The 72089-nt window shown below is 40.6% G+C and overlaps 2 protein-coding genes across 4 annotated transcripts in view; both read right to left on the bottom strand.

The window, feature by feature from the left end:
• The window catches only part of LOC127619876 (low-density lipoprotein receptor class A domain-containing protein 4-like), a 136252-nt gene extending 113471 nt beyond the window's left edge, over window positions 1-22781 (bottom strand). The window contains exon 1 of one of the 2 annotated variants that reach the window (XM_052092894.1): window positions 22617-22781. The gene's annotated coding sequence lies outside the window, so the exon portion shown is untranslated. Of the gene's footprint in view, window positions 1-8956; window positions 9010-22616 lie in introns of those variants that run through there. The other variant, XM_052092895.1, reaches the window with a different exon arrangement.
• A 4312-nt stretch (window positions 22782-27093) lies between these two features.
• LOC127619870 (nucleoporin SEH1-like) lies at window positions 27094-58185 on the bottom strand. Of its 2 annotated transcripts, none has more exons than XM_052092888.1 (9): window positions 57940-58185; window positions 57303-57353; window positions 54037-54183; window positions 52017-52228; window positions 51741-51839; window positions 51520-51660; window positions 51137-51294; window positions 44758-44905; window positions 27094-27262 (listed from the first exon to the last, which is right to left on the bottom strand). In XM_052092888.1, exons 1-9 carry the CDS (start codon window positions 58048-58050, stop codon window positions 27094-27096), a joined length of 1236 nt encoding a protein of 411 aa, XP_051948848.1. In that variant the 5' UTR covers window positions 58051-58185. The 2 variants fall into 2 exon arrangements, with proteins under 2 accessions (XP_051948848.1, XP_051948849.1); XM_052092889.1 differs by lacking the exon at window positions 27094-27262 and adding an exon at window positions 36696-39208.
• Between the last annotated feature and the right edge of the window lie 13904 nt (window positions 58186-72089).

Raw genomic sequence — 72089 nt, 5'->3', positions numbered from 1 at the left:
TGGGTCCTCATCCTCAAAGTTCAAAGAGTTCAACAGTCTATGAGATGAGCTACCATGCAAGCTATTCACTTTGGAATAAGTATACATATGTATGAAGTTGTGGTGGCGTAGTGGGCTAAAGCACATAACTGGTAATCAGAAGGTTGCTGGTTCGATGCCAACAGCCACCACCATTGTGTCCTGGTTGCTCCGGGGGAATTGTCCCTGTAAGTCGCTTTGGATAAAAGCATCTGCCAAATGCATAAATGTAAATGGAAATATGTAGATGTAGATTTTGGAGAAACATATCGAAGTATATTTCATATGTCTGCTTACTAGATTCTGTGTCTATGACATAACCTGTAATTTATCTATCCATCACTGATATTATTGGGTTGATGTGAGAGATTAATGCATGTTATCAATAGGGCTGGGCGATAAAACAATCTTGATGTTTATCAGAAAATAAAAAGAGAGATGTCCACGATATCGATGATAAACTTTTGAGTAATTTCCTATACTTAGCCTATGTTCTACATCTAGAAACAGGGGTGGACATTACATCAGTCGCGATAGCACCACTGGTTGGTTGATCTAGATAAAATATAAAAGATTTACTTTTTATTTCCTGTCTGTAGCTGCGTGCTGTTTGATTGACAGGTAGTTAATGTTTGAGTGCTAATGTGGGTACATACCTAAATGATCAAATACACTTTATAATTCCGCCAGTGCCGTCTTGATGAAGCATTAATGTAAATGCAGTCGGTTTGGTCTAAAGTGAACGTATGTTGTTGGACATATCAAATGTTGGACTTGAAGTGTACATGTAACCGAACTGAGCTCTGTCTAGTAGTCTATATATCATATAAAGGCTATTAATCCAACAACAATAACAAGGTAATGAGAAAACCACTCACTACTTTTGGATGAATAACTTGAGTAGCTTTAATAGTATTAATGTAATAAAATACATTTAATAATAATATTTGTAATAACATAGTTCGTTTTTTATAATTCCGACCCCTGATGATGCAGAATATTTCAGCTCTTTAGGTTCATACAATACAAGTGAATGGATGCCAACATTTTGACACTCCAAAAAGCACATAAAAGCAGCATAAAAGTAAGACATACAACTCCAGTGGTTTAATCCATGACTTCAGAATTGATATGACAGGTGTGGGTGAGAAACAGATAGATATTATTTTTAGATATTATTATTATTTACTCCCTGACCAGTAGATGGCAATATGCATGAAGAATGTGAATCACCAAAAACAAAAAGAAGAAAGTGAAAGTTAATGTGGAGTGTAACGTCGTTCAAGGGAAAGGAGGCGGAGAGAACCGGCTTGACAATGTAAATAATATTTTAATTAACAACTTAAACAAAAGACAAACACACACATATGTCCGTAAATGATCTCTCTCTCCCGCACGATCCTCTGCAGTTGACCTTTATCCCTCTCGGAGGCTTGATTAGCCTAATACGGGACCGGGTGTGTAGGATCATGACCCGGCCCTGCCCTCCGCCCTGCCACATGGAGATTGACTGAGCAGGGAGGAGAATTAATAGTAAAAAAGGAATTAAATATTGATCTGTTTCTCACCACATCTATCATATGGCTTCTGAAGTCATGGATTTAACCACTGGAGTCACATGGATTAGACTACTTTTAAGCTGATTTACATGATTTTTGGAGCTTCAAAACGTTGGCACCCATTCACTTGCATTGTATGGACCAAAAGAGCTGAAATATTCTTCTAAAAATCTTAACTTGTGTTCTGCAGAAGAAAGAAAGTAATACACATCAGGGATGGTATGAGAGTGACTAAATAATGAGAGAATTAAAATTGTGTGAACTATCCCTTTAAAGCCTGATGTGGCCCCTGTACCAACTGCTCTACCGCCTCTATTGTGCCAAGTGACCCTGTTTTTTTTTACATTCATTGCATTGTTTTGAAAGCGTTTTATGCGCAACAATAACTCTCTCATTTGGCATTATGGGAAATTTAGACCCTATACATAAACTGATTTTAATGTAATTTTCAATACATTATATTGAAAATAAAAATTTCATTTCTGTAATCATGTCGCCTTTTTATTTTTAAATCAGATTCATGTAGTGTTTACAGTATCATAGATAAGTGATGCATTTTAAAAGTTGGCAGTCACAAAAACCTATAAAACAACTATTTTTTTTATTCTTTCTGGCAAACAGCCATGAAAGGGAATTTAAATTTTGGTATGTGTGCTACATTTTTAAATTGCAGCATAAAGTTTTTATTATAAAGTGGCATAATCAGTACTCAATACTCACAAGTACTTGTAAATGAGCTACTCTTTTACTCTTACTTGAGTAGTTTTTAGGACAGGTACTTTTACTCTACTCAGACTAAATCTTTTAAGAAGTAACAGTACTTTTACTTGAGTATTATTTTTCAGTACTCTTTCCACCCCTGGTCCCATGTCCAAAAACCAGTGGTAATTCCATTGCACTTTATGGTACTTTTTGGTGTTATCAAAGGTTGAGAGGCCTGTACAGGGACAAAATCTCTCTCATCCTGCAAGAAAAAAAATCCAGTCCACTGAAATATAATTTATTATGACTGTAGAGGACTAAAGCTCAATATGAGAGTGAGATTACTATATCACAAGCAGAATCAGATACTTTCTCTGATAAATGCTAATGCAGCCGTTTAGTCTTGATACCTTGTCGTAGACTGTATCAGTGTACTCGCATCAAGGGGACAGCTTTTTAAAAAAGAACACCGTCAATACAAAGTGTCTGAACGGAGTCTAATATATCTGCAGCAGAAATTTCCACAGCTCATTGGTTGGTGTTATTGGCTGGAGGAGTGCAGACTTGAGCTTCATTTCGTCCTTTCTAATTGACCTTATACGTTTTGCTGACAGGGTTATTCGAGAGTTTCTGTCTTAAAGGCATAGTTCAAACAAAAATTAAAATAATTTTCTGACCCTCATGGTGTTGCAAACCCATTTGACCTTCTTTCCTCTGTGGAACACAAAAAGAGATGTTTTAAAGAATATACATGTCCTACTTTTAAATAAAATGGCAGTGGATAATGATTTACATTTTTAGGAGAACTATACCTGTAATTATACATCAGAACAGCTAGTTGAGGTAAAACCAGCCTGTATGAAAAAACAACAACAACAACAATAGTGGGAGAGATTTGTGCTAAAAAAATTGTCTAGACAGAAAATGAGGGGGGGCGGGCTGCCAGGTCCCCATGTCAATAGGTCTGCCACCCTAAATCAGAGTGGTAGAATAGTAAGAGTGGTATTCTTATTTTCCATCCCACTGAAAGTTCAGTAACCACACATCATAATAAAGACCAAACATATTAGATTTAAACAAAATATCAATACATTATGACTGCATAAAGATAATTATCAAATATTTCCTTGTGGTTCATAAGAGATGGTCTAAAAAGTCCACACTGTGCTAAAACATCACTGGTGTCTAAGTGTTCAATACAACTGCCTTGCATGCTCAGTCTTAAACATTTATAAAAAATTAAAAAAAAACACCTTTACACATTCTAAAGTTTGTTCATTGTATGTATAACTTACACTTTAATTGAATTAATACTTTGGTCACCTCCAACGTTTTAGTGCTGTGGGTAGAGTTTTCTGACGGTCCCTTACAAGCGCTAGTCAATGAAAGCATATCGGAGCATTATTAGGAATATTTATCCAGCTACAAGCGCTGACAGAGTTCAATGTTATATGCCTGTATGATGTAGTCATATATTCTTTAGCCTAATTGTGCTAATGATATTGTTGTAAAATTGTCGGCTCCAGAGAGTGCTAGTAGGAAAAACCGAATGTCAAAAAATAACGAGCCAACAACTTCTGGAGATAAGGTAGAAATTCATCTTTGGACCTGCTAGCTCCAGTTTCAGTTCTGCTTAATGTGGAGTACACATGCTGGTGTAAATGTGTAAAAGTTAAGTTACTTTTCTAGCACAATTTCCCACATTATTACCATGAAACCAAATCTGGATCTGATTTTCTGCTTTATTGAATGCACCTGAATGCATTACAGATTGCTCTGATTTGGCAAGCATTCATTATCAAATATTTTTTTGTATGTGTATCTGTCGGGTTTTAATTTCTGGAACAATATACAGTACACACTTGTATCATTTATAATGAAGTATTTTCTTTAATTTAGTATTTTGCACTGTACAATGCAGAAAAGAGACAAATGTAGTGTCAAATGTTTGACACAACAAACAATGAAGTGACTGATGAAACATCATACAGAAACAGATGTAAAGAAACCGTTAAGAAACCGCAGCTAGCATTATACAGGTCCACACTGCACCTGCAATGGCAAATTAATTATGAATACACTTAAAAACATAAAATTCCACACTAAAGCTCAAATAAATGCCTTACCTTCAGTGAGAAAGGCTTTTATATACTAAGATCACCACTTCAACCTAATAATATATGCAGATTCATATTGGTACTGTTGGGTTCAGCAGCAAGAATAAAAAGCAAACACGCGACTAACCGAGAGAGACAACAAAGCTTCAGAGTTGATCCTGTTGCTTCTCTTGCAAATTAAATGCAAGATAAGCACTAAATAGTTTACAGGGAAGATAACAAACACGACATCCTCTTTATGCACACCATTTATCAATCAAACACTTAAGGCGCACCAATCACAAGGGAGAGGAACACTTGTGCTCAATAACGCAGAATTGAACGTATTATTAGCAACAGCAATCTCTAATAAGAGGCATGCGTGTCAAGCGTGCTCAATACGGAATGCACATAGACACTGACAGACATAATAATGATTTAAAAAACACATTAAAGCCATCTTATTGTTCACATATAACGATGCACACAACCATTTTAATCTCACAGTAATTGAGATAGATAGATTTAAAAAATCACTTGTTACACTGGACCATTTAAAATGAACTAGTGAATTTTAAAATGTGCTTAACAAATCTTAAAAAGACACTTAAAGGAAATGGTGACCATTTTACAAGACCTGTACCTGCTGATTATAGCCTACTGATTAAATTCTAACCTAAAATCTTGATGTAGCCTATCATTAATTTTGCCCAAGAATGTTGCTGCATTAGTCATTCTGAAGAACAGCATGGCAGCATAGCTTAAAATTTGTGGGTAAAACCAGAATGTTAGGGTGTATTGACTAATTGAAACATTTGTCATGAGCCTATTTGTTTATATATTAAAACAGCAACTTATGTTTTATACGTGTACAGGGGACATTTAAGGTATAATACATTTGCCCCCTTTACAAGCACACACGGGCCCACCCTGCCCCCCCCAGTCAAAATCGTCTAGAACCGCCCCTGCTTCCCGTGGCCCTCAGGTGTTGACTGAATGTCTATCTTTAGGAGCCGCGAGAAGACGAGAGAGAAAAATGGAGAGAATGCATGGAAAGGCACAAGCATGTTAACGTCTCATTAGGTACCGGGGTGACAGACTATAACAAAACAAAAGAGGCGATATAAGAAAAGAGAGAAAGAGAGGTGTGAGGATGACAAGCGCAGAGAGAGAGAGAAGAGAGATGCAGTGGTGGTAAACCTCAATAAAGTCAAGGGAAATGTTCAGAATGGAATACTACTAGTATTGCTTACATACTGCAAAGTATATACTGTATACTGCCTAATATTTTTAATATAGTATGCAGCATAACAAATGGGACTTGTGACAAAAATCAAGTATTTTTCAATGTAAATCACACTATAATTACTATAGAAGCACATCAAGTCTTAACTATCACCAAAATGCAGAATGAGACTGCAAGCACTTGTGTGGAGTTCAAAGTGCCGCTTGACGCTGGCATTGCCGCCCTGACATGAATCACGAAGGATTGCTGTTTAAAAAGCAGATAGCCACAGTCTACCGGCAGATTAATATTGTGGTAGATGAGAGTTTAAGAGATGTAATGCCCATTGCAATGAAAATGCAACATATGTGGAGACTAGTTCTTTCAATTAATCAAACTCGCATTTAAACTTTGGTAAACATTTAATGTTACTTGAATTGGTGATATTTTAGTGCATTTCTATCTTTATACTGTGGAAAGCTTGGTTACCAAGTTATCACCATGTTAAAGACGAGATGAAAAAGACGCATCATGATAATTAAACGCAGTTTTCATTAAAACATTCTGTTGATGAAAATATGACTAGACAAAAATAATACTGTAAGCTATTACCAATGCACTAAATATTTTTTTATTTATATTTGATTTAATATTTAACATTTTGTTGACAGAGGGTTTTCATGAGTTTTTCATGTTGTTTAATCTTAAACAACATATGAAACATATTAATATATTTGATACGTGTTTACATAATTGTAAGCAGTTGAGCAATATATTCCTCAAAATATTAGAATATTTGGTTAAACATACATCAAACTGTAACAGACCAAACTTTGTAATTTTGCACATTATCGTTAACTAAATATTATTTTTGTTGACTAAACTTAGTGTCAATTTGACTAAAATTAATGAATGCGACAAGACGAAATATTGCCAAATTTTAAAGGAAATTTTTGTCAAAAGACAAAAATGATGACTAAAATAAATAAAAAAAAAAAACAGTGAAAATGATCACTGATGTCCTTCCAAACATTCCCAAGATGAACAGGATGTTTGGGCATGGCCATATGAATGCCAGCGAATCAGAACTAAGCTAATACTAAACATACAAAAAAATGTTGTAATTATCATATGCAATCTAGATGTAAAGAAATCGGCATTGCAGTGTTTTACAATGGACCGGTCTGACTAGACCACAGCACTCCATAGTGGAATGAGTCCCTATAGGTCCCTATAGACATGGAAATGGATGCACGTGTGTGTATCATAAGTGTAGGTGCGGTAAGCAAAAAAGCCATGACATTAATGCCTGGGGGGAGTTTCCATATGCCTCTGCTCCGTCAGTAACTCTCTCTCAATAATGTTTGAAGTGTCAGCTTCAAACCAATCAATGGCTCTTACGGTAGCACTAACAGCGTCTAGACTCTGGGGTCATTGACTGCTCTTCAGAAGTGTGTGTGTGTGTGTGTGTGTGTGTGTGTGTGTGTGTGTGTGTGTGTCTCGGTATAGAGGTCACGCACAGGACACAAGGTCTCCTGTGGGACACACGAGGAAATACATTGACCGTACGTGCATGGAGGTTGGGGGGTGGGGGGTGGGGGGGTGATCGCTATCTCATCCTCACATACCTTGACACACACACATACTGCTGGTAGACTAAACATTTAACTTCAAAGGCCATGTGTTGAATTTAGGCATGTCTATGTCGTCTGCTCGCCTGATATATGAGGACACTAGAGAAATTAAGCTACATTCTAAAGGTGTGTCTTAAAAGTCCCAAGTTTACAAATGAGATGGGTGGCTTGAACTTACAAAGTTACATCTGACATTGCAGGGGTGAATTAAAAAATGCTCTATTCCAAACCCTAGTGTGCTGTCCTGCTGTCTACTGCCTACATAGGGGCATCCTGAATGACTGGTTTCAAAATATATTAATGAGCAGTCCAAGCACCACACAAAAATCACTTGATTCACAAGAAAAACTAGAAAGTCTAGAAATAACTATTCCTTTAAAGTAAATAGGTTAAATTTTAATTTCATGTTGACTTAAAAATACTGTCTTATAAAATACTGATTTTTTTTATCCATCCATCACTGGACAGTTCTCTAGAAAGATAGCGCATACTGTCCTATGTGCTGTCAGACTAGGACAACTTTATAGACAGAATACAAAATGGGTCGATTATTTTATTTATTTATTTTGCCGTACAAGCTCAAACATAGCAGGTTTTAACATTTACAACTTGAGCGTTCTTGTATCTGAAGTGTTTATCAGATTGGGCTGTTCCGTCTCTGTGTTCTTGAATGTATCTGATTGCATTCACAATGTTCCGGAGCTTCTTTCCAAAGGCGCTCTGTTCTAACAGATGACGAGACACAGGCTACACAGCTGTACAATCTAAAGAAAGAGGGCTTGTACGGTACTGTTCTGTTCTGATACGAACACACACACTCACTCAAACATACAAATCTCGAGTGAAACCGTGCCAACTGCAGGCAGAGTTTGCCACAGAATAAGCAAACATTTATAGCCCTGCTCTCACTGTTTTCACAAAGAAAAGTTGAGGCACGTGTATGAAAGAGACACATTTCCGTGTGTTAGCATTTATGTATTACTATTTAAATATTCTGCAACAATTTTCACCAAGATTGCTCTCTGTAAGAGAAGTCGTCTACCACAAGGTTAGAGGTCACTCCAAATGTCAGAATAAGAGCGTGTCTAAACTAACCATCTATTTAACTGTAAACATTAGGAATTTTCTGGGAAACAATGGCTGTTTGGTTGAAATGATGGTTCCTCAGATTGGAAAGAAGAAAAAAAATAATATTCACCCTTTAAAAGGAATAATTCATACAAATTATGTTCTTTTTTGTTTACTCGCCCTTAAGTCATTCCAAACCCATTCTTCGTTGAACACAAAATTCTTATTTTTTAAAATCCTTACACATCTTTTTGCCATGTAACAAAAGTGAATAGTGACTCCAGGCTGTCAAGCTCCATACATTTTTTTTTTAAAAACACCTTAAACCCTCAGTAAAAAACGTCTTTTTGACAAGAAGTGGTTTACATTACATTACATCCGCCAAACCTCCAATAGTAGCAGTTAAGGGTTGGTAAGTCTGTAAAGTCAAACCACATATTTGGTTTCAAGTCAGTTATATTTTTACTAATTAATTAATTAATTAATTAATTAGCCAGCCGTTTCAGATACAGATTTCAAATAGTAAAATTAGCGGTTATCGCATCGGCAAACTCCATACCGGTGCTTCCCTAGAAAATAGTGCACAACACGACATCTCCTAGTCCTTATTACTTAATCATAAACTGAATATGTTTAATGCATATCATTACTTACAGCAGATGATCCCGATTTAAAATGAGCCCCAAAACATCGAAACAGTGCATTGATGTTGAAATGATCCTCACAGAGTGACAGGACATGCACTGACACTTGAGACTGCCTAACAAAGAAAGCAGTCACAGGCAGTCAGAGATTCTCTGCCGCAAGCAAATAAAATATAGAAAATATCACTGGTAATTCCAATTTTGGCCCGATAATATTTGAATTTTCCCAGTTATTGGCTATCGATATATTGTGCACCCCTATCAGTCTTCTGAAGACATAAGATCACTGAAAAGACTGAAATATAAGTTGATATTTACTTTCAAATCAAATCATGTCAATCAATGTTTGGGTAAACTATTCCTTAAAAGTCCTTTCAGAGCATATATACAGTTCATATAAGATCAGATACATAATTATTGAGATAGCTATCAAATGTTGTCAAAAAGGCTGAAATATAACAAGATACAAGATTATTTTTAAACTATATTTGCCGATCCTAGTTGGAAGTTCTCTTTGAGTGGGTAAGACCATTAACTCTAAATAGTAGTCGCTGAGGTTGTTAATGCCTAATAACCAAAGATGCAGCCAAACACAACGACACACTCCATCACTTTCTCATGTAAATGACACTAACGGCTGAAAAAGTAAATGGCTAGTGGGATGCTGGGCTAATATGCTGCACCCGTGCGATCAGGCCAAGGCTGCCTAGATGCCTTTTGTGGACCATACTAACTTCACGCACTCTCCATTACATTGGCACTAAATACTGTATTGTACTCTGTCCTCAGGGAAGGCGCACCAGAGGGGTATGGCCTGGGTCATAGGCTTTGCCCAAGGAGGGTATAAAAGAACTGCTACAGAGGCCTAAAGCATCTCCATCTGGACCTATGAGAATTCATCTCCCACAGGCGTTAATTTGGGGCATATCCATGCAATATGTTCCACAAGAGCTCGCCAGAGCTTGGCAGCAATGACAGAAGACAGACAAATGCTTCGAAAAGACAAAGTCTTCATTTGTGGTATGAGGCACAAAGCTTCTCTCTACTATAAAACAACGACCTATGCAATGCTATGGCATTTTATGACTATGCACTTTAAAATAAAATATTTATTTTCATTGGTTCATCTTTAGCATTAAAGGAATAGTTCATCCAAAAATGATAATTGTCTCATAATTTACTCACCCTTATTATGCCTTTCCTCTGTAGAACACAAGCAAAGATATTATGATGGAGACGTGCTTGCAATGAACTAGCCACTAAAAATAAATTACTTAATTTAAAATGTTGCTGTTATTCAGTTTCTTCCCAAAGCATTAGCAGCCAACTAAACCATTTAACTTAATAAACCAAGTCTAGCCTACCAAACTGAAGGCTGTTGCCCATTCAAGATACAAAACTAGACTGATGGTGACTGAGGGGTCCCCTTGAGCATTTTGGTGCTTCAATACAGGACACAATGTCTGTGAAGTACATCTTCATTTCAGTCAAAATACGGGAATCCTGGCTAAAGTGGGACAGTTGCCAGCATTAATGAGCAACAGCCAATCAAATCGCAAGACAGCAAAATGAGCACAAGAGTAAATAGGGACTTTGAATTAGGCTTGTGCATGAGTAATCGACTAACCAGCTTGTTGAATATTAAAAACGCTACTTGAATATCGAAAATGTTCTCTCACCAAATCTTGCAGTTACAATTGAGTCCACTGTGGATGTGCGTCATCGAGGTGTTGGATAAGAGAAGATGATATGTGCTTTCAAGCAAAGCCATGTGTGGCAATACTTGCATTATTTTGATTCAGAACTCCACTCTATTGATATTTGGTTCTTGTTGGAGTCATGCAAACCAATGGACGAGGGGTCTGCTTTTTGTTTGTGTGTATGTGCATTAAGTCTCTAAACAAATTTTATTAAGACAACTTTCACCACTTGTTTTTCTGAATAATAACATGAAATGATTAAAATGTGAGGCCTTAATGCAGACTTCTGTAGACATTATGTGCGTGTTATCCTAATGCTGTCAGTATTGGTTTCTACACTCACAGAGCATTTTATTAAAAACATTATGGACCTCATAAAGTGCCCATGCCCAATGTGGTCTTCTGCTGTTGTAGCCCATTTGCCTCTGAGTGCATGCTGAGATGCTGTTCTGCTCACTACAATTGTACAGAGTGGTAATATGAGTTACCATAGCCTTTCTGTCAGCTCAAACCAGTCTGGCCATTCTCCATTGACCTCTCTCATCAAGAAGGCATTTCCGAGGGGCCTGGGTAGCTCAGCAAGTAAAGACGCTGACTACCACACCTGGAGTCGCAAGTTCGAATCCAGGGCATGCTGAGTGACTCATGTCAGGCTTCCTAAGCAACCAATTGGCCTGGTTTCTAGGGTGGGTAGAGTCACGTTGGGGTAACCTCCTCATGGTCACTATAACGTGGTTCTCGCTCTCATTGGGCCACGTGGCGAGTTGTGCATGGATGCCGCGGGGAATAGTGTGAGCCTCCATACGTGCTAGGTCTCCATGGTATTGCACTCAACAAGCCATGTGATAAGAGGCAACTGAGATTCGAGTCGCTATGCCACCACGAGGACTTAGAGCGCATTGGAAATTGGGCATGCCAAAATTGGGGAGAAAACCCCCCAAAACAAGGTGTTTTCATCCGTGTGTTTCGCTTTTTCGCACCACTCTGAGTAAATACTGTTGTGTGTGAAAATCCCAGAAGATCAGCAGTTACAGAAATACTCAAACCAGCCTGTCTGGCGCCAACAATCATGCCACAGTCTAAATCACTGAAATAAATTTTTTTCCCAATTCTGATGGCTGATGTGAACATTAACTGAAGCTCCTGACCTGTATCTGTGTGATTTCAAGCATTACACTCCTGCCACATGATTGGCTGATTAGATATTCGCATGAATAAGTTGGTGTACAGGTGCACCTAATAAAGTGTTTAGTGAGTGTATATAAGCTCCGAGTGAGTGCAAATGGTTTTTTTTGTTTGTTTTTTATAAAATTTGTATTAATGCATATTGTTTATTACAATTTGTCCCCCAAAAGAAAAGCATAGTTTGTTGAAGTTATCTCATTTGTGAATAAAAGGAAATATACGTTTTACATACATGTCATACTTGTTATTTTTAGTTTTAGTTTACATTTTAATTTATGAGTTATCGATTACTCTTTTTTGTAGAATAGAGAAATACTAGAAAATGCCCATCCCTACTTTGAAGCTGCGCAGAGTGAGGAGCTTCAGCCTAGTAATGTACGCTTAGCTCAAGCAAACTAGGTTCTTTATAAGTATCTGGTTGGTAAAAAGTCATAGAGCAGTCTGTTTTAATAGCATATGTCGTATTTGTACTCGAGACCTCGTACTGTGAGACCTCGTACTGCGAGACCTAGTACTGCGAGACCTTTTCACTCCAGGCCAACTGAGATTGGCCAAGCTCAGGCCATGGCAAGATTGCTGCTCAGAGCAGTTTGACCGTGCGGTCAGAGAGGGACGTCATGAATTCCCTGCCTATGTCAGGAAGCTTTCCTGCTATGCTGAAGGACTGCAGGTTTCTCTCGGCTATCTCTTCACCATTCAGGAAGAGAAGGGAGAGGGGGAGGGAGACACACAGAGAGAGAGAGAGAGAGAGAGAGAGAGAGAGAGAGAGAGAGAGAGAGACGTGGGCAGGCTATGGGCGAGGAGCAGCCTGCCTCACCACTTATGGGCATGTTAGATGCCAGCAGTAGAAATAACCATACATGAGTCTGAAGCCGATGGTAGGAACAGATCATGAAGACTGAAGGGACATTCAAACAGCGATCAGAAATGACAAAGCGACAGGAGATCATTAATTTTCAATAAGAGCTGGTAATTTCCGGTGTGAGAGCAACAGTTGGCCACACGATGTGGCCGTGTCCAGCAACTCAAAGTTAAGAAAAGTTTAACTTTATGCAAACGAGGAGCAACTTACTTCTGTCTGCTCATATGAATGTAACACATCATAAGAAAGTGTTTCACCGCTGTTCAAATGCACTTTGGATCGCATCATTTATATGCATAAATGTTTTCCATCTGAAAGGACTAAATATTAAATTAAAGAAATGACAATAAAATGCAAAGTAATCTCTTTTTGAATGTAACTGTATTCTAATTACCAATGATTTAAATTGTAACTGTAGTGGAATACAGTTAATATTATTTTGTATTTTAAATACATAATCTCGTTACATGTATTCCGTTACTCCCCAACCCTGACTACATTAAATAATAAAAAATAAAAAAATCAACATTATAAGTAATTTATTCGGATCCATTTTCATTATCGAAACACAAAAAACCTGGGTAAAATATATTAAAAGCTTTTATTTTGAAAAAAAATTTTGATTAACATGTAAACATTTAGTAAAAAATGGCTTACCGTGTATCAAACTCAGTAAAAAATAAACAATATATCTGATTAATGCTACATGCCAGCCAATTTCCCCTTGTTTTTAATATTTTCCAGAATAACCCAAAAAGTTTTAAATAAATATATGTCTTATAGTTGATCCAAGGAGAAATTATAATATTTGAAATTTAAGAATTGTAAAAAATTTATTTAAAAGCTGCACTATGTACGAATCTATGTTTTTTTGTTTAAAAATTGCCATTAAGTACATAAACAATAAGTGTTCAAAATAATGTTCTTACCTTACCCTGATTCACTACTGTAAGTCTATAAAACATATTTGTATTTTGAGCTGTCAGGTAAGATTTAACACAAAATCACTGGCTTATGATGTTCACCCTTGTGTCATTACGTCATGTCTGGGAACACATGAAAGAAGAACTGGCTGTCTCATGTTTTGGCTGGAGAAACTAACTACGCTGTTCAATTCAGTAACACACACAGTTCAGGGCAGCATAGCAACAATCTGGATGGATGTTTATTTGTTATCTGTTTGATAAAGTTGTTTATCTTCAATAATGCTTGGATATGTTTTCTGGTAGGGTGGCTGAAGCTAATATTTCTTGACATGCTTGTATGAATGGAACATTACTAGAAACCTATTGTGATGGATCTATGTTGTCAGGAGCAGTTATTGTGACAATATTTGTGACTTCTGAAATTGACCTTGTAATTGTTATATTGCATTTTTAAGCATATTATTTTCATGTTTAATAAAGTATATTTTATCCCCATCATTATTGAATCCTCATTTTATGTTTTTAGTCTACTGTGTTATTTTGTGCATTGCATAGCAGTACTATTGTAGTATTACGGTCCACTTGCATTATCAACCGAGGATGTACAATATAATATTAAAAAGTCTTCCATCAAACTCGTATTAGCCATATCACCAGTTTCACCTCTTAAATTGATACAAACATTAATAGTAGATAAAACACTTGAATTATAATTTTAAAATTTACTGGTGTTGATTGAGGCGACTGAGTCCCCTATTCTCTATGAAAAAGTCCTTTGAGTGTAGTCAGAAAAACACTATAAATGTAAAATTCATTCATTCAAAATATGTAAACAAGAGTGTTTTTTTACCTTCATCAAAGCAAGTAATATTTCAGTTTAAAATAATTAATTGTATAACATAATATCAACATGACAAAAAGCACATAATCCAGTCATGATCACACACAGTCAATGTCCAGGTAAACTCAAATCATGAGATTCATCAGCCAGAAGAGCAGTGCCAAAACACGACTGACGTAAAGCGTTCTTCCGCAATTTGCTTGCAATGTTAAGTTTTGACCACAGACATCACTAAAGAGCACAAAGTTACGAAGTGCATCTTTAAGAATATTATGGGAATACAAGAGGGCAAAAATTATTGCATCATCTCATAGAGCTACTTAAAAACTAATTTATGGGTCGAAATTATTCAAAATCATTAAATGAATTCTGAGAATTCACAGTCTCGGAACAGTGAATGGCTTGGGACACCCCATAAAAAGAAGGAAGTTTATTTATCTTCTTAGACGTAAGAAATATGATATAGTGTTTCTTCAAGAAATGCATCTGACAAAATGCTTCCGCAAGAAGCTGACAAATTTGGGAAGATAAGGGGTGGAAATGTTTTCTTTAGTGCTGGCTCATGTAAGAGCAGGGGAGTCATTACACTGATATGTAAACATCTACAATTCAAATATCTCAAACAGGTTAAAGATAAATTAGGAAGAGTCATTATTGTTTTAGCAGAAATTAAGGGTCAAAGTCTTATTTTAGCTAATATTTATTCGCCTAAAGTTGATGATCAGGGCTGTTTTATAGATCTTGAAGGGATGTTGCAAGCTGCTGGCACCCCTCATGATATAATATTGGGAGGGGACTTTAATCTTTTGATGGACTCAGTCCTTGATCATAGAGAAGCAAAAGTATGTAAGCCCCCTAGAGCAACATTGACGCTTCACAAGATGTTTGGAGACTTTTGAATCTGGTAGGGACATTTTTTTCATCAGCCCATAAGATTTATTCTAGAATAGATTTTATATATATATATATATATATATATATATATATATATATATATATATATATATATATATATATATATACACACACACATATACACAGTATATATAAGTATACATATATATCACTTGGAAACATTTTAGTCTCAGATCACGCCCTGGTGAATTTAGAGGCGTTGCCACATTCGGAGAAAACAAAATCATATAGTTGCTGCTTTAATGAATCCCTTTTGCAAAATCCTGAATTCCAACTAATGTTAAAGGCTGAAATCAATGTTTATATGGAGACCAATTGGTCCTCAGTATACTCTGTGGGTGTGGCTTGGGAGGCACTTAAGGAGGTTCTTAGGGGCCGGATCATACAGGATCTCAACTCGTTGAGTTGGAAGGGAATATTAAAAGTGCCGAGGCAGAGCTGAAGTGCCGAATGTCGTTTGATGGACACAGAGAATTGACCCAATTTAAATACAGATATAATACTATTTTGTCATGGAAGGTGGGAGTTTTCGGCTATTCAGGACTAGACAGTCATACTTTGAGTCAGGGGACAAGGCAGGAAAACTTCTGGCTAGATAAATAAAACAGAAAGAATCTTTTTATACCATTCCCTCAGTGAAATCTGCTAGTGGTGAAATATTTACCTCAGCCATTGGCTCCACTTTTGCTAAAAGTTTATAAAGAATCATTAAAGAATGGAAAGTTTCCGCAAACCATGATGCAAGCCCAAAATCTACGAATCAATGGAACTATATGAGAATGATTTTTCATTTAAAAGATTTGTTAAAAAGCAAAAGTTTAAAGCAGTTGAGCGTGATGCTTTGAATTCTTTTGGAATAATTTTCACTAGCCAAGAAGGAATTCATGAACTAATTTGCCTAAAGAAGCTATTTAATACTATTTATTTGTTTGATGAATGTATATATCGTTTTGCCTGAAATTTGGCACTGTATTTTTATGGCGAATTTCTGGCAACCATAGCTGCCGTTTTTTAACCGTAGATATAAAAGGATTGTATTACAGTGTACATCCTACAGTAAATTTAACATTTAATCATGTGATAACTGCTTTAAACTGTGCTGTTGGTGCTCATGTCTTCAGCTAAAAACATTGAGTTAGCATTGAGCAATGTTAAAAAAATAATGAAGGTTAAAAACTAAAAAACCTTGGCATCATTTTCACTTTTTGTAAATCCTCACAGAACCTTCAGGCTTAGTCCAGGCCTTGACTAAAGACTCAAAATCAAGCTCTGTCCCTAATGCTCCCTCTTCCTGCCCAATGAATTATTCCTGCAGAAAACTAGTCCATCAATAAGCCTTCAAAGCAAAAAGATGCGTTCAACCAGAACTCTGATCAATATTTATGAAGCATACATGAATAAAACTGAGCTTCTTCAAAGGGAGACCAGCAGAAAGACAGAAAGGCCCTATTTTCTCTTTCTCGCTAGAGCTGTAGATTGATGCTAAAACCTTGTGAATTTTTAGCCTTAGCCGGTGCTAGAACAGAGAGACTCCCTGGGTAGACTGGGAAGGGTGCCTGAAATGGCAAAAAATAAAGATAGAGAGGGAAAGAAAGGGAAAACAGCAGTCTGTTAGTCATCCCTAATCATCTGCAGTCTTCCAACATTAAGATCAAGTACATAGGTAGCTTGCTGCTAACATGCTTGTTTTCCAATGCTCCATCACTGCAGGAGTCATGATTAATGTACAATATGTACCATAATGTAGTGACAGTTGATGGAAAGCATGTGAATGAGTCATAAGCACTGCTTGTTGTGTCTGCTTATAGGAAACCCCAAGAAATCAAAATAAAGTTTCCTTTTTAGCTTGTTCATGCATTCATTAATTAATGTAACCATCAGTATGCTAGTTTACTACTAAAAGTTTATCTATTTTATTTAAAATAAACTTTTAGCAGATTTACACATTAGGAAGGAGCAAATCATGGGTTATGTTCGGAATGCAACACCACCTTACTATTTACTGAATACTGTATACATTGTACACTAATGAGCCAAAACATTTACCACCTGATTAATCTGCTGTTGGTCCTCAGTATGCCACCAAAACAGTGCAGACCCCCAACGCATGGACACTACAAGATCTCTGAAGGTGTCCTGTGGTATCTGGCACCAAGACATTAGCAGCAGATCCTTAAAGTCCTCTAAGTTGCGAGGTGGAGCCACAATGGATCAGACTTGTTGGTCCAGCACTTCGTACAGATGCTCAATCGGATTGAGATCTGGGGAATTTGGAGGCCAGGGCAACACATGAACTCTTCATTATGTTCCTCAAACCATTCTCGAACAATGTGTGCAGTGTGACAGGGTGCATTATCCTGCTGAAAGAGGCCACTGCCATCAGGGAATACCACTACCATGAAGGGGTGTACTTGGTCTGCAACAATGTTTAGGTAGGTGGCATGTGGCAAATTGATGTCCACATGAATGGCCAGACCTAGATTTTTCCCAGCAGAACATTGTCCAGAGCATGACACTCCCTCCACCGGCATGTCGTCTTCCCACAGAGCATCCTAGTGCCATCATTCCCCAGGTAAACAATGCACACGTACATGGCCGTCCACGTGACTCATCGGACCAGGCGACCTTCTTCCACTATTCAAAGGTCCAGTTCCGACATTCACATTCTCATTATAGGTGCTTACGACGGTGGACAGCGGTCATCATGTACACTCTGACCAGTTTCCGGCTACGCAGCCCCATATGCAGCAGGGTACGATGCACTGTGTTTTGTGAGACATTCCTCCAGTAAGTAACCATCATTAACATTTTCTGTGAATTGTGCCACAGTAGACCTTCTTTCAGTTCAGACCACATGGGATAGACTTTTTTGCCCTCGTCCATCAATGAGTCTTGAGTGCCCATCACCCTGATGTCGATTTGTAGTTTGTCCCTCCTCTGACCACTGTCGGTAGGTACTCACTACTGCTGACGGGAGCACCCCACAAGCCTTGCTGTTTCAGAGATGCTCTGAACCAGTCATCTGGCCATAACAATTTGGCCCTTGTCAAAGTCGCTCATGTCTTTAGTTCTGCCCATTTGCCCTGCATTCAACATATTGACTATGAGAAATGATTGTTCGCTTACCACCTAATCTACCCAGACCTTGACATGTGACCTTGTGAGGAGATGATCAATGTTATTCGCTTCACCTGTGAGTGGTAATAATGTTTTGGTTCATCAGTGTATACTGCTTACTTTTCTTCAAAGGTAGCAAGTAAAACAGTAGTATGCTATATTTTAGTCATATATATGACCTTATCAGGTTGCATGTAGGTGGCATCTAGTTATCTTGATTTTGTATTTCTAATTCAATTTAGTGTTAATACATCTTGAAAAATTTGTCAAAAACAAGAGATGCAAATTGTAGCAGATTTTACTTCCAGGTCATTACCCTAACTGGATATGGAACGTCAAGTTGAGTGCATTGCATTGTTGGATACAATATCCAGTAAACAAACTACATACTGCAGCAATAATTAGATTAGTATGGTAATATTACAACAAACATAGCCATGGTTTTGCCAGGCTGTAACTTAAACTTAAGGATATTAGCTGTTTAAAAAAAAAAACAAGAAGGACAAGCCTCTTCGATATATGATGCCCAAACTTACCGTTTCAATAAGTAATACCACAAAACTGTAAAGAACATTGTGTTCATCAAACCATTTCATGGCATCTTTCGAAAACATTGAAAAACCACAACCAATTACAAATAAAATCACCTTTTATACTGAAAAATGGAGTCATGCTATCAAAATATTTGTGGTAGGATTCAAAAGATTACTGAGTAATTAACACACTTGAGATTGGATTGCATCAACTACAGTTACAGCTGTATTGTTTAGCCTTCAACAGTTCTTCAGAGTTCAATAGCTTGGGGTTATTTGGATGCAACAATGTCAGTACTGGTGTAAAAAAAAAAAAAAAGAAGTGCACTCAGCATAGACAGCTAGATTAGCTTCAGACAGGTCAACAGAAAATGGAAAACAGACAACTGATTCCAATAGTATTTGATGTTAGCACATTGCAAAGCAAACAACATTATAACAGAGATTATTTAGCCCAAGACAGACCTTTCAGATACAGACATCGCCTGTCAGTTAACTCGAGAATGTATATGCGCATTAGCTTGACCAGCCTGAAAAGTAGCATTTTTCAGTGTGATACGAGCTAATGTAGCACAATTTATGATACCGTTGTTGTCAGATTTAACTGCTGATATGAAATATGTTCTTAATCGTAATCTTAAACAACCATTTTGGAGATTTCGGTCTTTCCCCATTCAAGTAGATAGGAACTGTACTTTTATACTGCTTGTATCTATAGAAAATAGCAGCATTGGGAATGTTCCAAAGATGGCCGCCGAGTAGACTGACTTGCCTTTAAAGGAACTTTGATTAAATTTCAAAAAGCATAAAAATACATAGCACACACAAATATTGGGTAAAATAATCTATTTATAATTCAATGTAACTATTATTGTCAATGTTTTTGATATTACATGAATTATATTTTTAATCGTAACTTCTCTTGCTTTGTTCACCATCTTGGAGGGATTTTTCAGCCTTTACATCTGGATTGCACCTAGAATGCCTTTAAATGCTGCCTACAAGCGTAGCTCGTTAGATTTTGAAACTGAGAGTCAGACATGCAGATCATGATGCTGGTTTGTTTGTGTCACTAGAAACAACCGGAGAATTTGGGGCCCGGGGCTCCACGTATTGCCACTTTGTGTTACTTCAGCCTTTCAAAATGACCCCTGGAATGAGTCAGAGGATGTCGTTCTAAGAATTACTGCCGAGCCGCATTAAAGGTGCCAGTAGGGGGCTGAGTAAGGCTAAATTATGCATATGTGTGAGACAGAGAGAAGGAGAATGTAACCATGGTCTGTGATTCACCTCTTGCTCAACTTAGACATCATCAGTTATTAGGCTTCAAACTGGCTCCTGAGGTTGTTATGTACTTCTTTAATGGAATAACAGTGTAAGAGCTCCATTACACAGCAAAAAAGACTCAACCCAGCAATAACCTCAGATACATTCTAGTGTGTCATACACTAGATTAATCTTTTATCTTTTGTTGTTTTTCATACTATAACAATTATTGGTATACTGACATATTAGCCAGGCCGATTAATCGGACGAGATTTGACCATTTTGAGATTATTGGTTGATAATGCTACCTGCTTGTCCAATTCAAAATACTAACAACCCCCTGCGTTAGTTCCAAAATCTCCCAGTCTGGTCAATGAGTAATAAATTATTCCTGTTTTACCTTTTTTATAAATTTTTTGTAAATATTGTGTCAAATAAGTGTTTGTTTCATTTCTGCAGTTTTGTGTACATCTTATTTTTTGCTCTCATTAACTGTATTATGTATATATTAATATTTTATCAGACACCCTCTTCTCTAGATATCGGTTTCTGTCATTGATACTCAAATCGTCATTCACTACTAACTAATATCTACTTTTGCGTGAGTTTGGAATGGCATACTACCCATACTACTCTTACTACCGCAATATGTAATTCCATACTTGGCCATTGTGTGCAATTCAAAATGCATTTTATCAAATAAGTAACTTTAAAGCCAAATTGTGTCACTTTCTCAGCAAAACTTTATACATAATGCCCAGACAGCTTCAGGGTATTTATATTGGGAAGAACTGCTTTCAAAGCACAAACAGCTGTCTACATCTCTAAGTGCATACTATGTTTGCCTTCTGCGCATGGCTACACATGCACAGTAAAACTTTTAATTAGATAAGAACACTACAGCCTGACTTTGCATCAAAGTCAGGCTTTAGTATATTCATCTTATTGAAAGTTCTCGATTTGAGGTAAAAAAGCTTTTATAAGAGTCCAACGGAATCACAGATTAAGATTACTTTCTGTTTCTGTTTCTACGCTCCCTATTATTGAGTTAAACTTGCGGTAAAGCTTGACATAACTACATGCTTGTGTCTCGTCTCTTTATTCTTATGTCAACTGTCATATAGTGAAAATTAATGATGGGATGGCGAAGGAGAACACAAGTGGGGAGGTGATTGCCACGATCAAATGTTTGCTGTGAAATCCTAAAAAAAGTGTCCAAAAAACACGATGATAATCAATTAACTTGTGGAGAGAAAATATAAAGGTCAGTAATACAGATATCCCCTAATAAATATTTTGAATAATCATATCATCATTCTAATATAATGCATCTCAATCTTAACTGTAGGCTATTATGTCCTACATTAAATACAATTTAACTTTTAACAACGTAAAACACCAACTGAACTAGTCAAACTACGCATGTTAATATTGCGTAGTTTGACTTTGTAGTTTGATTGCATCTTGATAGCCATTTTGTGCCGTAGGCTAATTTATACTTATATATTTGCGGATGAGGACGCTCAGCAAATGCGAATATATATATATATATATATATACACATATTCATTCACAGAATTATAGGGCAAGGTTAATTAAAAGAAGTGCAATAATAGAAAATAATAGGCAAGAATTAGGCAATAATACATAGGCCTAATAAAGTTTTTTTTTTTTTGGTAATTTATTAATTTGATTTAATTTAATGTTTTTTTTTTTTTTTTCTGGTAATTTAGTAAAAAAAAATTTGTTTGGTAATAATTGGATGTTTTTTATTATTATTTATTTATTTATTTTATTACCCTATTTTATCCCCCCGCTGCATCTAGATAAATTGATCAAACCCAGAGAATGCTGCCGATATATTTCGAAAGTAAGCAATAAAAATGATTTTGTTTAGTCTTGGGCTAATGTTAGTGTTCTAATAAAGCACATTGTAGATTTTCTTCTAGTATTGTGCATTGTATTTTTCATACACCTTCTGCATGGAAGGTTGTGATATTAAAAAGCATACTCATATAACTTTACTGTGGAGCGATTGGAGCTGGAGCTGGAGTGATTAAAGAATGCTTTGAGCGCGGAGGGGAAATTGTTGCCGCTCCACTCCACTCACATACTCTGTCACGGCGGCAAAGCAAACGTTAAAGCAGTAGTAATTAATTGGCGACGGTCCCTTTAAGAACGTGAACGCGCATAGTGTTTTTTCCACTGCGACTGTCTGCAACAACTTCTAATTCGTTTTCATTGCATAAATGCAGAACATTTATTCTCTCGCAGCACTCCCAGCAATCATTAAATAACTTGATATGCCAGATATAAATGTCTTACGTTAGTAAACGTGTCGTGGTGATGGGGACAGAGCCGCAGAGGGAAGTGTCTCTCCTTCAGACGAGCCTGTCAAGAGCGTCTAGACTGGCTGTCTCACTCTCACGGCAAAACTCTGCAGAGCACAAACTCCCGTTGTGTTCCAGTCAGTCCAGCCCTCAGTCTGTCTCTATGACTCATTTAAATCACACTGCAGCGACATCTGCAGTACAGGAGTACCACGCAGACACGCGTCATCATAGATAGATAGATAGATAGATAGATAGATGGATGGATGGATGGATGGATGGAAGGATGGATGGATGGATGGATGGATGGATGGATCCTCCAAGTGTATCTGTCTGGAGGGATGAAGGGGTGGAGATAGTGGAATGGGAGGTGCTAATGTGGTAGAGGAGGGTAATCTCATTCACCCTCCCAAAAGGCTTATTAAGCAAAGAGACTGGCCCCGTGGCAGGGATTTAACAAGCCTGTCGGCCATTACTGTGTAGCTTTATATGAACTAATCCTTGCCAAAGCAATGCAGACATGGTCACGGGGTTAGCAGGTGTGTAATTAGGCCACAATACTGTATTTTCTCTTGATTAAATCAATCTTTATAGCCCGAAGGCCAAAACCCTGACAAGCTAAGTTACATCTGCCACAGACATACAAGAGAAGAGGACTTAAATAGTGCCAGAGATATAATTGTGACTCAAACATTTTGATCCACTCAGGACTGGCTGTCCATCCCAGGGCAGAAAATCACAATCTGAGATATACAGAAGCTTAAATTGTTCATGATTGTGACAATATCAAAAGAGCAAATTCATAAATCTGTTTCAAAGGTAGCATTCTTGTTATCTTGGATCTGTGTACAAAGATTCAGCTGAATCTCGAAACCTGTCAAGAACATGGGTCATATTTCACCCCACAATCAAAAGAAGGAAATAACAAATTCGATTTTAGATCTATCTACATTTATACTTGGTTGAACCACATTTTGAAGCCATTACAGCCTTTAAGATTGCCTTCAAGGACATGGTTTTTTTTTTCTGGTGTTGGTCTGGCTTTGTGCTTTGGTTCATTGTCCTGCTGAAACACTGATTTCCTCCCAATTTTACACTTTCTGGCAGAGGTAGGTTCTTATCCAAAATCTGTGTGTATTTTGAATCATTCATTATCCCATCAATCTTCAAGAGATTGCCAGTCCCTGTTCAGTGCTACTGAAAAGCACCACCATAACATGATGCTACCACCAGCATGTTTCATTGAGTGTGTTTACATGCACTGTTTAAAAGTCTGACTTCAGAAGGACTAAAGCAATAATTTGTCTTTTTTAAATGTCATGTAAACGCATGACCAAAATTTCCGACCAAAATTTTACGTCCGGTTTTTGCTAAATTTCATTTACAGGCCTAGATAATGCAATTGTAGAACAGTTCCGCCCAGCATGTATACACAGGTGCCGTGCAACATGTATCTAACTTGGAAGTTAAATGCAAATAAACATTTGCAGTATATAAGTAAGGTATTGCAAAGTCTTTACGAGCAAGCATGTGGTTTTTTTTTTGTTTGTTTTTTCCGAAAATACTTTTTCTTAGCCACTTTCCCGTACAGCCCCTTTTTGTGCAACAGTTTTTAGAATGTTGAAGCATGGACATTATTTTCAGTAGCAGTCATGGTTGATGTGAGTGATGGTTGATTTTGCAATAGCCTCTCTTATATGTGCCATTCCTGTTCGCAGAGGCAGAGTGGCTGTAGTTCAATATTTCTTCCAATTGTATGATCGACTGCACTGAGCTCCGAGGTATGTTCATTGCATTTGAAATGGCCTTGTAACCTTCACCAAATTTGTACTTCTCCACAATTACTTCCCTCACTTGTTTTGAATGCTCTTTTACCTTCATTTTAGATTGTTCAAAAGAAAATCCAACCGTACAGTTTGATGTTATAGAGAGGAAATGTATTTATGCTCATGAAGTTATTGCAAGCAGCTGATCCACTAATTTCCAACACTGGTTGAGACTAGAGCAATACATTGGATGTGTTTATGAGACGATCTCTTTCCCCAGAGCTAGCTTAACCTAATAACGAAGGGTATGAATTATTTTCTTATTCTCAAATTGTTTTTATTTTCATTATAAGAGATTAGGGCATTCTTTTTGTTTGTCATGATATACAATGTTGGGTGGAAAAGTCATATTTTAAAATATTCTACATTTTAAATCTGACATAAACTTGTGAAAACTTCACAGGGAGTTGAGTAACCTTTCAAGGTACGGTGAGTGGAATACATATAATGGGATTATGTATATAAAATTCAAAATATTAGTAACTGTTTTTCACTAGTTACACTTTAAATCATTAGTAATTAGAATACAGTTACATTAAAAAAATATGTTGATTACTGAAGAGATTACTTTGCATTATATTGTCTTATGTTTCATGTAATAGTTAGTACTTTTGGACATCAGTGACGGAAAAGATGTGATTGTGTACACTCTTTGTGTTTTGAAGTAAATTTGGAGCAGCAGAAATAGTTAACCTTGAATAAATTTTCATGTGAACATTTTGTTTTATGGTTAGCTAAAATGCTGTTTAGCCCTTTTACATGCAAATTTTACCATCCACTATTAAATTTTTTTTAATCAAGAAAATCCATGTTCGATCATACATATATATATATATACATATATATGATCAGAATACCAGAAAATGTATTTTCAATGTAAGTGTATTTAGTTTTACTGTACTGGCAGATGTTTTTCACTTGATAATAACTTGTTTATAGTCAAAACAAGTGTAAAATCTGCCTGTGCTGAAGAAGTAATCCAAAGTATACAGATTACGTTACTGACATTGAGAACTCTAACGGAATACAAATTATATTTAACAGCAAGTATTCTGTAATCTGTAGTGAAATACATTTTAAAAGTAAGCCTCCCAACCCTATATATATATATATATATATATATATATATATATATATATATATATATATATATATATGTATGTATGTACAGTGCATTTAGAAAGTATTCAGACCCCTTCCATTTTTCACATTCTGTTCTGTTGCAGCCTACACTCCATAACCCATAATGACAAAACTTTGCAAATGTATTAAAAAAAGAAAAATAATTGACATAAGAATTCAGACCCTTTGCTATGACACTTGAAATTTAGCTCAGGTGCATCCCATTTCTCTGGATCATGAGATGTTTCTACACTTGGAGTCCACCAGTGGCAAATTCAATTGATTGGAAATGATTTGGAAAGGCACACACCTGTCTATATAAGGTCTCACAGCTGAAAATGCATATCAGAGCAAAAACCAATCCATGAGGTCAAAGGAACTGCCTGAAGAGCTCAGAGACAGGATTGTGTTGAGGCACAGATTCCAAGCAACATGTCTGGAGGAATCCAGGCACCGCTCATCACCTGCGCAACACCATCCCAACGGTGAAGCATGGTGGTGGTAGCATCATGCTATGGGGGTATTTTTCAGTTGAGGAAAAGCTGAACACAGCAAAAATATAAAGATTTCCTTAATTAAAACCTAGTCTAGAGCACTCAGGACCTCCGAAAGTTCACCTTCTAACAGGAAAATTGCCCTAAGCACACAGCCAAGACAATGCAAGAGTGGCTTAGGGACAACTCTGTGAATGTCCTTGAGTTGCCCAGTCAGAGCCCGGACTTGAACCCGTTTGAACATCTCTGGAGAGACCAGTCCACTGACGGTGCACATCCAATCTGACAGAGCTTGAGAGGATCTGCAGAGAAGAATGGCAGAAAATCCCCAAATCCTGGTGTGCAAAGCTTGTCGCATCATACCCAAAAAGACTTGAGGCTGTAATCGCTGACAAAGGTAATTCAACTAAGTACTGAGTTAAAGGATCTGAATACTTATGTTGATGTGAAATGTAATTTTTTTTCTTTCTTCAGTGTGCTCTAAATCCTCATGGTATCGTAGTGACTCATAATGAGGAAGAATCTCAGTTGCCTCCACGTCTGCGTCAATCCGCGCATCTTATCATGTGGCTTGTTGAGTGTGTTATCGCGGAGACCTAGTGCATGCAGAGGCTTCACACTATTCTCCTCAGCATGTGGAACTCACCACGTGCCCCACTGAGAACAAGAACCACAAAATGCCGAACACGAATTTGTACAGAATTTGGAAGGAAAAATATAAATGCAGTGCAAAAAAATCTCAGTAGTCCAAAAAAGTTTGATTCATTTTGTTCCATTTTTTTATTTCTTCTTTTAAATATGGGGTTGCAGCTGGAGCAGCTGGCAGCTGCCCGCGACCCGACTAAGGATAAGCGGTTGAAGATGGATGGATAAATATGGGGTTAAATGTAATATGGACATAAAAGGCTGATTTTAATGCTTGGAAGACAAATAAAGCAACACCAATAATAAAAAACAGCAAACTTATTTGATCACATTATGGTTATCCTGAAGGAAATATGAAGAAATGCATTCATTAGTGGCACATTTCTCAGTCATGTTCAGTGGGTTGATTGATTGAGCTGGTTATGTATCGATGATGGAGCTGAGGAGCATGGGTCGGATCAGGCTCATACATTTGCTCAATGAGCGAGGGGGGAGGCAGGAGGTGGGCCAGTCTAGATCCAGCTCTGGGGGGGTCCAAGTGAGGGAAGAAATACCTGTAGGATAAGAGTGGGTGCGAAGCCAAACAAGCGACAGAAAGGAGATACACCCACAACATAAAACACACAACAACAAGAGAGAGAACAAGACGTGAAAATTGACATTGAGGATAAACAAGGGGAAAAAACTGGTGCATTTTTACAACATGAATGAAAATAATTAAATAAAGTGGGAATTACACAAGGTACTATTCTCAGAGTTAAAGAAATATTCCGGGTTCAATACAAGTTAAGCTTAATTGACAGCATTTATGGTATAGTGTTGATTACCATAAAAAATAATTTTGACTCGTTCCTTCTTTTAAAAAAAAGCAAAAATGGAAGTTACATTGAGGCACTTACAATGGAAGTGAATGGGGACAATTGTTTAAGAGTTTAAAGGGAGAAATGTGAAGCTTATTATTTAATAAATGCACTTACATTAATTCATCTGTTATGTATTGTAGATTACGAGACTACAGGGATTGAAGAGTTATGTCATCATGGCAAAGTTTTGATGCTGGAATATTCCATTAAAAAAAGCTAAAATCATACTGTGTCAAAGTGACATTTAAAAAACTTCTTTAGATACACTGGAGGCCAAAAGTTTGGAATAATGTACATATTTTGCTCTTATGGAAAGAAATTGGTACTTTTATTCCCCAAAGTGGCATACAACTGATCACAATGTATAGTCAGGACATTAATAACATGATAAATTACTATTACAATTTGAAAACATTTTCAGAACTTCTTAAACTACTTCAAAGATTTATCATCAAAAAATCTTCCATGTGCAGTAATGACAGTTTTGCAGATCCTTGTACATTTCAGCTGTCAGTTTGTCCAGACACTCAGGTGACATTTCACCCCACACTTCCTGTAGCACTTGCCATAGATGTGACTGTCTCGTCGGGCACTTCTCATGCACCTTACAGTCTAGAGGCTTTTTCTTTGCAATTCTTCCCATAAGGCCTGCACCCCTGAGTCTTCTCTTTACTGTTTTAAAAGCGGGTAGAATTCAATGAAGCTGTCAGCTGAGGACATGTGAGGCGTCTATTTCTCAAACTAGAGACTCTGATGTACTTATCCTCTTGTTTAGTTGTAAATCTGGCCTTCCACATCTTTTTCTGTCCTTGTTAGAGGCAGTTGTCCTTTGTCTTTGAAGACTGTAGTGTACACCTTTGTATGAAATCTTCCGATTTTTGGCCATTTCAAGCATTGTATAATTTATAACCTAATATTGACCTTAAGACATTCCAGTTTTCTGCATACTGTGGCAACTCAAAAACAAATGACAATGTTAAGCTTTATTTAAGGAAACCATATAGCTTTCAGCAGTGTTTGATTTATCATGATTACTCAAAGATAAGGGCTGTCTCATTTGGAAGGCTGCGTCCTCCGGAGGTCGCATTTGTCGGCCGCAGAGCATGTGAGTGGAGTGGAGCAGCAACAATTTCCCCTCCACGCTCAAAGCATTCTTTAATCACTCCAGCTCCAATCCGGGCTGTCCATTTCCCGCTCCTCGCTCTCTCCGCGCTCCTGGATTAGAGAAACCCCGTTCCGTGTTCGCTCCATGGCAAAAATAGCACCTCACTACCTCTCCACTGTAAAGTTATATCAGTATGCTTTTTAATATCACAACCTTCCATGCAGAAGGTGTATGAAAAATACAATGCACAATACTAAAAGAAAATCTACAATGTGCTTTATTAGAACACTAACATTAGCCCAAGACTAAACAAAATCATTTTTATTGCTTATTTATGAAACATATCGGCAGCATTCTCTGGGTTTGATCAATTAAATAAATTGATAGATGCAAAAAAAAAAAAAAAAACATCAAATTAAAAATATAGATTACAAAACAAAACATTTAAATTATAAATTACCAGAACAAAAACAAATCATCAAATTAAATCAAATTAATAAATTACCATTAATAAAATAACAGTGTAAGACCCATGTATTATTTCTTAATTATTGCCTATTATTTTATATTATTGCACTTCTTTGCACCTCTCTGTGCTGGAGGTCCAACATTACCAAGTTCTGCTAGTTTTTAAATGAGTAATTTATTATTTTAGTTTTTTATCACATTCTTTATATCAGAAATTCCATCTTTCCTTCATTCCAATAGTGTTTAACTTGTGGTGAATTATTGCATTAAGGTCCGTTAACAGGTGTTTTGCCCGTGATGAAGCATTAGTGGAGCACTCTTGGAGCGAGAGAAAACGAATCGGTTACCTAACGTAACCTCGGTTCTCTCTAGATGAGGGAACGAGTATTGCGTAAGCTAGCTTACGCTACGGGAAAGATTAATCTTTTCTGAGATATTGAAGCCAAAAAATTATCCTTAATTTTGTATCATTTGTCAACGCAGTGCAGCAACTGCAGACCTTGAGCGGGCTAGCTAGCGAGCTCATTGGTTGCTCTGCGGCAACTGCTGCAGCCTATAGACGGACTTGGGCGAACTCGCGTCCAATGAGAGGCGTCCGCGCGCTTACCGCATCAAAGCCCGCCAAAATGGGCGTGGCTAGAGTGCATATAAGCGTAGTTCGTAGGCTGGAACCCTGGTTTTCATTGAATGAAGCGAAAGTCGCCGTGGCGCGAAGCACGGCCGGCTCACGCAATACTCGTTCCCTCATCTAGAGAGAACCGAGGTTACATTAGGTAACCGATTCGTTCTCTTACGAGAGGTTCTCTTGTATTGCGTAAGCTAACTTACGCTACGGGAACCCATTGTCAACGCCGTGCACGCCAAGCATCCACTGCATGAGCCCCGGGGGTGGGGGGACCCGGGGGAGCCCTTGTGAGTGGGGAAATAATATTTGGCCGGCAAGAGTGCGGGCCAGTGTGTGTGTAATACATAAGCACATAGTGGGAAGGGAACGACAGAGCGGCGGTGCCGGTCTGTGTGGAATGAGTCCCATCAGTGCCGCTCACCAGGGGAGCTGTAGCGTATTAAACCGCTAGTAGTTTTGCCTGCAGGGCGGGCACTTCCAGATTGTAAAATCTGACAAAGGTGGAGGGGGAAGCCCAGCCCGCTGCCACACATATGTCGTGAATGGAAATCCCGCTGGACCATGCCCACGATGAGGCCATGCCTCTAGTGGGGTGAGCCCTAATGCCCAACGGGCATGGCAGGTCTTTTGACGCGTATGCGGCAGCAATAGCGTCCACTATCTAGACAGTGTCTGTTTCGAGGCGGCGAGACCTTTGGTGCGCCCTCCGAACGAAACGAAAAGCTGCTCAGAGCGTCTGAAAGAGGCGGAGCGCGCAGTATACAATCTCAGTGCTCTGACTCGGCAAAGGAGATTGGCGTCGCGTTCGCTATCGGATGCTGGCAGCGCCGATAGGGAAATGACCTGTGCTCTGAAAGGAGTACCGATCACCTTGGGAACATAGCCGTGTCTAGGCTTTAAAATGACCTTGGAGTCACTTGGTCTGAACTCAAGACACGCAGCGCTGACAGACAGCGCGTGAAGGTCTCCCACACGTTTGACTGATGACAGGGCAGTCAGAAAAACGGTTTTGAGTGAAAGGTATTTCAAATCCACGGATTGAAGCGGTTCGAAAGGGGGGGGCTTTCATAGTTTCGAGAACTATAGAAAGATCCCAGATAGGAACCGATGGGGGGCGCGGGGGGTTCATCCTTCTAGCTCCCCTAAGGAAGCGGATGACCAGCTCGTTTTTTCCCCATGACTGGCCGTGCAGGGGTTCAGCGAACTTTGAGCATACATACACTTTGAGCGTGGATGGGGATCTGCCCTTATCCAGCAGCTCTTGTAAAAACACGAGCAGCGACGACACCCCACATGTCCGTGGGTCCAGGTCTCTGTCGGTGCACCATTTTGAAAACACAGACCATTTTGACGCATAGAGTCTTCTCGTGGAAGGGGCTCTAGCATGTATGATGGTGTTTATTACCCCTTCTGGCAGAGCGACGGGTAGTCGTTGATCACCCACGCGTGCAGTGCCCAGCGCTCTGGGTGGGGATGCCAGATCGTGCCGAGAGATTGAGAGACGAGATCTGCTCTCACTGGGATGGGCCACGGCGCTGTCAGTGACAGCTGCGTAAGCTCCGGGAACCATGTCTGATTCTCCCAACGCGGGGCTATGAGGAGCACCGAGTGACGCGTTTCCCTGATCCTCTGCATTACCTGTGGCAATAGCGAGACGGGAGGGAAGGCGTAAGCGGGCGGTTGGGCCAGTCCTGGGCCAGCTGCGTCCTCGCTTTCGAGAAAAATATTGGGCAGTGAGAGTTCTCTTCTGACGCTAAAGAGGTCTATCTCTGCTCTGCCGAATATGCGCCATAACTTCTGGACTGTTTGAGCGTGCAGGGACCATTCCCCTGGAGGAATATTGTCTCTGGACAGTCTGTCTGGGCCGTCGTTCAGGTGGCCTGGCACTTGCATCGCCCTCAGCGAGCGCAGGTGGCACTGGGACCAACTCAGTATGCGTTTCGATCAGATGGAAGAGGTTCCTGGATCTGACACCGCCCTGACGGTTTAGGTAGGATACCACAGATCTGTTGTCCGAGCGGACCAGGGCGTGGTGACCCTGAATGACCAGGAGAAAGCGCATGGCGCGTACTCGACCGCTATCATTTCCAGACAATTTATGTGAAGGAGCTTTTCCTGAACTGACCATAGGCCAAAAACCGGAGAGCCCTCGCAGACCGCGCCCCAACCCGTGTTGGACGCGTCTGTCGAGATGACTTTTCGGCGAGATACAGCTCCCATCGTCACTCCCCGCTGATACCATTCGGCCACTGTCCAGGGCTGCAGAGCTGAAATACAGGTCTAAGTCACCTTGATCGGCTGGTGGCCTGTGGCCCAAGCCCGGCGAGACATGCGGGTGTTTAGCCAATGCTGAAGCGGGCGCATGCGCAGTAAACCCAGCTGAAGTACTGCTGCGGCTGAGGCCATGTAACCTAGCACTCTCTGAAATTTTTTCAGAGGCGTGAGGCTGTTCATCTGAAAGGACGCGGCTAGTCGCTGAACACGGCGTGCGCGCTGTGTAGATAAGCGAGCCGTCATTGCCACGGAGTCTAGTTCTATTCTGAGGAAGGAAATTGCCTGACTGGGCTGTAGTGAGCTCTTGGTCCAATTGACTGCAAGACCCAAACTGTTCAGATGGCTGAGGAGAACTGTTCTGTGAGACAGAAGCTCCGTATGTGACTGTGCCATAATCAGCCAGTCGTCCAAATAGTTCAGAATTCGCAAGCCCTGACTCCGCAGGGGTGCGGCGCCGCATCCGTGCACTCGTGTAAGTACGAGGTGCTAAAGACAGGCCGAGCGGAAGGACGGCGTATTGATAAACCTGGCCGTCGGCGAATCTCAAGAATGGCCTGTGACGGGGATTTATCTGAATCTGAAAGTAGGCATCTTTCAGATCGAGAGAGATAAACCAGTCCCCTGGCGGCGTATGCGCGAGGAGTTTCCTGATTGTAAGCATTTTGAGCGGTCTTTTGCAAGCACCTTGTTCAAACCCTTGAGATCTAATATTGGTCTGAGGCCGCCGTCTTTCTTGGGAACAAGAAAATAACGGCTGTAAAACCCCGACTCAGCTCAGCGAAGCGGCACTTTCTCTATGGCCCTTTTGCACAGAAGGTTTGCTATTTCTGAGCGAAGCATGCAGGCTGCTTCCGTGTTCACAATAGTTTCGAGCCGCGCTCTGAAGCGGGGAGGGCGGCGATCGAACTGTAGCAAATAGCCCTGTTTTATTGTGCTTAACACCCATTTGGATATCCCTGGGATAGCTTAACGCTAGAGGGTGAATGGCCAAATCGCCCTGATTGCTGCACACAGCGCGCTGAACAGAATGTGTGAGCGCGCTTACTGTGCTTATGCATGACTGCTCGCAGACAGCAGGGACAGGCTGTTCTGTGAGTGACTTCCCGATTGAGGTGAATGGGGAAAGAGTCACATCTGTTAAGTGATGCTTGCGAGCATAGTCACGGGCACGGGACTTACATACAGAGAAGTGTTTGCTGGCCGTGTGACAGAGCGGGCAGAGAATGGAGCGCGCAGCGTATTCGTGAGCGCGTATATTGACTCTAACACTCGAGCAGGCTGTGTCCGCTTTATGTGAGTGGGCTCTGATCGGGACACGGAAGTGTAATGCTTGTGTGTAGAGGTGAACACTGGATTGTGGGCACATTTTCTACACATAAGGCTGGTCGTGTGACAGAGCGGCCAGAGAAGGGGCGCTGCGCACGATTACGTGGGCGCATTTATTGACTCTAACACTCGAGCGGGCTGTGTCCGCTTTATGTGAGTGGGCTCTGATAGGAACACGGAAGTGTAATGCTTGTGTGTAGGGGTGAACACTGGATTGTGGGCACATTTTCTACACATAAGGCATGTTTGCTCTTTACAAGATTTCCTTGGGTCGCCGTGAAAACGGCGTTTGAGTGCAGGCAAGCGGGCAGTATCACCAGCTTGTTGGCTGCTGAATCCACCACTGTAGTAGCCTGAGAGAGGGGACTGACAGGGGCGAAGCTTTGACGGTGGTCCGGCCGCGGCGGACTGAGCCGTCGTTTTTTCAACAAGGCTAGGAGGACTTCGGTTGCTCAGGTTTCAGCGCAACCTTAGACCGAGGCCCGCGGGGCGGCGGTCTGCGGCGGCTGTCTGAGCCTGATCGAGGGCGGCCGCCCTGTCGACGCTGAGAAGTTTGACTTTGTTGAGCTGGGCGCTGTGAAGAGGCTCGTGCAGGAGGCTGGTCACGTGGGCGGCCTGCAGAGGAGCTAGCGCGACGCGGCAGGAAGAGGTTCATGGCTTGGGTGGCTTTCTGGACTTCTGAAAAGTGGTCAACAATGCCACTCACCACGGAGCCGAAGAGACCGGTCGGAGAGAGCGGTGCGTTGAGGAACGTGGAGTGCTCTGCTTCTCCCATGTCGGCTAGTGTTAGCCACAGGTGTCTCTCGGTCACAGTCAGCGAGGCCATGCACTTCCCTAGAGCTTGGGCTGCAGCTTTGGTGGCGCGAAGGGCGAGGTCCGTCGCGCTTCTTAGATCTGTAACAGCCTCTGGGTGCCTGCCTTTCTCATCCCACTCCCGAAGAAGGTCCGCTTGGAGGATCTGTAAGACGGCCATGGAGTGCAGAGCAGATGCGGCTTGGCCGGCGGCGGAGTAGGCGCGGCCAACATAGGCAGAAGTCGCTCTGCAGGCCTTAGACGAGAGCACTGGCTTAGACCGCCATCTCGCGGAGGGCGGGCAAAGGTGTGCTGCTACCGAATCCTCGACCGGGGGGGATGGAGGAGTAGCCCATCTCGGTGGCGCCGTCCACCGAAGCGAGAGGGGTGGAGACGTGGGAACGGATCCTGGCCGAGAAAGGCGCGTTCCACGAATTTGCAAGCTCAGTGTGGAGTTCCGGCAGGAAGGGAGCGGCCCGGGCCGCGGGTGTTGCGCGGCGACGGCTCTGAAGAAAGCAGCCGTCGAGTCTGTTGGGAGCCTGCTCAGGGGGCGATGACCACTCGAGCTGAGGCGGTCGACGGCCTGTGTGAGGAGGCGCGTTAGTTCCCCTTCGATTCCGGCGCGGGTCCTGCTGGATTCCTGGCCCGAGGAGGAGGCGTGGGAGCCTGACCACTCCTCGCTGTCCGAAGCCATGATGGAACAGCCCTTATCCTCTGCCTCGTCCTCCGAGATGGCCGCAGTGCGGCCGCTGGGCAGCAACTGCATGTCCCGGGGGGGCGGGGAGGGTGAGAGCGATGCTCGAGGGAGAGGCTCCGGCGAGGCAGTCCCTTCTATCACTGGTTCTGGCAGCCTTTGGGAGCGGCGCTTTTTCCTGCGCGGCGGAACGGAAGGCGGCCGGCGGCTCGGTTCTGAGCGCCGAGTCGAGCCCGCAGGGTCAACATCGAAGCTCCTCGCAGAGGTCGCATCCGCCTTCAGCGAGGGCGAGCTCTGCATGCCCCAGTCCCAGGCAGAGAGCGCAGATGATGTGGCGGTCTCCGGCGCTGAGAGGGGCGCGGCATGAAGCGCAAGTGGTGCGAGGCATCTTAAAAAAGATGCTCGTTACTCTTTTGTGAAGTTCGTTAAGAACTAGCTTGCTCTAAAAAAGGATACGTCGCCGGATGGCGTAGCTCGCAGGATGGCTGAAGGTGGCGGAGACGGCCGGCTTCGTCGAGCGCTGTCCAAGCTTGCTAGATGCCCCTCGAATGGCGACGCGGCTTCCAGATCAGAGATGCGAAGAGCTTCGCTGAAGAGATGAAAATCAGGGTTCCAGCCTATGAACTACGCTTATATGCACTCTAGCCACGCCCATTTTGGCGGGCTTTGATGCAGTAAGCACGCGGACGCCTCTCATTGGACGCGAGTTCACCCAAGTTCGTCTATAGGCTGCAGCAGTTGCCGCAGAGCAACCAATGAGCACTGCGTTGACAAATGATACAAAATTAAGGATAATTTTTTTGGCTTCAATATCTCAGAAAAGATGAATCTTTCCCGTAGCGTAAGCTAGCTTACGCAATACGAGAGAACCTCTCGTAAGAGAACAATGACCCGCTCCTCGCTCCACTCCGCTCACATACTCTGGTCGGCCGCATAAGTCATCGAGACTGTCTCGTTTCATAAAAGTGAGAAGGAAACTTCGAATGCGACCTTCTTTCACAGGAATTCGGAGGATGCATGAGGTGTATCCTTCGTGTGCACTCACAACTCACAATTCGGAAATGTCTAAAACAATTATGCTAATTTGCCCGTAAATATCATGTTCACATGCAAGTAATATTAATTCCCAAATTGAAGAACCTCATAATATCTATAATTATATTAATAGATAATTAAAATAAAGTATTAGACTGAAAGTACACCTGTAAAATCTATTTTCTTTTCATCATTAAAACTCTCCTAAAATGTACCTCATTCATTCCTTTCTAAAGGGACTTTGTTCCCTTCTCAATCGAAGTGCTCGTGTTTGCTAAAGAGTGGCGTGTTGTCATAGCAACCATGTTACATTCCGTTTGTCCTACGAAGGCCGTTTCGTTTAAACAAGGCTTGTTTAAAGGAGGATGCTTGGTATACTGCATCCTTCAAAGGATGTGTTCTAGCTAGAGTGCAGCCTTTGAAACGAGACACAGCCAACGTTGGAGTGATGGCTGCTGGAAATTGGGCCTGTTTAGATTTGATCAAAAATTACTTTTTCAAATAGTGATGGTGCTGTTTTTTAACATTATTAATGTCCTGACTATACTTTGTGATCAGTTGAATGCCACTTTGGTGAATTAAAGTACCAATTACCTTCTGAAACTGCAAAATCTGTACATTATTCCAAACTTTTGGCCACCAATGTATAAAAATAAAGGTCTACTCAGAACAATTTAAAATAATTTTACATGGTCTCCTTGCATGAGGACTACACTATTCAAGAGAGAGGTTATTTGAAGTGCTGTACGTTAGAGAAAGTAAAGACTCAGACATGACAATCTTAAAAACAAGTTTTATTTGACCAATAAACACTCTTCAAGAGTTTTAGTTCCTTCTAGATCTGAATTTCTAAAGTGCAGCACATTTTCTCTATTGATGGGGAACTGGCATCTCGAGCAATTAAAACATTTTGCAACTGGCTATGGCTGCCAGCCTTTGATTCATGATGCAGGTATTCATACATCAAGACTTTGGATTGGCACATGCTTTTGATGATGAGATGGACATGGTTCATCACTGACTACTGCACTGCAAAAGCCGCTTGGTTTTAAAATCAAACTAACAATCTGTGCATACATCCCAGACTAGATACTGCATTATGGTTTATCAGTTTCATCCAATCAACAAATTAGAAAATGTGTTAATGACAATTTTGGAGACGTGTGTCTGAACAGAACTGGGCAGAATTAGACACACCGTCTCCCTCTATTGTCCACACTGCAGAATATATAGTGAGTAACAATAACACTAAACTAAACAGCAAAAATATGTATATGTGAATGGCCCAGTTCACATTTTAGAAGACAGGGAGGGCATTTCTTCTTTTCTTTTCTTTTTTATAGTTTTGCATTCCCTTTGCAATTATTTTGGGTTCCCTCACAATATCTTTATCTAGCCCATTCAAAAACCAAGCGTGGTTTTACTATAGCAAACATAGTTGAACTATGGTATTAACTATAGTAGTGAAAAAGGAAAACCAAAATTATGGTAATAAAAATAAATTATTCTGTGAAAAAAAAAAAATATGTTATTGTATATTTTACCATTGTTCTTAAAACTGTGGTTCGAAACTAGAAACTATTCGCCCAAAACTAAATTAAATAGTTTAATTTTTGATTCTAGAAGTTTCAGAATGAGTCTGTTTATAATTTGTAGGCATACATCATAAAACCTTTTTTTTTTTTCTTAGCATTTTATTTGAGGACTATTTTAATTATTTTAATATTTCTTATATAAAATTAAATTTAAGTCATATTGAGGCCCCCTTGGAAGTGTGCTTAGGCACCCAAGTGGGTCCGGCCCCCTGGTTGAGAACCACTTATGGGCTCCATAATATTTCACACAAAAAGAAAAATTATTTTAGGACAATTCGATTTTTGGCATTGTGACTTTTTTTCATGACAATTACAAGGACTACCCCATCCCCTCAATTCTCAATACTGTAATGCAAACAGTAATTAACAAAAACATTAAAATAGTGAAACATTCACAAATCATGGTAACGTTGGTTGTACGGTCTATAATTCATGCTGATTTAAAAATCAATAAAAAAATAACTGTATGGTACTGAAAGGAGGGGTTGGGGATGCGTAACTGTCCTGGAAATGCATCATTTTCTGTAGATATTGTGATGTAACCTATAAAATGTAACCTGGACATTTCCTAAGATTCATTCATATACTGTTGAAAGCAAAGGTTAAAGGAAGTTCACCAAAAAGGGAATATTCTCTCATCATTTACTCACCCTCATCCCATCTCAGATGTCTGACTTTCCTCTGCTCAACACAAACAAATATTTTTCGAAGAATATTTCATCTCTTTAGGTCCATACAATGCAAGTGAATGAGTAACAACATTTTGAAAGTCCAAAAATCACATCAAGGCAGCATATATGTAATCCATTTGTCTCCAGTGGTTAAATCCATGTCTTCTGAAGCAACATGATAGGTATGGGTGGAAAAACAGATAATATTTTAAGTCCTTTTTTGCTAAAAATTCTTCTTCTTGCCCAGTAGGTGGCGATATGCACAAAGAAAGCAAATCACCAAAAACAAAAGAAGAACGTGAAAGTGGAATTGATAGTAAAACAAGGACTTAAATAATGATCTGTTTCTCACTCACACCCAACATCACTTTTGAAGACATGGATTTAACCACTGGAGTCTAATGGTTTATATGCTGCCTTTGTGCTTTTTAAACATCAAATCTCTGGCCACTATACACTAGCATTGCATGGACCTACAGATCTGAAATGTTTAAAAAAAAATCTTTATTTGTGTTTAGCAGAAGAATGTAAGTCATACACATCTGGGATGGCATGAGGAGTAAATTATGAGGGAATTTTCATTTTTGGGGAAACTATTCCTTGAAGGCCATTGGTCCACATGCACCCCAAAAGGTGGCAAATCTGATATAAAGCTACCAACAAATTGAAGACATGATGCCAGTTTTCAAACATGACTAAACAAAATCTTTCAGGTAGAAGTGATTTTTTGATGTGCACATGGCAAAATGATTTCCGTTTTGAACCATGAGCTTAAGTCTAATTTGTTCAAGAAAACAAAAACTTAACAAAACAACATTAGTTACGTGCCACTGAACAGAATACACAACAGGCACAGTTGCTTTATCAGTCACATGACAGATCCAGGCACCATCACGCATTTCTGTTGGATTAGTAGTTGGAAGAGTGTACAGGTGTCACACAGTGCACGGGGAGGGGTCAATGAGTTCTTGGTCCAATCCCGTGCATGTGCATGCAGCAAGCAGCCAATCAGCACATTATGCCATTAGCCTGGCATCAGCTGAGATTTTTTTCTGTTAAAAATAAGACATAGTTATGTATAAACCACAAACAGCACAACTGTTCAGAGAAAAAATGCAAATACAAATCATCAAATGCAAATAACACTTTTACGAAAAAATGCAAACAAATGGTCAAATGCTAATAAAAGTTCTACAGCATCAACTTATGCAACATTTTCAACTGCACAATGATCAAAAGCCTCAAAGGAACGCAAGGGCTTATTCACGTCAAAACCGAATATTTGTTACAAATGAGATTTTTAATAGAAACAATGGATTCCTGTGGAACTATTCACTCCACACACAATGTAGAAAGTAAGGCCATGTTAAAATGGTTGTCTTTTATCTAACAAAATGACGGACAGCATTTGTAATTATCTGTAAATGTTTATAGAATAAATACATATGTAAATTAAAATATTTCGGTTAACAAAACCTACAATATATTCCATAAATCATCAAAACATGGGAAGAACATAATGGCATTACAGTTATGTAAAATTAGAAAAATGCCTTTAAAACATTAAACATGTTAATCTAATTAACTTTACGGAGTAAATTTGTTTGTAAAACTGGGCCTCCTCCTGTACAGGTGTGAAACATATTTTTTTTTGCCCAATGAATGTTCATTTCAGTCTTGGTGTGAACAGACATTTAGTTTTTTCTTCTCGAATTTGGAGTGAATAGTCCTTAAATTATAATGATACTGCATGACAGCAGTTTGTAAACCAGAAGTTAAAAAAAAAAGTGTCAGATATACAAACTAAATTTGTGTATAATAAACACAAATATATAAATACAGTGCATTCAGAAAGTATTCAGACCTTCATTTTTTCAGACTTTGTTATATTGCAGCCTTATGCCAAAATGCTTTAAATTATTTATATTTTTCACACCAATCTACACTCCATACCCCATAATGACAAAGCAAAAACCAGATTTTTTATTTGATGGACAAGCTTTGCACACCATGATTTGGGGATTTTCTGCCATTCTTCTTTGTAGATCCTCTCAAGCTCTGTCAGATTGGATGGGGAATGTCAGTGGACTGGTCTCTCCAGAGATGTTCGATTGGGTTTAATCCAGGCTCTGGCTGGGCCACTCAAGGACATTCACAGAGTTGGCTGTGTGCTTGAGTCATTGTCCTGTTGGAAGGAGAACTTTTGGCCCAGACTGAGGTCCTAAGCACTCTGGACCAGGTCTTCATTAAGGATATCTTTATATTTTTGCTTTTCTTCAACCCTGACAAGTCCCCCAGTCCTTGCTAATGAAAAACATTCCCACAGGATGATGCCACCACCACCATGCTTCACCGTTGGGATGGTGTTGAGAAGGTGATGAGCGGTGCATGGTTTCCTACAGACATGACGCTTGGAATTGAGGCCAAACAGTTCAGTCTTCATTTCATCAGACCAGATAATCTTGTTTCACACAGTCTGAGAGTCCTTTAGGTGCTTTTTTATGTGTCTTGCACTGAGGAGAGGCTTCGTCTGACCACTCTGCCTTAAAGCCCAGATTGGTGGAGTGTTGCTGTAATGGTTGTCCTTCTGCAAGTTTCTCCCATCTCCACATATGATACCTGGAGCTCAACCAGAGTGACCATCAGGTTCTTGGTCACCTCTGTAACGAAGGACCTTGTCTCCCAATTGCTCAGTTTGGCTGGGCAGCCAGCTCTAGGAAGTGCTTGTTGTTCCAAACTTCTTCCATTTAAGAATTATGGAGGCCACTGTGCTCTTGGGAACCTTCAATGCAGCCAAAATGGTTTTGTTGCCCAGATCTGTGCATCGACACAATCCTGTCTGAGCTCTGCAGGCAGTTCCTTTGACCTCATGGATTGGTTTTTGCTCTGATATGCATTTTCAGCTGTGAGACCTTATATAGAAAGGAGTGTACCTTTCCAAATCATATCCAATCAATTGAATTTGCCACCAGTTTACATGTTGTCAAAGTGTAGAAACAAGTCAAAGATGATCCAGAGAAATTCAAGTGTCATGGGTCAAGGGTCTGAATACTCCTGTCAATGTAATATTTCAGTTTTTTTCTTTTTAATAAATGTGCAATGTTAACAAAGATTGGATTTTTGCTTTGTCATTATGGTGTATGGAGTGTAGATTGATGTGAAAAATATAAAGCATTTTAGCATAAGGCAGCAACATAACAAAATGGGTTCTGAATACTTTCTGAACTGTGTATATCGTGCAATCATAGCAACATGATAAATAAGATTGAGCTACATAGTTAAGACCACGATAGATTCATGTACATGGCCATTAGATAATAAACATCAAGTAATGTAAAAAATACAGAGCAGGACGTGTCCCAAACAAGTCAAGATGAAGAACAATTTAAGATTGCACAACGAGAAGCAAAGTAATTCTGTTTTTAGTTGCCTTCACAACTTGCCACATTAATACACAAATATGATATGTGGTCACAGGTGTGCGAACAGGTATATCGGCTATTTTACAATGACCAGACTTTTTGATATGATTATCCAAATAAAGCAATTATCACATGGTTATTTAATATATGAACTATTTTTGTTGAATTTCAAGCAAACATAACAATACTACAAAGCCCCTTAGAGGGCAGGGTGAGAATTTGTTTTCTGAAACAGTTTTGCATTCCCTTGCGATACATTGTGTTCCCTCTGAATAAATGTACCATGGTTTTACCACAGTAACCACATTTAAACCTTGTATTTGAAACTACATGTCATATGAACAACCAGTGTGTAACTCTAATGAGCTTAAAGAACACATAACAGAGTAACAGTTCTTGGTTTATTTGGAGGGAATCAATGAACTCATTCAGACCCAACTGATTCAGAAGTCTTTTTAATTAACTAAAGAGAGCCGGTTCATAGATTTACTGCCAACTAGGGATGAACCAATAACAATTTTGTTTGTTTTTTTGAGAACCAGTAACGATATACTTCCTTTTCTTTACTCACCGATAATAATACTGGTTTATTTGTTTTATTTTATCATCAAAACTTAACAAATTAATTAAAACTTAAATAAAATGATAATAGAACAATTAATTCTCAACACATTGTACTTTTTTTTTTTCAGAATCTCACAGCACATTCCAAAATACAGCACAGGAGTTATAAGTCAAATAAAGTCCTGCATAACAGAACATCATAAGTGAGAGATACTGCTTCAATATTATACAATTACTATTGATTTATTATTATTATCATCATCAATAGTAGTAGTAGCAGCAGTATTATTACAGTGAAAGCCCTTTCCATTTCTGTTTGTTTTCAAATAAGTTTTCACCTCCAGAAAACCAGTCCCTACGTGACTCAAAGTTATTATTAAACTGCAAACGGCTGCTATATAATTAAATAAATATGTAGTCTGTATGAAGTGAATTAGCGTTCTGCTCGCAGTATTCTGCTACAAACAGAGAATGAGAGTGTGAGCAAAGGAGCACGTAAGCATTCAATGAGCACGGTATCCCTACTAAAAGAGACGTTTGATAAGCAGCGGAACTAGCAAATGAGAGCCGTTATGTAAACACCTGCAACATTAATGACTGCAGGCATACAGAGCCCCCTTGAGGACAAATCTGTAATATTATTTTACAACCTGAAACAAACTGATATAGAAAGAAAAATGCTCCCGGCAGAGTGGCGCATGACACTGCGAAATTCACCAGCCAAATAGAAAATGTACCTATATTTGCCGCTTGGTGGATGCTAATTTCAGTAGTAATATATTGTTATCTTTTTGTCCCCATTTCACACGACCATTTAAATCAAGCTTTTATTTTTCAAGTTTGTGTGTTTTTGATGGCAGTTTCTCACCTTCGGATTAAAGGTTTGATATGTGGCCCAGTTTGATTATTAAACCCCAAAAAGCTGTGATTTATTTAAACAAGATAATAGTCTGTATGTCCTGTGCACTTCAGAGCGCTCTGCTCTCTGTCAACTACTACACACACACACACACACACAAAGCACACAATGCCCATGACTCTGCCTGCCAGTAAATGACAGCCAGCTTCCCAAATATATTTTGAAGCACGCAGCACATGCAGATTCTATATACATTTCATTAGATCAGAGCCTTTTGCAGTTTAATAATCACACTAGGACATATCACAATTTCTGTTTGATTAATTGTACATTCAAACATCATCATTGTCTAATGTTTACAACCCAAATGTTTTGGTAGTTAACATTACAGCAATTTTTAAATGAAAATCCTATTTTGCACTATATAAATACTTACTTAAGTTTTATTATACTAAAATATTTTCCAGGACAAATAATTCTTTTCCAGGGCATTTATGTATTTTTCTCATTTACCATGACTGGAAAACTGCATTGTAAAATTCTGTGTTTCCCAAGTTTTTCAGGACACGAGGGAACCCTGACTATGGTTTCAATACAAATATTATGGTTACAATATGTCTACTGTAGTAAAACCATGGTAAATTGTGAGTGAACAAAACTTCTTGCAAGAGAACACAAACAATTCCGAAGGCAAGCAAAAATACACTGCCTGGCCCAAAAAAGTTGCGGTTAGGATTTAAATAAGCAGATATTTAATAGCCTATGATTGGATCATTATCGCATTAATTAATGTTTCAGCTGGCAACAATTCTTTTAACCCTAACTGATGCAGTGTGTAGCTTCTCATTTATTAAACAACCATGTGTTTCAGAAGAGGCAAATTATTGACCTACATCAAGCAAAAAAAACAAACACAACAAAAGGAGATTGCTGAAATCACTGGAACTGGGATAAGTATTGTCCAACATTATTAAAACCTGGAAGGATAGTGGTGAACCGTAAGCTTCATGGAAGAAAAAAAATCACGAATTATCGTGATCGGAGATTACCAAAATGCTTGGTTTCTTATGGCCACAAAGCAAGAGCATTTCCACATGCACAATGCGAAGAGAACTTACAGGATTGGGACTAAACAGCTGTGTGGCCATAAGAAACCACTTGTTAGTGAGGCTAATCAGAAAAAACTACTTACATTTGCTAGTGAGCATAAAGATTGGACTGTGGAGCAATAGAAAAAGGTCAAGTGATCTGATGAGGTCAGATTTACCCTTTTGGAAAGCGATGGGTGCATCAAGGTAAGAAGGGAAGCGCATGAAGCGATGCACCCATCATGCATAATGCCCACTTTACAAGCCTCTAGAGGCAAAGTTATGATCTGAGGTTGCTTCAATTGGTCAGGTTTAGGTGGTTCAACTCTCCCGACATCAATACAAGATCTCAGGCAAAAATTAATGCAACTCTGGATGGAAATAAATGTTGTGATGTTGCATAAGGTTGTCGAAACAATGCCATGATGAATGCATACCGTTATCAATGCTAAATGTGGTCCAACAAAATATTAGTGTATGCAACTTTTTTTTTTGGCCAGGCAGTGTATTTCAGAAAACAAATTCCCACTCATACGATACCATACCATGATCGTGCACCTAAAATAAAATGTGATAACAACTTAGTGTACCGTTACCATGATACAAATCTACAGATACAGAGATTTTGGTCAAACCACCCACCCCAATATCACAGCACCACCACATACCTCCCAGCAGAAGCTGCCCCAACAACCATCTGGGCAGCTCCAGAAACGCTCACAGCGCTCAGAGCTGCAGTGTGTCCTGAGGAGCCGTTTACTGGACTTCCATCTCCTCTCAGGATCCCTGTGCACTTCCAGTTATCCATGTAATTAGCTGCAGGGTTTAAAGACAACATGTAACAGCTTTTACAGTGCAACTTCTTTAATGTGAATATTTAGTGAAACACGTAATGCCGTGATATTTTTAGTTAATATACATTTTTACGCTTGTACGGCCTTGGTTATATCAATGGAAATGTATTTTATTTTAATAAGAGATTATTTTAAAGACCCTATCAAATCGCTTGACAAGCAGTTATTTTCTACGTTGAGATATTTCCTATTAAAGAAGGAAATATCAAAGAGCTCGACCCTGGTATTAGAAAGAGGGACATTCTCATTCTAGAGAGCATTTGATAAGGCAAAAAACAGTGTAGAGCATTAAATCTAAAAATGTTTTGGTCATACCCCCATTTGAAACTTCATCACAGCCTCTTCATGCATTCTACAGCGCAGTGAGCGCGCCTGAAAACCCAGAAGGATAAAAAGGTGGAGGAAAAGAAATTGCGCACAATGGTTCTTCAGTGTATTGTCACCATGGCTAATTTGTATGCGTTAAAGTGAACGAGATTTGAGAACAGGGCAGTCTTCCACTCACCCGTTACAATACATCAAAGCCAAAACACAGTTTGAAAACCAATGGGGTCAAGCAAGATAAGTCATCAATATTTATGGACCATTTTTCAATAGGAGAAATTAAAAATCTACTTTTTTCTTTAAAATAATGTGCACTCATGATTCGTGCACAATAAGACCAGGGAAATCAGGAAAGTAATCAGTGTAAATGTTAATCAAATTTTTGACTCAATGGCAAATTTTATCAAGACTATGGGTTAACCTCTGCGGGTGTTTTAAAAGATTTCCTGTTTCAGCAGCATACCCAAAATTAAAGACGAATAATTAATTAATTTATTATTATTAATCATTTAATTTATTATTAAATAAACTCGAGGGTCACGTGTTTGGTATAATTTTTCAGAAAAAGTTTTGATTAGTTTAGGGAGACTCTTAGCCTTAGAAATGTAAGAAAACAAAATGTTACCCTTTCCCACCACTTAGTTTTCTGATTTTACATTATATATCTCAGGGTCTAAATAAGGTGGCTCCGAAAAACTGCTTTTGTGTTGATATGACAAAACAAAAGTTATAGCATTCCAAAAATAATTATCCTAGTGTCAAAAAATATCTCCAAACAAACAAAACTTAATAATTGTACAGAAAAATTACTTTCACATGCAAACACAAAACTGACTAAAGGTTTGCATGCAGACATGATTTTTATAATGAGATTTCACAGAATGAGTCATCATTGAGTACTTGGCACCATCTCCTGGTGGCCATATGTAATTAGAGTGATTGATGACATGACTCTCTGCCCAAATATGGAGGACTTTCACCACTGGTTGTAGCAATCTGAACCCAATCCGATTGGTTAAGTGTTCAATGATGCTACATCATTTCCGATGACGTCATCTGATCCAGGAGAGCTAACTTGTTTCTAGCCAGACAGCAAGATGCCAGATAGTCAGATGCTGTGTGCACATTGTGCTTCGTGTGGGTCATCTAATGATCATTTTTATTATTATTATTTTCACATTTTAGAATAATAGTAAAGTCATCAAAACTATGGAATAACAGAAATGGAACTACGGGAATTATGTTGTGACTAGGACTGGACGATAAAACTATATCGATATATATCACGATAAAGAAAAAACACAATAAGCTTTTGAGGAATTTGCGATATTTACTACGTGTCGCTAAAACACAAGCAGTTCGGCTCTCTCAGGCTACGTTTCAACTGGGGTGGATGAAATCCACTCACAAAGCTAGGAGAGGGCTTGCTCCATACCGCTGCCAATCTTACGATCCACCTTGCGAGCATGACGCTCGGCTTTCATAGGAATTAATTGAAAACGCTTTCAGCTTCGCTCACAACGCGCCAGTGGTAACGTAGGGTCAGACCAGATGAACTTGCTAATGCTAGCTGCCTTGCTAACAATTAGGTTACGTCGGACACCGGATTGATTCCATCCGCCCCACAAGACTTCATGACAACAGTTGCACCCTCTCACCGTCTCTAGTGAAGAGCGCGGCAGAACAACAGTGATGTGGACAACAGCGCTGATCTTTCTGCGCTGTAATCTTGAATATTGTTCTCTAGCACCAAACATGCATCATTTCTGCCCTGTCCCGCTCCGTGTGTAGACATGAAGCACCACATGAGTTAATGTAGTTTCAAAGCACCTTTTAGACCATAACGTTTTTACCTTCTAAATGTAACATTATTAATAAGCATTTTATGAGCCTTTAATAATAAACAAATCGATTTCTGTTCTAATTTTGTGAAAATTAATTAGATGTCTGGAATGGATAAGGAAAGACTAAAATGACTAGTTGGTAGACTAGTCTCTCACTTTAATGAAAATATACAAATGTTTTTTTACATTTTTTAAAAAACGTTTTCTAAATTTTCTCACGGGACACCCCTGAACCAACATTCAGCATCATTCCACAGTCACAAGGGCTTCTATGCCCCACACTTGGGTATATGAATCTAAAGAAATATAAAAAATATTTCATTTTAATGTAAAAATATTCCAACAAATACTGGACTGCTGTCACTATGCTTCAGAACAAACAGATGATATTTTAACATTTCAATTGATAAATGGTAAAAGACGGTAAAATTGGTAAAAGATCCCACAGACCCCACTGCTTAGGCCGTCTCTGGACCCCCTGTGCAGTTTTGTAGAGACTATTTTGACTGTTTAGAATACATTTTTTCTTCTTTTCTTCAGTCAACTTTGAAATAAAAAAAAAAAAAAGTGCAATGTGTAAATGTATATCGTGATACATATCAATAATCGAACAATACGAAAGATTATCGCGATAACTATTTTGGCCATAACGGCCAGCCTTAATTGTGACAACAAAAACAAAAAAGCTAAATAAATCAAAACTATTTTATTTTAGCATCTTCAAAGTTGCCACCCTTTGCCTAGAATTTGCAGAAATGTACTCTTGGCATTTTCTCAACCAACTTCTTGAGGTATCAGCCTGTGAAGTGCTGGGCACTTATCTTTATTATTTGGTCCAAGTCACACATTTCAAAAACGTTTTTTAAATAAAATTTGTATTACATAATGAATTAAATATGGTGGCACAATTAAATTTGACAAATAATTTCAAATATTTAATTCATACACTTCAGATCAAAAGGTTTTTAAGATCATGATAAACATTTAATTCAAGTGACCTCAAACTTTTGAATGGCAGTGTGTCAAAGACATATACTTAGCTATTACTTGCTGTATTTTTGTCTGTGAGTAAAACAAATCAGCTGGTGGTATTCTAGTCTATGTGAGCTTTCTAAAAACATGACAATTTGATGAGGTTCATGTTTTTACAGAGTACAGTGCAAATGTCATGATCCTATTACTTTAGTCTTAGTTTATTCTTGTTGTGACTCCGCCCATTGGTTATGTTTGAACAAGAGCTTATGTTTTCTCTCTCCTTCGTGTCTCCCACAGGTGCCACTCAGCAGCACAATCAGAGCTTCCATGGCAACACTGGTTCGTGCAGCTCGTTAATAGATCTGCAGCACCAGTCTCCTATCTCCTCTTTACACCCCTCTCATTTTCAGTCTTGTGCCAGATTGTTTTTGTGTCAGTCATAGTCAGTCGGTTCCTGTACAGTCCTGTTTTGCTTTGTTTGTTCTCCCCTGTGAGTTTTGTTTTAGTTTTCATTCTTGGTGGTTTTGTTTTTGTATTTTCAGTTTCCCATTCTTTTGTGAGATGTTTTATTACTATGTTTATTCTTTAAATAAAGCCCATTACACTTGCCTCCTGCATTTGGGACTTTCTCTCACTTCACGCTTTTGCGTATCATGACAGAACAATCTGGCCACTTTTGGATCCAGCAGAGTCAACATGGAAATTTTTTCAAACCCAGCTTCTGCCAAAGAGAGGTCAGTCTCACAAGACACCATGCAGGTTCTCTGTTTCTGCTCTCAGCGTGGTTGCCCCATTGGTGTTTATGCTGAGGAGCTTTCCGATATGGTCTGCAGGTGGTGTATTATTGAGACCCTCCTCAATTACCTCTTTTTGTCAGGCCTGGACATGTCCCTGTTGTGATTTGGTGGACAAATTCTGCCGGCTTGCAGAAGTCAAGCTTTATGCTGTAGAGGAGGAATACCATCTCTCTGGCTCTTCCCAGGCTTCACGCTGTCGAGAAAATTGCTGCCAGCGTTCATGGCAATGGAGGCCACCACACAGCCCGTCCAGTTTTCCATGGTCATAGAGTCTGTCCAGTTCCCTGAGGCTGGTGAAGAAGCAGTCTTGTTCCCTGTGGTCATTGATGAGCCTGTCCAGTTCCCTGTAGTCATCAAGTCTGTCCAGTTTCCTGGGGCTGTTTTTGAGCCTGTCCTGTTCCCTGTAGCAGTTGACGAGCCGGTCCAGTTCCCTGAGGATTTCAACGAGTCAATCCAGTTCCCTGCAGCTGTCGGCAAGTCTGTCCAGATTCTTGTGGTTGTCGACGAGCCTGTCTACTTCCCTGTGTCTGTCGACGAGCCTGTCCAGCTCCCGGTGACCTTCGACAAGCCCATCCTGTTCCCTGTGGCCACTGACGAGCCTGTCCAATTTCCCATGGCCATTGATGAGGCTATTCAGTCCCCTGTGGCCATCGACTATACAGTCCATTCCACAGCGGTCATCGACCAGCCTTTTGCTCACTCCAGTGGCCAGCACTCATTAGACACAGCTACCATTCTGTTGCTCAGCCCAGTAACCAGCACCCATCAGCCACCATTCAGTTGCTCAGCCCAGTAAGCAGCACCCATCAGAAACCAGCCACCAGAATGCTATTCAGCCCAGTAACCTGCAACTGCCTGACCTTGCTCCAGTCCTGGAGCTGCCTGACCTTGCTCTTCTCCTGGATTCTCCTCCCTGGTCTCCTGATCCCACTCCTTTCCTTAAGCTCTCTTCCTGGTCATCTGATCCCACTCCTTCCCTTAAGCTCTCTCCCTGGTTGTCTGATCCCGCTCCTTCCCTTAAGCTCTCTCTTGTGTCAGTCCCTTCCCAGCCGGCCGCAGATTCAGTCCCTACTGAATGCCGGTACCCACCAAGTCAAATCGCCACGGCAAGCTAAGTCACCAAGCCACCACGGCAAGCTAAGTCACCAAGCCACCACGACAGGTCAAGTTGCCACGCCAAGCCACCAAGCCACCACGGCAAGCTAAGTCACCAAGCCACCACGCCAGGTCAAGCTGCCACAGCCAGTCTTTGCCAAGTTCCGTTCATCTTGTCCTGCCTCCTGGCCTGGACTTCTGTTTTTCTTGTTTGTTTTGTGCCATCCACCTAATTTCCCCCACCCTCCCATCCGGATGTTTGGTCTTATTGGTTTAGTTTTGGCTTGTTCATTGAATAAATGGTAGTTGTTCCTTTGGGGGATACTGTCATGATCCAGCTAATTTATTCTTAGTTTATTCTTGTTGTGGCAAGATCATGACAGTCTCCTCCACCCATTGGTTATGTTTGTACGTGTGCTTGTGTTTTCTCTCTCCTTCGTGTCTCCCACAGGTGCCGCTCAGCAGTGCAATTAGTTCACTCTGTTGGTTAATAGATCTGTGGCACCAGTCTCTTATATCCTTTTTAAACCTCTCTTGTTTTCAGTCTTGTGCCAGAATGCTTTTGTGTCAGTCATAATCAGTAGTTTCCTGTTCAGTCCTGTCTTCAGTCGGTTTATGTTTTTGCTTTGTTTGTCCACACCTGTGAGGGTTTTTGTTTAAATTTTGATTCTTGGTTTTTTTTTGTATTTTCAGTTTCCCTCCCTTGTGAGAGGTTTTGTTTATATTCATAATTTTTTTTTTTAAATAAAGCATATTACACTTGCCTCCTGCATTTGGGTCCTTCCCTCACTTCACTTTAAATTATCAAAACGGAACACTTCTGATTTGTCTGCAAATTTTAAAGCACTTGTTCAGTTTTGGTCATAATATGCCATATAACAGCTTCTAAGCTTTAAAATGATACCCATTACGTGTTGGTCAAGAATGTATTTATAACGTACGCTTTCTGCAGGCCCACTGCCCATCCGAGATTAAAGGGTTAAAGAGTACAGAACATTGATTAAGGAGCTTTTTTGGGAACAAAAATGTATGAAACAAAAAAAAAAAAACAAGTTGGGCTTTAAGAATAATATCTGAATAGGCAAGTATTTAAGAGCTATCGTTTGAAATATTTGAAAAGGTTCACTCAGCAGGCAGTAGATTTAGTCGACAGCTGACCTTTCCAGAGTCGCACGCAGCCATCATCTCCAGAGGAGGCCAGCAGAGTGCTGGTGATGTTCCAGCTCACTCGCCACACCTGAGAGTTATGACTGTCAAACTGAGCCATCACCTGCACCTCAAACTTAGTGGGACCAGAGCAGGTGGCACCCTCTCTCCTGTTAAACACAGAACACAAAGTCTATGGGACTTTTTCCAAGTCAGATCATTTAGCAAAATAAAAGCACCTTCAAAATAAAATGTTGTACAGAATGTCTTCTACATGTAACGTTTCTGCAGGTGCAATGGCAAGCCATAATTTCTTGCATTTCTGGGTTTATGGAGATTACTAAACAAACAATGTGTCTGCTAACCACCTTTACTAAGAAGTGTGAATCACTTACCTTAGTGGTACGAGCTTGAAAACGCGGACGTCTTTGGTCGCAATAGCCAACACATGGAAAGATCTCCCGAGATTAGGAGCAAAGGCGATGTCATGCACTGGATCAGTCACAGTCATCAGTGTCTCTGCTTTGGCATACTTTCTGGAATGTAACAAACACATTACAAACATCTCAAAAAATAGAAACTTAAGTAAACATGAAAAAAAAAAAAAAAGTCATACCTGGTATTTTCATTATACTCATAAATTTGTACTTTGCCACTGTATGTCACGTTACTGTCATCGCTCCCAACGGCTATCATTGGAGGATGAGCTCGGGAACTAAAGGGCAAATCAAAAAGTATAGACAAATTAATATACTTCAGTTCATAGGCAGCATACACGCAATGCCCAAGAATTTCAAACTAGAAACAGGGTCACCTTGTGAAAGACTACATAAGAGGAGAAAGTAAGGTCTTGATGTGACTGTGCATGAGTGTGTAAAGACCGTGTTCAGACCTGGATGGGTTCCAAGAGATGCAGGAGCAGGAGAGCTTGCAGGAGATCTCATGCTGTAGAGACCACTGGCTGAGGTTCATCACGTCAGGGGCCTCGTAGATGCGTACCACCCCGTCCGCAGAGCAGGTGGTCAGCATAAGACCCATGTGCTTCGGTGCAAACTTCACATCAGTTACTGATGTCCGACTGTCCACCAGTGTGGTTCTCTTGATCTGTATGGACACAGCAGAAATCAATACAGGAAATGTGACGTTGCTTCAGCTTTGCACATACACTATTAATGTGTGTCATGATCTTAAAAAATAGGCATGGGAATCTTAAAATAATTAATGTAATGACTGTAGGAGGAAACATTCTCATTGTTCTGTATTTTAGCAAGGTATCCAGTCCGCATTGGCAGAAGAATGCATGTTCGAGAACCATTAATGGAACATAAAGTCATGAAAATTATTAGTTTCCAGTATTTAAAAAACCTAAATGGAAACAGTTCTGAATTAAAACGGGTTCTTTCAACCTAAAGGAAAAAAATTGAGAGACCACTACAAATGTTTCTTAAATCAGCATCTTGTCAGTATTGAAATGTTGTCAGTAGTTTATAGAGTAAAACAAAAATGTTAATTTTACTCAAACACATACCTATAAATAGCAAATCCAGAGAAACTGAACAGTTGGAGTGGTCTTTTAATTTTTTCCAGAGCTGTATATACACTGATGAGCCAAAATATTATGACCTCTTCCAGGTGAAGCGAATAACGTTGCTCATCTCCTAACTAGGCCATATGTCAAGGCCTGGGTAGATTTGAAAGTCAACGAGTTGAATGCAGGAGAAATGGCAGGAGTAAAAACTTGAGCAACTTTGACAAGGGACAAATAGTTATGGCCAGACGACTGGGTCAGAGCATCTCTGAAACAATGGACAGTGGTCCAAGGAGAGACAAACCACAAACCGGCAACAGGGTGTTGTGCACCAAAGTCTCATCGATGCTTGAGGGCAACGAAGGATATACCATCTGGTCCACACTGACAGAAGGTCTACTGTGGCACAAGTCACAGAAAATGGTAATGATGGTTAAGGAATGAATGTGTCACAACACACAGTGCATTGCACCCTGTTGTGTATGGGGCTGCATAGCCGCAGACCGGTCAGAGTGCCCATGATGACCCTTGTCCATTGTCGAAAGCGCCTACAATGGGCACGCAAGTGTCGGAACTGGACCTTGGAGCAGTGGAAGAAGTTAATCTGGTCCGATGAGTCCCATTTTCTTTTACATCACGTGGACGGCCGTCTACATGTGCGCCGTTTACCTGAGGAAGTGATGGCACCAGGATGCACTGTGGGAAGACAACAAGCCGGTGGAAGGAGTGTGATGCTCTGGGCAATGTTGCCAACTACCTAAATATAATTGAGACCAAGTACACCCCTTCATAGAAATGGTATTACCTGATGGCAGTGACCTCTTTTAGCAGGATAATGCGCTCTTCCACACTGCGCACATTGTTCGAGAATGGTGTGAGGAGTGTGAGGAACATGATGAAGAGTTCAAGGTGTTGCCCTGGCCTCAAAATTCCCCAGATCTCAATTCGATTAAGCATCTGTAGGATGTGCTGGACCAACGAGTCCAATCCACTGAGGCTCCACCTTGCGACTTACAGGAATTGAAGGATCTGCTGCTAATGTCTTGGTGCCATATACCACAGGACACCTTCAGAGGTCTTGTAGAGTCTATGCCTCTTTATTTATTTTAGGAAATCACAACTTGTTTTGGATGGGTAGCCTACATATGACATGGATATGGCCCACACAAGTCTTTTAAAGTAAATAATATTAAACGAAATTAAGTTACATCATCAAGAAAATATTTGATCAAATTATGTAATAATTGTGCAGCCCTATGTCTTCATATAAATTTAGTTGCAAAACGTCATTTTTTATTTAGTTTTTATTAAATGACTCCGTTGGAGTGGATTGTCAACAAGTGTTTGTGTGACATAGATTCTGAAAGAGAATCATTTGACATACCCAGTGACTTTGACAGCGTTGTTTATCATTGGATTCGCCAACTATCTCCTCCCATACAGCCGCAGTGCGATCAAACGAACAAGACGCCAACACTTGACCAAACTCAGGGTGCGCCCAGGTTACTCTCCACACAGATCCACTATGTGTCTAAAAAAAGACAATCAGAACAGAGATTACGTTTTAAAATATTAAATGCACATGATGGTAAAAAGAAATTCCAATTTGTTTGTATTTTTCACATGAAGTGTTTTTACTTTCATGTGACATTCCAAGCAAATCCTCAAAAAAAAGGTGATTTGTTTTAATACCAACACTTTATAAATACCATTTCTGATAATTCCATCTGTTATCAATATATGCTATGACATTCAGGCAATGTTAAATTTCATGTTCATGTTAACATTAGATGTATACATTAAACTAACATTACGCAGATGCTTTTTTTCACCTGTTAAAAATACTGGGAGTAAAGAGTACTGACTCAATTCTATACCCACACGCTGTTTGATTACAGCTGGATTATTTCAAATCAAATCAAATCAAATCACTTTATTGTCACACTACCATGTACACAAGTGCAACAGTAGGTGAAATTCTTGTGTGCAGTTCCGAGCAACATAGCAGTCATGACAGTGACGAGACATATACCAATTACAATAAACAACATACTTACACAACACGATAATTATATACAATACACAAAATATAGAATACAATATAGAATACACAATATGCAATACAATAAGTAGGGAGTATATGAAATATATATATATATATATGAAGTAGTATATTGAGGAGAATATGTTGACAGTCCAGTGTGAGATTACAGTTGAATAAAGTGCAGTGCTAATTATTGATCCTGAGAGATCAAGTGTTCAACAGTCTGACTGCTTGGGGGAAGAAGCTGTCATGTAGTCGGCTGGTGCGGGTCCTGATGCTGCGATACCGCCTGCCTGATGGTAGCAGTGAGAACAGCCCATGACTCGGGTGACTGGAGTCTCTGATGATCCTCCAAGCTTTTTTCACACACCTCCTGGTATATATGTCCTGGAGGGAGGGAAGCTCACCTCCGATGATGTTCCTGGCAGTTCGCACCACCCTTTGCAGGTCTTTGCGGTTGTGGGCAGTGCTATTGCCGTACCAGGCGGTGATGCAGCCAGTCAGGATGCTCTCTACAGTGTTGGTGTAGAACCGTGTGAGGATGTGGTGGTTCATTCCAAACTTCCTCAGCCGTCTCAGGAAGAAGAGGCGCTGGTGAGCCTTCTTCACAACGGCCTCAGTGTGGACGGTCCATGTGAGTTCCTCAGTAATGTGGACACCGAGGAACTTGAAGCTGCTGACTCTCTCCACCGGTACTCCATTGATGGTGATGGGGCTGTGTTCTCTGTCTTTCTTCCTGAAGTTCACCACAAGCTCCTTGGTTTTACTGACACTGAGGGAGAGGTTGTGCTCTTGACACCAGTGTGTCAGAGTGTGCACCTCCTCTCTGTAGGCTCTTTCATCATTGTCAGTGATCAGACCTACCACCGTCGTATCATCAGCAAACTTAATGATGGCATTGGAGCTATGTGTTGCCACACAGTCATGTGTGTACAGGGAATACAGGAGTGGGCTGAGAACACAGCCCTGTTGGGCTCCAGTGTTGAGGGTCAGTGATGACGAGGTGTTGCTGCCCATTCTAACCACCTGACGTCTGCCTGACAGGAAATCCAGGATCCAGCTGCACAGCGAGCTGTTTAAGCCCAGAGCCCGGAGTTTCTCATCAAGCTTGGAGGGCACTATGGTGTTGAATGCTGAGCTGTAGTCTACAAACAGCATTCTCACATATGTGTTCCTTTTTTCCAGATGGGAGAGAGCAGTGTGTATTGTAGATGCAATGGCATCATCGGTGGAGCGGTTGTTGTTTCAAACACTAACATGCGTATGTCCAATATCTTTCTAGCAAGTCAGTCCACTCTTGGCCATCTTTGGAATGCTCTCGGCACACATGCCAGTGCAGCTCCTATCTACTTGAATGGATAAAGACCAAAATCTCAAAAACGGTTGGTCAAGATTATGATCAAATAACATATTTCAAATCAGCAATAAAATCTGACAATACTGCAATCATAAACTGTGATTCTTTACCTAATTTTCCAATTGCAATTTTCCGGCTTGTATAGCTAATGTGCATGCACATTTTAGAGACTTCCTTTCTACATCCGTTGGACATTGGGTGCTAGAGCTTCTTGGTTGAGTGTTCCCATTTCTCCCATTCATTTTAACAGAAGCGACTGATCTCTGCTAAATAATCTCTGGTATGTCTCACTCGCACTGAAGACACAAGTTTGTTAAGTTTAAAAAGTGGAATTTCCCCCATTCATCCATTGTGTGGGTCGCTGCACAATTGTACGGGGACTTCATTGCCATATTGTGTGCTTCAAAATGCACCACACATTCTCAATTGGAGATGGTCAGGACTGCAGGCCAATCTAGCACCCTCAATCTCTGCTAATTAATTGAAATGAACCAGCTTACTGTCACTTTAATTTCAAAAATAAATGCAACCATAAGACGAGGAACTGCAATCAAAAGGGAGCCATTGCCCTTCTGATAGGAATGTAAAATTGGTTCTGATGTTGCACCTATCGCAGTTTGTTATCGGTTCCGACCCAAAATCGAATACTCATGGTCCTGTTCAAGATGGCAACCTGCACCAAGTAGTTGGGGAAACTTTAATAAATAAACATATGTCTACCGTGATTAAATTAATCGCAAGAGTGGTCATTCATTTCTTCTCCATGCACTTGTCGATGACCGGTGCATTATATGAGATATTTGTGTTGGCACTCCTGTAGGTGTCATGACACAGATGTGTTTGCAGCACAGGATTTATATGCCATTAAGATCAATCTATAACAGTGTGAGTAATGCTTCAAGTACAACAAATTGGCTTTTGATGTATTCCTTGTCATCATGATTATCACAGGCTAACATTTGGGGTAAATTCCATCATGTGACACTATATTTTTGCATAAAAATTTCTCGATAAAAAGTGTTTCCAAACCAGTTTTTCGCAACATTTGAAGTATCAACATAGAGTTTATGTTCTAGAGTTAAGCGTAAACATTTTATGTCAACACAATTTTAGCGATAATTTGAGTTTCCATCAGCTATAATGGTAAACTTTTTGATGAGCTGCACTTTTTAATTGCAAAAAAACCCTAGGATGAAACGTGGCTAGTTAGACCCAGATCAGATCACAACACAAGAAATAAAAATAGTACCTTCCAGCTGGCAGTGCAGTGCCATTCTCCATTGTCACCTTTATCCCAGACCTAAAGTAGTTCAGAAAAGCCAGAAAATTTGTTAATAGCATTGATGGAAAGTACATACAGTATATAAGCTATGAAATCCCAAGCAAACGTATATGAAACTGCTATTTGAATTAAAAATACAGGCTTCACTTCGTTTTATTATTGAAAAACATACAACATGCGGCTTAAGCCTGCCTGAACGTAAAACACACATAATATTACTAAAATCCAGATAATTATCTAGAGAAACAAAAATCTTTAGGACCCATCCCAAATTTGTGTAAATGACAAATAGTTCATTGGCCTCATATTCAATTAATCAACTATACCAAACCCTCTAATGTCATGTCATGGCATGGCATGGCATGGCATGGCATGGCATCTAACATCACAAATCACACACGACACTGGAGAGGAAACCAAAATTAAAGAAGACTTATGATAGTTGACGTAAACAGCAGGCTATAAATAAAAGGATAGCCAGAAGCTGAAGCTAAAGTATGGACTACATCGTTAATTAGGCAAGCATTCCCAACCATTAGATTTTGAGACACAGGCTCAATAATGTCCTGTTTAGAGAGATGAAACACAGTTAGCAGTTTCTTGCCTTGACACTCTGATCACTGGAGCAGGTCGCCATCCTCCGACCATGAAAGTCATAAGACACATCGTGAATGAGATCTTTATGATCCGCCGCGATACTCTTCGCCACGAACATTTTCCAGTAAAGCCACTTCTTGGCGAAGAAAAAAAAAATCTCAACCGATTCAGTAACTTTGTCAAGTGAAATAGCAAAATAACATGAGGTATTTAGTCAAACTTTGCTGAAATGTTAAACTCTACCGGCGCCATGTTTCCTGAAAACTGCCGTTGAGCGCTGATTACTGACACCTACTGGTCTAGCGGACATACTACTATTAATTCTTGTTGTTGTTGTTGTTGTTTTACGGCGGATACCTGGCTTTTAATGGGTATTATTAATGCTTCTTTCCAACTTTGAGGAAGTATACCTTCTTTCTATATTCTATTATAAAATGCTAAAATCACTTTTATAGAAACTTCACTTAAATACATCATCATACAATAACTAACTCCATCCAAACCTGGAGTAGATTGTTTCATTCTTCTCACTGCCCTCTTTAATTCACTCATAGAGAATGGGGCATCCAACAGATGATTTACAGTCTCTTTTTCCCCCATTAAATCTGGATATTATTTCAACACATCCTCTCTTATTTTCTTACTCTGATCAGTCAAATGTTCTGAACTATTTACTTTAATAAACGCCTTTAGAAACATTTCCACAGCTGTTTCTCCATTCATGCTTTAAACTGGATATCCATTATTCTTTTGAATTCCCTTCATTTTCTTAATCATGCCCCACACCTCCTCTACTGATGTATTTTTACCTATTTCACTACAGTATGACATCCAATACACCTTCTTGGCTTTCCTAACTGTTCTTCTTACAACTTCTTGAGCTTGTTTATATTCTATCAAATTTTGAAAATTATGTGACTTCCTGACTCTCCTAAATGCTTTCCTTTTTCTTCTTATGGCACATGCACACTCTTCATTCCACCAGGGAACTATCTTAATATTTCTACCCCCTTTACTTTTTGGTATATATTTATTTGATGCTATTTGAATTGCTTGTACTATTTCTCTACTGATCATCTCTATCGATCTATCCGTTTCTATTATAATGTTCTTTGATCCCTCCTCACTCAAACTCATAAATTCTTCCTCATACCTCCATTTACGCATATTTCCCTGATTCACATCACTTCTTCCTGCATTTAATTGCACTGTTGTTAATATAGGATAGTGATCACTTCCTATAGTGTCTTGTCACATTATTTCCCATTCAGATCTCCCTGCAATTTAATAAGATGTCAATGTTAAATCTAAAACAGATTCTTTCCCTGTCTCAACATTTACCCTTGTGTAACCTCCAGCAATCAAACACCAAATTCTTAATTTCCATCAGATCTTCCACCACCCGACCATTACAATCTGTCACTTAACCTCCCCATAACGTACTATGTGCATTGAAGTCCCCGCACCAAATCACCCTATCTCCATTTTGGCTCTCTATTTGTTCTAAATCATTCAACATTAATATCTTACAAGGATTATACAAATGTATTATTATATAGTTGTAAAGGTATTCAATGGAAAGGAGGAGGCGAGAACCAGCTTTTCAATATAAATAATATTTTAATGAGAAACTTAAAAGACAACATAAACACACACATGACGGACATGTCCGCTAACGATCTCTCTCTCCCGCACAAACCCCTGCAGTCAGCCTTTAACCCTCACAGAGGCATAATTAGCCTAATACGGGACCGGGTGCGTAGGATCACGACCCGGCCCCGCCCTCCGCCCTTCCACAATAGTTTAATCCATTCACCCACACCTCCACTACCACATACTCTATTGTTATACCTTTACCTAAAGTTCTATAATGTAGACCTTCCTTAATCAGAATAATACATCCTCCCCCATTACCCTCCCCACGATCTCTTCTCACACTCACATAACCTTTTACAAAAAAATCTAATTTGGGTTTAAGCCTCGTCTCTTGTATACATATCAGATCAGGCTTAATTTCCATCTCATTAATAATACTTTTAAATTCCAATCCATTAGCCACAAGACTTCTTGCATTCCATTGTAATTGTCAGGGTTGTAGGTGAAGGCAGACAAGAGACGAGGATCTAACTGCAGCGGAACTTTATTAAATAAGAGGGCAGCATGAAAAACAACACGAACAAAGGAAACATCCACGATGGGAAAAAGTACAACAAAACACGGAAGGCATACAAAGGGTTTATCAGGGGATAAACAAAGGCGGAACAAAACACGAAAGGCATACAAAGGGTTAACCAGGGGATAAACAAATACGGAGAGCACGGATAACAGGCGTCCACATACATCAAAGACCGACAGGGGAATGGAGAAACAAACAGGGTTAAATACAGCGACACAGGAAGATAACAAACGACAATCAGGTGCGGACAATAACGCTGTGGCAGTGGTGATGAGGGCCAGGAACCATGGGAAATGTAGTTTTTAACACAGATAGTGAAACACAGGGCGGACAACAAGGAAAACGTGACATGGAACGTGATAAGTGACATGTGAAACAGAAAACACAGGGCAGACAACACAGGAAAGTGACATAATCCCCCCTCAAAAGGACCGGATTCCAGACGGTCCTATACAACAAAAAAATTGAAAAAACAAACAAAAGTTCAAGGAGAGGGGGGGCTAGACGAGGGGGAGAACAGACAGACCAAAGGGGGCACAAGGGACACAGAGACAGACCAAGGAGGCACAAGGGACACAGAGACAGACCAAGGAGGCACAAGGGCAAGGAGGCAGTCCAAGGGGAGCACACGGGGCAGACAGGAAGTCCGGGGGGCACAGAGGGCAAGAGGGCAGTCCAAGGGGCAGGGACAGGTCCAGGAGGCCTGGGAGGCGGCCACAGGACAGGGACAGGTTCAGGAGGCCTGGGAGGCGTCCACAAGACGGGGACAGGTCTAGGAGGCCTGGGAGGCGGCCACAAGACAGGGACAGGTCTAGGAGGCCTGGGAGGCGGCCACAGGACAGGGACAGGTCTAGGAGGCCTGGGAGGCGGCCACAGGACAGGGACAGGTCCTGGAGGATGAGCCGAGGGAGACCCAGGAGGTGGAGCCAAGGAAGGCGGAACCATGAAAAGCTCTGGGGGCTCAGGAGGCGGAGTCGAGGGAGGCTCAGGAGGTGGAGCCGAGGGAGGCTCAGGAGGTGGAGCCGAGGGCAGTGGCGCCGTAGGCAGCTCTAGAGGCAGAGGCCTGGAAGGCTCGGGAGGTGGAGCCGAGGGAGGCTCAGGAGACGGAGCCGAGGGAGGCCCCGGAGGCCGGGCCGAGGAAGGCCCAGGAGGCAGAGCCGAGGAAGGCTCAGGAGATGGAGCCGAGGAAGGCTCAGGAGGCGGAGCTGAGGAAGGTGGCGCCGTAGGAGGCTTTAGGGGCGGAGACCTGGAAGGCTCTGGAGGCGGAGCCGAGGGAGGTGGCGCCGTGGGAGGTTTCAGAAGCGAAGACATGGTAGGCTCTGGAGGCTCGAGAGACTTGAGAGACGGAGCCCTGGGAGGCTCGGGAGGCGGAGCCCTGGGAGGCTCGAGAGGCTTGAGAGGCGGAGCCCTGGGAGGTTCGAGAGGCAGAGCTCGGTAAGGCTCGAGAGGCGGAGCCCTGGAAGGCTCGAGAGGTTAGAGAGGCGGAGCCCTAGAAGGCTCGAGAGGCTTGAGAGGCGGAGCCCTGTAAGGCTTGAGAGGCGGAGCCCTGGAAGACTCGAGTGACTTGAGGGGCGGAGCCCTGGGAGGCTCGAGAGGGGCCCTGGGAGGCTCGAGAGACTTGCGAGGCGGGGCCCTGGAAGGCTCGGGAGGAGGAGCCCTGGAAGACTCGAGAGACTTGAGAGGCGGAGCCCTGGGAGGCTCAGGAGGAGGAGCCCTGGAAGACTCGAGAGACTTGAGAGGCGGAGCCCTGGGAGGCTCGGGGGGCGCTGGCTCTTGGACAGTCATGGCTACTGGCGCTGGCTCTTGGACGGTCATGGCTACTGGCGCTGGCTCTTGGACAGTCATGGCTACCGGCGCTGGCTCAGGGACGGTCGAGGCTACAGGCGCTGGCTCAGGGACAGTCGAGGCTACAGGCGCTGGCTCAGGGACGGTCGAGGCTACAGGCGCTGGTTCTGGGATGGTCGAGGCTGGCAACGCTGGATCGCTGACTGTGGCTGGCGTGGGTTCAGCCTCGCTGACCGTGGCAGGCGTGGGCTCTGGCTCGCTGACCGTGGCAGGCGTGGGCTCTGGCTCGCTGACCGAGGCAGGCGTGGGCGCTGGCTCGCTGACCGTGGCAGGCGTTGGTGCTGGCTCGCTGATCGTGGCCGGCGTGAGCTGGAGAGCGGAAGCTTTTCTTCTCCTCCTCCTCCGGGCGGACGACGTTGGCAGCGCTGGGTCGTCGATCAGGGTAGGTATGGGCTCAGGCTCGAAAGCCGGAATCAAGAGGGGTGGTTTCTCGGCCGCGAGTTTCTTGAGAACGAGACTCACATACTCCCTCCACGTGTGCTCTCTGGGTTCCGGCGCTTCCCTCCGCTGGCATGATGGTAACCCGATCCAGTAGATGGTTTTCAGGGAAGCGTCGTCGAACCCGGTGTGGATGGCGACAGTGGAGAAGAGACGTGAGTACTCATGAACCGTCAAATTTGCCTGGGCCAGTTCGGTGAAAACCGCTGCTAGATCCATTTTATTTGGTCGGTCTTTCTGTCAGGGTTGTAGGTGAAGGCAGACAAGAGACGAGGATCTAACTGCAGCGGAATTTTATTAAATAAGAGGGCAGCACGAAAAACAACACAAACAAAGTAAACATCCACGATGGGAAAAAGTCAAACAAAACGCTGAAGGCATACAAAGGGTTAACCAGGGGATAAACAAAGACAGAGAGCACGGATAACAGGCGTCCACATACATCAAAGACCGACAGGGGAATGGAGAAACAATCGGGGTTAAATACAGCGACACAGGAAGATAACAAACGACATTCAGGTGCGGACAATAACGCTGTGGCAGTGGTTATGAGGGCCGGGAACCATGGGAAATGTAGTTTTAAACACAGATAGTGAAACACGAGGCGGACAACAAGGAAAACGTGACATGGAACGTGATAAGTGACATGTGAAACAGAAAACACGGGGCAGACAACACAGGAACGTGACAGTAATATTAAAATCATCACTCCTATCCAAACCAAGCTTCCTGACTCGACTGTGTCTCATTCACCAGCCCATCCCTAATCATTACCCATGCTGTACCTTCTACTCCTAAGAATCTCTCTGCTGCCCTGACTATAATTTGTATCTTAATTGTCTTCTTTTCTGTTTGCGCAGTACAATTAATTACTTCAGCTATGAACAGCAAGAAATGTACTTTGTTCACAATCATCGTATCCTCTGTGATCCTACCCTCCATCTCTGAACCTAACTCATTCCTTCCCTCCATTTGCACATCTCTCTCTTTAATGTTCTCTTTATTCTTTACATCAACCATTTTAACTGCTTCTACATATGTAATGTTCTTCTTAGCTCTCTCGTTCTGCACTTCAATAGCTCTCTTCCTCACCTCACATCCCCCAAACACAACACTATGTTCTCCTCCTCAGTTACAACATTTAAGCCCAGCCCCATCTTGCACATCTTTTCTTAGACTTACACACCAAAGCAACATGCCCATAATTTTGGCAGTTATAGCATCTTAAGGGAGGAGGTATATATGGTCTCACTGTGTAACTGATAAATCCAAGTTTGACCTTTCCGGCAAAATAACTCTAACTCAATCTAAGCTCTACTGAGAGACTCTCTATTCTATACCCTTCTCTGTTCATAAACAATCATCTGGCACCAACTATATGCCCTCCATTTATGTTATTTGTAAGCTCTTCCATAGACACTCCTATTGGCACACTAGATATAACTCCACTTACCCACTGCCTCTGACCTACAAGTTTGCTACTCACCACTTCCTGTTTACACATTACTTTAATTTTCATCACTTTCCTATTTTGTTCTTCATTGTTACATACTACCAACAAATCTCCATTCTTTAACACTCTAGCAAGCTTAATCTCTCCAACTACTTTCCTCAACTCTTTCGTTAATGCAATTGGACTTACCTTTTGTAATCCACCTTCCTCTTTGAATTTCAGTATTACCTTCAACTCATTAAAATTTTCACTCCTCCCAGAACTTCTTACCTCCCTTTCTTGTTGATTTTTCTTTATTTTCTTTATCTCTGTTTCCCTCTGTCCAACCAACATCCATTTGATCATCCTCCTCATCTGATTCATCAATACTAACTAGTGTCTCTGGTCCATTTCCATTACGATTATTCCTATATTTTGTCATTATTGACTTCGCTGCGTTCGCCGCCATTAAACACGCTGCCAATCAGGTTAAACCCAAAAAGTCCCATTCAACATACTACTTCTTCTCTTCTTCTTCTTCTTGTTTAATTAGACACACACACACACATACACACACACACACACACACACATATGAGGATGTAATGCCCCACCCAGCCCAGAGGATCAGAACCCATGCTTCAGCTGGCGCTGCATGTTCAGATACTCCAGCTTCCACAATTGGCTCCTCAACCTCCAGGATGGGCAGAAGCACCACAATCCCCATACATTATAGCCTGTGCTCTAGTCCTATCTTCTTTAAAAAGGTTAAAACAGCCCTATATGTCTGAGAATCTCTCAAACCCTATCCCAAGAGGTCCGTAACATTTACTGGTTGAACATCATATTTGTTACATTTAAAACAATACATGCTCTACTGTTTCTAAAAAATCACATTCATCACACATACCATTTTCATGCTTCCCCATTATTGCAAGTGTTGAATTTAATCCTGTGTGTCCCAGTCTTAATCTAGAAATCATTACTTCTTCCTTTCTATACCTTCCTTAAATTTTTTCTTTTCCAACTTATTTTGCAATATAATAATACCATCTCTCTGTGCTGCTATCTTCCCACCTTTGTTGCAATAACTTTACTAGTTTCTTTTTAATCACTGATTTTACCTCACTTCTCCCCAGGGGTACTTTAATACCCACCAAGTTTTTCATTAATGTTTTTTTTTTTGCTAATTTATCAGCTATTTCATTCCCTGCTATCCCAATGTGTGCCGGTATCCAACAAAAGTATACTGTTATACCCTCTGCTTTCAATCTGTACAATCATGTATAGATTTCCATCAGTAGATCTTCTCTGTCAGTTCTTGTAGACATTGTACTTTTAAGAGCTGACGACGAATCTGAAAAAAATTATAATCCTAATTAGTTTAGTCTGTTTGATCCATTGTAGCCCTACTATTATAGCAATGAACTCTGTGGAATATACATACAAATTATCAGTTATTCTTAGACTTATACTCCTATACCAACTTTTTGATTAAATGGATATTTAGATCCATCTGTAAACATCTGCATAAAAGAGTAGAATCTTTCTCTCATAAACACATTGATTTCATTACTACTATTATACCCATCTTCTGCTTTTTCCCAGGTCTCTAATAATCTCATTTCAACAATAGGATCAGGAAAGTTCCATACTGGCACACCATGTAATGGCATATTAGGGCAGATGACTTCATCTTCCAGACAACAATCCTTGACCCACTGTTCATACTTCCATCCAAAGCTATTTCCTCCATTATTTTTATATTCCCAGCAGTCTTTTAAAACTGTGAGTGTGCGATGATTGTTGTCAGTTCCTTGCAAGTTAACCTATACATCATAGCTAGTTTTTCCCTTCTTAAGTCTAAAGACATCTCCCCCATTTCAAACCTGATGGCATCTAAAGGGGTTGATCTTATTGCTCCACAACAGATTATAAATGCTCTAGATTGTAAATTATCCAATTTATTCAGTTCTGATTTAGATGCAGCCCCGTACTCTGCGCATCCATAGTCTATACAAGAACGTGTTAAAGCTTGATATACATGTAACAGAGAACTCTTGCTGGCTCCCCATTCATACTCTGCTATTGAATACATACAATTTATTATACCTTTACATTTGTTTTCAATTTTCTTAATGTCTCTTCCATGTTCATTTCTCATCAAAGATTAATCCAAGATACTTGAATTCTGTCACTCTTTCTAGTGGTTGATCTTATAATGTCAGAATCATTTGTTCCATTTTCTTTTTCTTTGTAAAAATCATATATTGAGTCTTTGGTACTGAAACTTTGAATCCCCAATCTATTGACCATTCTTCAACTTCACTTATTGTTTCTTGTATTCCTTTAACTACATTTCTTAAATTCCTACCTCTTTTCCATACTGCTCCATCATTGGCCCTTCCCTCCATAAAGTGTCGTATGCTTTTTCAATATAAAAAAAGGACAACAAGATATTCTTTCATCATGAGTGCTTTTATTGCATCATTTTCAAATAATATCAGAGCATCCATTGTAGATCTCTTTTTCCTAAAACCACTCTTGTCTGGTGATAATATTTCATTTTTCTCCAAAAAAGTAATTCAACCTTCTTACTATCATTTTCTCCATTACTTTGCACAATGTAGATGTGAGTGCAGTTGGTCTATAGCTGTTAGATTTTGCTGCATCTTTCCCAGTTTTATCTATTGGTATCACTATTGCACTTTTCCAATCTTTAGGTAAAGTACTTTCATTCCATACATGAGATATAAATTCAATAATGCTTTAATGGCTATCTCTGGTAAGTTTTTTAACATACTGTAACTGATCATGTCTCTCCCTGGTGTTGTATTCTTTGAATTGTTAATGACTATTTTTAACTCTAAAGAATTCAAAGCTCCATCCATATAGCTATCTACTCCTTGTTTTTTCATACAGACATTCTTGTATATATTTTGCTTATTTCTTGTCTTCTTTTTAAAATTTTATCATCCAAGTTTTCAATACTGTGGATTTTAGCAAAGGTTGTAGATAAGACTTCTGCTTTTTCCTTATTTGTAATGGCCATTTTCCCTTTCTCTTCTATTACAGGGATCATTCATTTTCCTAATCATTCTCCAAACCACATGCATTTCAGTCTCTCTCCCAGCTGTACTGCAGAACTCTTGCAGCGCTTTTCTTTTTGCCTTTTTTATTTAATTTACCATTGTATCTTAAGTTAATAATCTTCTTAAAATTGAAATGCCTTATTTCTTTCTCTAATTCTTCTGACCACCATGGTACACTTTTCTTTTTCTTTCCATTATCTCTTATTAAAGGAATAGACTGTTTTGCTGCACAATTCCTTCAACTATTTTATTATATTTCCTCAACACTTCCTTCCAATTTCACATTATTGAAATTCTCTTCACACATCATATACAATTCCTTCCATTTTGCCTGTTTAAATCTCCACCTTACACATTGATTTATATTTTGCTTTTGTACTACATTTTGAATTTCACATATTACTGGCCAATGGTCACTGCCCATATTATCTTCATGCACATTTACCAGCTAATGCTGCTGACATTATTGTGAGATCTAAACAAGACATGCAACCTCTTGTTACAGTATATCCATTATTGTTGGCTTCCCATCATTCAAACAAACCAGTGAATGTTCTTCTATAAATTCTTCTATTATTTCCCCGTTATTATCAGTGTTTTTACTACCCCATAAACCATTCATTTTGCATGTGTGTCACCAATCACCTCATTTAGAAAAGTATAACTTATTTCTTTACATGGATTATACACATAATTCTGATTAATTCATTCATTCCCATTATTTCTATATGTATGTATTCTGCATTAGTATTTTTATATAGTCTTTCTTTTATATGCTATTCTTTCTTTAATAAATGTTGCACACCATCCACCTGTGCCATCTTTCCTCTCTACTACATATCCATTGATCATAAATTCCCAGGAGCTTTTTAACCATGTTTCTTGGATACAAATAATGTCTGGTGTTTTTCCCATTTCTGTGATGTGTTTTTTAAATTCTTGCCCATTTGCTATTAAGCACCTGGCATTCCAATGTAATAGTAGGAAAGACATTATAGAACTATGTATTGTTACTCTGAGTCATGTCCAAAGCAACAGTTCCTTCTTTCGCTTTTAAAATCTCATGGACTTCTTCAGCTGAAATTCCTGTTAACTTTAGGAATTTATTAGCACATCCTACAATTATCTTTAACTTGTCCGACTTCCTTTCTACTTGCGCTGTACCATTTACCACTGCTCAAATAAATGCCACAAAATCAATTTTGTTCATCACAAACAGAACATCTGATTCATTTCTTTCAGGATTTACATTATTCTGGATGGAAGATTCCACATTGATTCCTTGCACATTTATACTCTTTGTTTCTGCTTTGCCTTTTATCGTACAGATAGCTTCTGCATATGTTATATTTTGCACTGTCTTTACTTTTTGTATTTCCAGAGCTTTGTTGTGTGGGGCATCCTGCATATGCAGCGCTATGGTCTCCTCCACTGTTCCCTCCTCACACTTGCCATATTCATGTTCTCCTCCGCATTTTGCACATGTGTGTCCCATGCGTTGGCATTTAAAACATCTCAAAGGAGGGGGTATATACTCTCGAAAAGCTGAAAAGCTTATAAATCCTAGCTTCACTTTTGTCGGTAGGGTTTTTCCTTCAAATTGAATCAACATGCTCATGCTGTCACACCTTATATTGTCTCTCCACGTCTGCAATCTTCTAGCAGAAATGACTGTGCCACCATCTAAAGTTCCTTTGATGTCATCCATGCTTACATTATGAGGTACTCCTGAAATGACCCCTCTAGTTTTATTGCCTATTTCTGTGCATACTACCTTTCCTCCTGCACGTGTTTTTTATTCTTCCATTACTGAGACAGGATACAACTTTCACTATTCCTATCTCTTTCTCAATTGCTTTTGATAGTTTAACAGGATGCTTTTGTTGTTCTGATTGTTTAGCAAAAGTAACAATCACTTTGAATTCTCTTTCTACCATCTCCTTACTGGTTTTATTTCTTATATTTCTCAATTTGTTAATTGTTTGCTCACAATCAGATCCATTACCCATGCTGCTTTCCTTCTTCCTTTTAGTATATCTTACTTCTTGATAATCCATGTCTTGATTATTGTCGGCAACCGAAATGTCTCCCCACGCCATTCTCCCGACCTCCATCTTTCCACTGTCGCACTCCACCACTCCAGCCGGACATACTACTTACACTACAAACCCTGTTTAATGGTAAGCATAAAACGATTTTTAAAGATTTTTTTTTAATCATGAAATAGCTCCAATAAAAAAGAGATTTCTAAGTGGAAAAATCAGTTGCCTTGTCATCTGAGACAGTCAATCTGTGAATCTTATCACGTGGCTTGTTCAGTGTGTTACCATGGAGACCTAGTGCGTGTGGAGGCTTCATGCTATTCTATGCAGCTTCCAGGCACAACTCACCATACACTACCGAGAGCAAACCACATTACAGGGACAACGAGGAGGTTACCCCATGTGACTCTACCCTCCCTAGCAACCGGGCCAATTTGGTTGCTTGGGAGAACTGGCAGGAGTCACTCAGCACGCCCTGGATTCAGACTTGAGACTCCAGGTGTGTTAGTCAGCGTCAATACTCGCTGAGCTACCCAGGCCCCACAATAATGTACATTTTATATTAACATATACATCAAAAAAATTAGATTTATTGTATTAATATTTTATTTAATAAGAATAACAAGTAAAATATTTAAATATTTTAAAAGTTCATATGTTACATTGTTTCTGCGACAGCCCCAGAGCTCCGACGCTCAGAGTATACGTCAGCATCCAAATTCACTCACTCATTTTGTTTTTGAGATATAGTACACTCACTGCCATTCACTATATAGGAAATAGTGAATGAGTGAATGATTTTGGACACGCCTTTTGTCTATAACCACAATCTGAGTGAATAATTATTATGTGTCCTTTAACAGTACCTAGTTCATACACTAACTCAATAACGGTTTTTTGGTCTCTCCATAAAAAAACATCTTCTTTTGAAAACATGAAACATCATAATTTTGTCACCATTAATAAACACAATAATTTTATAAAACCACTTTCAAATATAAAATAACTGCAATATACTGTAATCATTGGCATAACTTGGATCTTTCGAGCCCGGTGCGAAGCACATGCATACCTAAAGAATGAAGGTATGTGTGATATGTAGTTATGTCAATTGTAGTGAAACAAGGGGTCCCATTTAAAAATGGCATGCACTAAACCGTGTTACGTGAACTGCTGAGACAGGTGCAAGCAGCCGTTGCGTGCTAGAAGCAGCTGTGTCGGCCGCACGTAACCCTCCCCAACGCTCCCAATAAAAGGTGTAATATACCGTTCTTAGGTTCCCAGTACCCGCACGGGAACAGACGACATGACTAGCATGGGAGCAAGCCCGGCAACCGCTCCCTTTTCTCTCTCTATGTCTCTCGCATAGGGTGTGAAGCGGCTGGGGCCATCTTAGTGCTATAAAATGCATTGGGGAAGGCGGTCTCTCCTGGTCCTATTCTTTCAGGGGGAATAGATCCTGCGGAGGCCACATCCTGCCCAGTCTAGGGGGAGGTAACATGTGGCAAATACACCATGAGGGTTGTGAAGCAGTATGTGGGAGCGGTGCGGTGGTAGGTCCTGCCTGAAGAGGGAGGAGCTCTACAAGCACGGCGACCGGGGGCAGTGGGACTGCCCAAGGGAGATGCGGGTCCGCCGACAGGTTGACCGTACTGTGGAAAAAACATCACAGAGAGTTTGCCTGAGGAGGGAACTAAGTCTGTGGAGCCCTACCCCAGTACAGAGCACGTGGCTTGTAAAAACCAGAAGGCTATGTAGGAGAACATCCAGGAAGTGACACTTAGTGGCTAACCTGGGAGAGAAGGCACAACTTGGTGAAGGGTGCTGTGTGCAAGCGGAACAGAAGAGCGTCCCGAGGGTTGGGTGCTGAGAAAAGACTCAAAGCACTTACCTTGCTCCACGCACCCGGCAGGGGGTGGGTTAGAGACTGAGGAAGAGATCCTGGAGGCGAGGGAGCTTCATCCAGGGAGCTGGGACTGTAGAGTTTTGGTGCCGTGGTGCCATGAGAACGGCGCGCACCGGCTGGATGACCCAGGGGAGTGAGGAAATCGCTCTTCAATTGAGAATGTGGATACCGCAGCCCGATGGTGGTGCGGCAAATGAACAAGGATTCTCCTCCCGGCCCTCCATCGGGGTATGGAGTGGTCTTGGTACCAGCTCTGGAGCGAATTTCTGACTGCCTGGGTCGCCTTTCTCAGGAGCGCTTAGGAGCTTTCCTGGTCCTGGAAGGAGTTCTGCAGATGGTGGGGTGGGGGGGGGGCGTATGCGAGGTGCTTGACGCTTGGGCTGAGAGCTGGGCCCGGGTTGAAGCAGAGCTATCTGTTTTTTAGTCGCAGAGGGATGCCCTCGGCGAGCAGGCGGGGTGTGGGGTGCGCTAGTTTGGCGACACCGTGGCATGATGTTGAATATCGACTCCATCTGCTTCTTCACCACTGAGAACTGCTGGGCGAAGTCGTCGACGGTGTCGTTGAAGATGCCAAGCTAGGAGACGGGGGTTGAGAAAGTGGGCCTTGTCAACGTCGCGCATCTCGACCATGTTCAGCCAGATGTGACATTCCTGGATGCCATTGAACACCCGAGAGCTTGCGCTGTGACCTTCGTGGCTCTGAGAGCAAGGTCGGTGGCAGAGCGCAGTTCCTGCAGCACGTTGGGGTCGGGACTACCCAGGTGCAGATCTTTGAGTGCCTTGGTGTACTTGCAGGAGAGCCATGGCATGCAAGGCGGATGGCGCTGTATTCAGTGACAACATCATCCTACAGGCTCTGGAGGGGAGTACCGGGTGGCGACGTTCTCAGGTCACAGGTGGATTGCAACTGCTCTGTCCACCTGGGGGACCTCCTTGTACCCATGGGCCATCCCGTCATACATGGTAGTGAGAGCGGACGAGAGGAGGGGTCGGTTCCATGCAGTAAAAGGTGCCCTCCACGACCACGTCAGCTCATCTTGCACTTCCGGGAAGAAAGGAACCCGGGAGTGGGGGTGGGGTTTATGGCTATGAGCGGCGCTCTGACCAGAGGAACCAATTGAGTAGCCGTGAGGGGGGTACGGAAGTTTCAAGTCCAGCCTCGTGCTCATGGCGGCATGGGAAAGCATAGCGGACAGAAGCAAGCAAGTGTGCTGGTTCGTGGGGATT

Source organism: Xyrauchen texanus, chromosome 26, assembly GCF_025860055.1.
Source record: "Xyrauchen texanus isolate HMW12.3.18 chromosome 26, RBS_HiC_50CHRs, whole genome shotgun sequence".
Classification (NCBI taxonomy): Eukaryota; Metazoa; Chordata; class Actinopteri; order Cypriniformes; family Catostomidae; genus Xyrauchen; species Xyrauchen texanus.
The sequence above is the reverse complement of the archived record's forward strand: the minus strand, read 5'-3'. Positions and strand labels throughout refer to the sequence as shown.

Bases quoted from the DNA above. Each gene is read 5' to 3' on its own strand.
- LOC127619870 (XM_052092888.1), bottom strand. From the start codon at position 58,050: ATGTTCGTGGCGAAGAGTATCGCGGCGGATCATAAAGATCTCATTCAC. The intron at 51,661-51,740 runs GTATGACTTTTT...GTTACATTCCAG, and splicing joins GAGTATAATGAAAATACCAG to AAAGTATGCCAAAGCAGAGA. The intron at 44,906-51,136 runs GTCAGCTGTCGA...TAAACCCTGCAG, and splicing joins CTGCGTGCGACTCTGGAAAG to CTAATTACATGGATAACTGG.